The sequence below is a fragment of the Silene latifolia genome, chromosome X, assembly GCF_048544455.1.
Source record: "Silene latifolia isolate original U9 population chromosome X, ASM4854445v1, whole genome shotgun sequence".
NCBI lineage: Eukaryota > Viridiplantae > Streptophyta > Magnoliopsida > Caryophyllales > Caryophyllaceae > Silene > Silene latifolia.
The window spans coordinates 264,529,327-264,601,415 of record NC_133537.1 but is presented as its reverse complement, the minus strand read 5'-3'; the positions used below and the strand labels follow the sequence as shown (position 1 = coordinate 264,601,415).

The following is a 72,089-nucleotide window of genomic DNA, read 5'->3' as shown; positions in this document are numbered from 1 at the left end:
TGGTTGAGTGTCCGCTTCCGGGACGATTTGGTCATTCGTTGTTGGAACGACCGGGGTTGCTCGGATTGACTCGATAGGGACGTCCGGACCGGGTGAGATGTCCGATTTCCTTCGTCCGCTTTTCCTTCCCCGGGATGACATATACATCCTCAACATCATCCCGCCATATGCCGTTAATTTCAGGGTCTCGAGGATACCTTGGAGGGGTATTCCTCGGTGGGTAGTTCTTGTGGGGAATGTTTTTGTGAGGGCGATTTTTATGGGGGTAGTTATTTTGAGGGTAATTATTTTGACGGTAGTTATTTTAAGGGTGATTATTTTGAGGGTGATTCTCGTGAGGTCTATGCCAGAATGGTCGCGGGAGCAATCCATCCTGGGGTGGGTAGTTTTGAATGCTTGGGGAATTCTCCCTCGGACGCGGTGTTGGGGGATTGAAGATGAGTCGACGGTAGGCGTCATCGAGTCGGGTGATTCTCTCAGAGAGGCTGGCTATGGCCTCTTCGACTTGCTGAAACATAGTGAGCATGGTGGCAACACTGAACACGAACACTCCGTCTGAAGGATCTTTTTCCAGAACGTTCACCTCGTCGTCAATTGGCGAGATGAGATGAGAGCAGTCTAGGGTCGGCTCATCGTCAGAGATGGCGTGAATTCCCAGGGGATTCGTCTTGTTGTTCGGCTTAGTTGGTGGGGGTATAGGCAAATCTCCCTTCTCAATCATGTCTTGAATGAGGTGCTTGAGTTTGAAGCAATTTTCGGTATCATGCCCTTTCCCTCGATGATACTGGCAGTAGGCGTTGGGGTTCCAAAATCGGGATTTCTTGGCGTCGGCGGTCCGGGTAGGCCCGATCGGTTGTAACTTCCTTGTCCTTGAGCCTTTTCAAGGCACTTGCATAAGTCGACCCTATGTTGGTGAACACTCTCTCGAGGGCGTTCGGTTTTCTTGGCAGATGGTTCGACGAGGTTAACCTCATCAATCTTGTTTGTCTGTCCGTAAGGGCGAGATCCGGTTGAGGTGGATCCTTGATAACCCCTGCCAGTGGTCTTTGCTAAGACACCCTTTCAGAGGTCGTCCTCAATACGTGTCCCCAGAATCTGCAGATCTTGAAAAGTTTTGATATTTTGATACCTCGAGGTTGGCATAAACCGGGCGAGGTTGTTGACAAATTTTTCCACCGAGTTGATTCACTCGGCCATCGACCAACCGAGTACTCACCCTCCTCCAACGGGTTAGAACTCGAATCCTTCCTTGTCGTTTTGGGTTAACACCTCGAGAGTACGGGTGTTGGCCTGGATTTCGACGTTGTCGGCATACTGTTTGGCAAACTCAACTGCGATCTCATCCCAAGTGGTAAGGTTTTTCGGGTCCAAGGAGTAGTACCATTGGCGAGGAATCGGCTCCAAAGAGGATGGGAAGATTATGGTAAAAAGCTCATGTTTGACCCCCTTGATGGCCATGTAGTCTTTGAAAGCACGAATGTGGTTGAGTGGGTCCTCCACTCCCTTGAACTTAGGCACATCGGTCAGGGTGAAGTTGTCAGGTAACTGGTCCCCAACAGGTTCGAACCTTCGGTTATTTTCAAGGTGGATGTTGTTACCCTGGCTAGGAGCTCGCTCTTCCAAGAGTTTCACCTCTTCTCGCCTTCAGTCAGGGTGGGGTATTATGTTCCCCAATTTCCTTGTTCTCGAGGGCGTCGATACGGGTCTTGACGCGATCCAGGGTGACCTTAAGAGCGGTAAGCAGGCTGGCTAGCTGATCAGTTGTGACATCTTTGTTGTTATCATTGTTGTTGTGGTTGACAGACGAAGTTGAAGACGGGGCCATGGCTCTGAGGCAGAAAAACGGCTCACATTACAACTTAATCCGACACGGTTCCAAGACTGAACGCAGACAACACAAAGGACGAGACAAAGATCGACTCAATAAGACGGGGTGACCGTGTGTGGTCCCTCGGTGTTGACTCGATTTGTGACGTGACGGTGTTTGACCGAACCTTTGACACGAGTCCAATCATGACGGCGCGACGCCATTGGACGGGTCTCGTGGTGAGATGACTCATAAGTAAAGACCCATAAGTACGTTTGCTTTAACTCGATAGACACGAGGCGGAATTGGAATGGTGGACTGAAGTTTTCGAAAATAGAAATTTTCAAAAAGATTCATTTGTCGCTTTAATGGGCGGCTTCCGAAGATAGAAATATCCGCAAGTCGATCAGTTGAAAGGGTTGTCTTAAGTTTATTTGCAAAAGACGGTTTGAGCTTGAGTCGGCTCGGAAAACAGTGTGTTGCTTCCCAAGACGGTTTTGAAATTCAAAATTGTATGTTTTGAAAATCGGGTTTGAAATGTTTGAAAAGGTCTCGGGGATGGTGCATGGTCCTCGGGATCTCGAAAGTGTCTCGAGAAAAGGGTGTGTGCTTTTCTCGGGTTTTGAAAGAGTCATTGTCGGCGCGAAATGGGTTAAAATCCGTGTCTAGACGCGGTGATTATAACGGCGTAAAAAGGTGATTTAAAATGGTTATACAAAACCGGGTTTGAAAATCGTCATTATGACGGCCTAGAAAGGCGTGTTGAAATGGTTATACAAAACTGGGTTTGAAAATCGTCATTATGACGGCCTAGAAAGGCGTACATCGGTTGGCGAAAGACCGAGGTTTGAAATGGCCATTATAACGGCGCAAAAAGGGTGTTTTTGAAAGTTTGAAAATGACACAGAAGGACTTATGATCAAATAGCACATAAGCACTCACAGTTCATTGTATTATGCATCATGCTGACACGGGTTTTGGCTTAGAAAGGTAGGTTACACACCAAGCAATCAAACCCCGATTTGCGAGAGGGATACCAATCCAGACAAAATGTGTAAGGAGGGTGCCCTAGCCTCGTGCTCGAAAGTGATGAAAGCTCTTTGACGAAACAGAAATGTGTGACGTCAATGGTATGCTTGACTCAATCGGGATTCAAAACGCGGGGATGAGAAAACTCACGCCGACGGGACGAGCCAATTGGTCGAAAAGGATTAGGTTGTGGGCCCGGACAAGGAACCCGACCGTGACCGTAATATCAATAATGCATTCCAACCAAGACCTCGTTCGAGTCTCACCATCTAGGGATCACAAAGACGTAAGTGTCCTAGTTCTCCCCAGCGGAGTCGCCAATCTGTGGACATGGCCCACCTACACGCCTAGCCAATCTGTGGACGTATAGCGGTCTTTTGAAAGCCACGCTCGGCGGCGTAAAAATGCCTTCGACCGGATCATTTTAGATCGGTCGGTTTCGTCTCGGTAAGGGTCTCGAAAGGATTAGAGATGTTCGGAGTCGCCACCAAGCATTTGTGGGATGCCTGGAACCCGTTCGAATTCCACTTTATACCTCGATCAAATCGAAGCACAAAGCAGCGTTTGACATAGGTACTAAAGATAAGGAAATCGTCCCTCTTTAGCATCCTATCTCTAGAATGACTCTCGTACGCCCTGGATAAGGTCGTCCACTATCCAAAGTTTCTGAGTAAGAGGTGAAGGTACGTATTGGGAAGCCCTTTAATCAGACACCCAATCCCGCCCGCGTTTAGCGGCCTCTACTGATCGATCTTGGTTGGTTGAATGCAAAAATTGATAAAACGATTTAAATGCATGAATGCGCATCCAATAATTTAAACCTAACATGTGAGAGCTTTCTAAGTCGGTTGATTTAATCCAAATATCAAGTATAAGATGTCGAGTTGGATTAATGGTTGATTTGCATGCAAGACGGAAATTAAACATCCATTTACCGTATTAGGTTTAGGGTGCATAACATGATCCATTTGTCTTAGTAAGGCATTTTGTAAATATGGTTTTGAATAATCGAATAGTCATCTGATCCGTCCTATATCCGGGTCAACCGAGTCGGGATCGTCCCTAGACTAATGCGAAGGGAACTGTACTGGCGGCTATAAGAGGCGCGAGCCAGCCGGCGGTGTAAGGGGCCTCCCTCTGGTTTTGAAAATGAGAAGGAAAAGGTCTGCTTGAGGCGCGGGTTAGCCAACGGTTGTATGCCGTGTTCTGACTGTTTAGAAAACGTTATAAAACGTGTTAAAAATGGGTATTTGAACCCGGTTTGGTTTTGAAAGGGTCGTTTAGACCGCATTTGTCGATTTAAAGAACTAGACTCGAATATTCATCATTATTTGATAATATTCGGTGTCGGGTTCGATTTGACAAACTTGACATGAATAGTTTTGAAAAATGATTATGGACTAATTGTTTTAAGTCCATTTTGAATGTAATTAGTCGATATCATCGTCATCGTGCATTCCGGTTAAAATCCGCATGGTATATAGAACCAAGGATGATTTTGTGTTGGTGACTAATATGTTTGCTTGAAAATGTAAAGAAATGACATAAAAGGCTTTAAAATACCTTTTAAATGTCATTAACCAAATATTATCACCGAAACACGGATTTAACCGTCATGGTATGAAGAACCAAGGGTGAAAAATGTTTTATGGTTAAAACATGTGAAATGAAACAAAAAGGTTTCGAAAATACTTGAAATGGTAAAAACCGATTACGAATATGAAAAATGGGTTGAGGGAAATGACGAGAACAAACACGGTTGATCTCTGGTCTGAGCACCCCATTTAGGCGCGAGCCATTTGGCGACCTAAGGGGCTTCTGCCTCAGACCAAAAATCAGTTTTGGCTCGTCTATTCTATGTTTTGGTTCATGTTATGCATGTTTTAGCATGTTAAAGTCGTGAAACAAATGAAAACATAATAAAAGAGGATTTTTACACCCTCATACTTACATGTTTGGTTATGGCGAGTGACCGACGTAAGTGTAATAACTCGTTTGATCGGAAAAAACTCGGTTTAAAACCGTTTTGGTAAGTAAAAGAGTGTTTTAAAAGTTTAGTGATGGTGTAGTGGTCGAAGTGGTCGGGCAAGTGCTTTAATGCACGATGACGGTACCAAACAATGTGTAAGGCTCGTGTTTACGATCGGTAGGTCGTAAACACGCGTCGGATTGTGACTTAAGAAGTCGAGTCGAGAATTTTAAGGGAGAAAAGAGGGGGCGGACACTCGCGTAAGTCCCAAATGGGTGGCATTTGAGGGGTATTTATAGGAGAATGAGTGGTTGTGTGAGTTTTGAGCGACGTGGCACTGGCTGCTCAAAGAGGCGCGAGCCACGTCGCGGCACTTCGAGTTGTGTTGTCACTATCACAACAAACGCAATCATGATTTGTTCTATCCTAGGTTTTGTAGTCACATGTTTGGTACTTGACCAACATGAATCCGGGAAAACTTAGTATAGAAGGCTTGAAGATATTTTGTTTTTGTGGTTGACTCGGTTTGACTCGTTGTTGAGCCGGATTTGAATTTTTGAGTCGGTTTTTGGTCCGGTGTCGGTTTTGACTCTAGTTAGTGTCATTGCGACCCCGTCGCCGTGCATTAAACACTCCAGGTATTTTTGAAATGTTTTGAAATGTTTTGTTTTCGAAATCGTTTTAAGTTTTCCGACGTAAAGTTGTACACAAACTGTCGATCAAACGCTGCGATCCCAAAACATGTAGTCCGATAATCATCGGGTGTTTGTTGGAGTCTCAGCAGATACTGGGTATCTACAAATTGTTATCGACATTCCGCGACCATTATTTCGACAGCCCAAAAACAGAGGACAAAACCATCCCAAAACAGCCTTTACCAACAACAATTCGAGACGGAACTTTACATATGAAGGAGAAAGGACACAAGATCCAAACTTTACTAAATAAAAGCATATAAAATGACCCATAAGATGAAAGTTCGACATTTTGTCGAGTAACCTATCACCGTTACCTTTTTGCTTTCCTAAACGTCCAAGAAATCGCCCTACGATGATCTTAAACCCAAAAATGGCACAGAAAAGCTCTAAAACCAGATCCTTTGAAAGACGACCGAAATGCAACAGACGGAAGTTTGGCTCTTTTTTACATAGAAAGAAGGAGAATGAGGAGGGGAAGCTAATGGTATAAAAATGGTGAAGTTTGGTTGAGAAATAAGGGAGAAAATGGGGAATGAGGATGATGGAAATGGAGTAGTTGCTGCTGCTGTGTATTGTTGTTGTTGTTCGCTGTTTGTAAAGGAAGAAAGGAAGGAAGTGAGGGGGTGGGTTTGGTCACACAAGACAACAACAATCAATAATAATAAAAATAATATATAATAATAATAATATATAATAATAATAATATCTAATAATAATAATATCTAATGATATAAATAATACTAATAATATAAAAGTAGAGTGAAAAAGGGTAGGTGGGTGTGATGAGTTGTCGATAAATGGTTGGTCCGGATTAAAGTGGGTACAAGGTAAAACGTGACGGTCTATAGCTAGACGGAAATTAATACATAAATTATTATTATTACGGTCACTATTATTACTGTCCGACCAAAAATACGTATACATTCATTCTTTTATAAATTATGCCTCAAGAATATAATTTAATAATACGTATTTTTATAAAAATGAGCTTTTATATAATACGTTCATAAAAATCGTGTTTGACATAAAATTAATTAAATTGAATAATTCAGAGATATATAATAAAGTGGTTAAACGGTTTAATAAATTTTAAATGTCAAAAGGGGAAATTCGCGGGTGTTACAATCACCCCATCTTTTAAAAAGTTTCGTCCTCGAAACTTGAAGGTAGAAAATAAAGGTTATAAAAATAAAATTGAACTTTTAAAATCGGTAAACAAAACATTAAAAGGTTACTTACTTGTAAGAATTAAAATTCTTTCAAATAGGGCATCAAAGGAACTATTAATTCAAAGCGGAAAAGTACGAGGTTTTTAAAACCTTTAAAAGTTTAAACTAAAATTTCCCGATAGAACCAAGTCGAAAGGCAAATCATTTGTATAAATCAAAATCAACACACTTTTAAACACTAACGGAGAGTTTTCAAAAGTGTCAAAAGAGGAAATTCGCGGGTGTTACATCAATTCTGTTGTGTGACACTCGACCGAGTGCCCCATTCACTCGACCGAGTGCCACTTACTCGACCGAGTGGACCATTTCACTCGACCGAGTGGTTTGTCTTGACCTCTGTTTTGTCTATACTCGAACGAGTATCGAGTGGTTGACTTATATCTAGATGAGCGTGTTGACCCTACATTGGTGATATTTTGTGAATTGCTTACGTTGACCATGTTGTGTGGTGATACCGTCGTTTGGTACCAAAAATAAATACCTAAGTACAACTAACAGAAGTCAGCGGTAAGTAGGGTCGATCTCCACAGGGAGGCGGTCACTATCTACTTGTCAACTCGGTCTGTGTAAGGTCACAATTGGGGGTTTTGAATTGTTTGAACTAAACTAATGAGATTAAGGGAAGAGAATTAAAGATAAGAGAAATTAAAAACAAAGAGAGAAAACTAGGATTGTCGGGTCATCAACGAACGTTAGTTAATTGCAGCTAAGGTCACAGATCAGTCGATGTGTCGGTCTAAGGGGCAATGAATATATCCTTCCGGTCTCAATTCGCCCTAAAATATTATTAGCTTAGCTCCCGCCCTCACTAAAGCATCCTATTGTTCACTGCGGGTCTCACCCCTTCCAACCTTCCGGTCTAGGTCAAGGCTTACCAAGGTTAAAAAGGCTAAGTGAATCGATTCAATTAGCTAGATACAATTATTTGCAGTGATTAACAATATAAACATAACGACAGCGAAAGATCTGTAAACTAATTAGCAATAAATAACAATCCATTGACTCCCCTAAATCCTAGCAAGGGAATTAGCTAGACATGAATAAGGAAAGAGCAAAAGATAAAAGAATAGTAAACATAAATTAAAGAGAGAGTAAAGGGAAAGAGGAAGTTACAGAGTAGATCCGAAAAAAGAATAGAGAAAAGCAGTCAAGGAACAGTGTCCAAGATGATAAGTGGTACAAATGACGTCTGATCTTTCCTATTTATAAGAAATAGGATTTTATTTGACCTAATAACGAATTAAAGCAAAATAGCCCGAGCCCAATAGAAAATTACTCGATCGAGCCTTTTGAAACAACTCGATCGTGCAAAATTAAGCCCAAACCTCTCGATCGAGTGAAATAACCCTTCGATCGAACAAACCCTAAAAAGAACATTTTTGATCGAGCATAAATTGTACTCGATCGAGGTCTTCTTCCATCCAAAAGCACTCGAGCGACTCACAAAGCTCTCGATCGAGTAACTTTGACTTCAGCCAGCCCATTATTTCGTTGATTTCAGATTTGACTTGATTATTTAGCTTCCGAAATGATTTCACGCATCCCGTAACAGCAGCATTTCCGCTCCAACTCTTCTCATCCTCCAAATGCATGCAAAACGGACGATAAAGGCTTGATTTCACTACTTCCTGGTCCATTCCTGCAATTAAAGCAAAGCAAACCAAAGTAGCATATTCGGGGCATTTCGTAGCATAAAACTACGAGAATAGCATAGAAATACGTGCATAAAGAGGCCTAAAAAGACTATATAAAATGCACGTATCAAATCTCCCCAAACCGAACCTTTACTTGTCCTCGAGTAAACTAAATGCAAACTAAAGGAATGGAAAAGAAAGCTCAGAGCTAGCTACAAATGCCCACTTAAACCAATTTAATGCAGCAAACTAACACTTATAGCAAAAACTGCCAAACGCAAATGAGTTATAGGATGTTTATAATAGAGCTGAATCGTCGACCATGCAAAACCTTTAAAATTGGACTCTCACGGGTCACTCTTCTCTCATGAAGCAAAGGGTAAGCATATGAATGTAAGAGAGAAAGAAATATAGTCACTCACCTAAACTACGACCCACATAAATATGCATTCATCTAATATGATAGGCAATTCTAGCTACCGTACACATACATTCCAACCAAACAAGGTCCTGTCACAGCCGAGGGCTTACAAAAGTATGGTAAAGTGAGACAATGGGAAAGAAAAGGCAAAACAATTATGGGAATGTGGAGGTGTAGGCGGCCAAGCTAGTACCTAAACAGAACCATATAACAACATCCGATTCTCACTCAATTATAGAATTAAGCACATATGCCCTTCATTTGGCATCAAAACTCACCAAACCGAACTGAACATACTCCTCAATAGATATTGACACGTATGTCGCGTACCTGTCAAAAATAACCAACTGGCTCTAACTAATATAGCTAGGGAAGTCGGGTCGAATCCACAGAGAGGTAGGAAATTGTCAGCTAAATCTAAGTTCGTCAAGGTAACCAAATTAGGGGGGGTTTTTAAATATGATATTCTAAACTAATAATAATAAGGAAGAGAAAATAAGAGGAAGGAATTAATCAGATAAAGAGAAACAGCTAGGACAGACGGTTCACCATAATCATTCAGTCAAGTAATCTAGGTCTCAGGTCAATGCAAATACGATCTAAGGGGTAACGAACGTCACCTTTCGGTCCTTAATTCGCCCTAGAGCGTAAATAGCTTAGCTTTCGCCCTCACCACAATACCCTATTGCTCGCTACTAGTCTCGCCTTTTCCAACCTTTCGGTCCAGGTCAAGGGTCACTAAGATATAAATATCTAATCGCGTCGACTAATCGATGATATACAATTAAATGCGATTTAAACAACAGAGATTATACCCGCATTAACCCAATAAATCGATTACTATTCCCTCATGATTATGGATCCCCTATAGTCTTAGCAGGGGGAAATTAGCTACTCATTACCATCGAATTAACAATAATGACAAATAGATAATTAAAACCAAACATGATGATAGAACTAATAAGGATTGAACAAAAGCAATTATTATAACGATAAAAGGAAGAAGGAATTAAAACAATGATTAAGAATTAAAAGATTAGAGTAGAATAATAGTACCAATACAATCTGAATCCGAGTAGCAAAAGTATAGGAAGAAAGACAAATTCCAATCAACAGTAGCAAGGTATAGAGTCAAATGAACGAACGAAGAGAAGAGTCTCAGTAACGTAGTCCCTCTTCTCTGTCTTATACGAAAAATCCATCCTAAAACCTAATCTATGGACTAATTACAAAACCCCATAAGGTAATTAGGCGGAAAAAAGTCTTTAGAAGGACAAACCACTTGATCGAGTAGAATTAAACTACTCGATCGAGCAAACTAGCACCAACCCTCTCGATCGAGTGGAAATAAACCACTCGATCGAGCACTTCTTGCTTGTCTCCTCTTGTGTATACTCGAAAGTGGTCGATCGAGCATCCTTAGGCATATAAAGCATTCGATCGAGCATAAAATCTACTCGATCGAGCTATTTAAGCACGTTAGACCTTGAAACACTTCCCGAATCCAACTCAGGCGTCTTCCAAATGTTAGATTTCCAAACTCCGGCTCCTCATTCTCCATAAATGCATGCAAATGGGACGGATTAAGGCTCGGTTTAGCTCCTTTTTGGTCAATTCCTGCAAATTACATAAAACGAACCAAAGTAGAATATTCGGGGGTATTTGTAGCTAGATGCTACATAAAAAGTACAGAAATGCATGTGAAAATGAGGTAAAAACCTTATATAAAAGACATGCATCAGATATAAGTAAAGTATAGGAGTGAAACCGTCAACAAACATTTTTCCATTTTTTTTTCAAATTTTTTTTCTTCCTTCTTTTTTTGGTTTTTTTTTTTTTTTTTTTTTTTTTTTATGTTTTTTCCATTTTTCAATTCTTTTTCATCTCATCCTCCTTCTTTCCTTTCTACCAACTCCAAATCATCAGATACAGGCCAAACTTGGCACAATGAAATATAAACCACAAAATAATCTAAACTAGCTTGACAAGAGAGGCTAAATTTGGATGTAGTTAAGGGTCAACATGCAAATTTGGCTAAATGTGGAGTTAAATGGGTAAAAATGAAAGAGAAGGGGAAATTGTAAGCACCTCCCTGCATGTGACACCAACCACTAACCCGAATGTATGTAGGGAAAAAGCAATTGAATTTCATATATGTGCAAATTGATGATACATGTTATGCAAGGAGTAACTACTCTCAATCCTACATGAAACTGGTCACAAATGACACCAGTTTATACGGCTCTAAATCTTAGAATTTATAAGTAAGTTGCCAAAATTTCAGGTCAAGTCTATATGTTCAGCTAAATTTTAACATTAACTCGTAGATATGCAACAAGACAAAGCTAAAAGATAATAGTTTTATGCAAGGCTTAAGCAAAAAGACAAATAATAGTGCAATTTCATCATTGAAATCCACCGTTCCGACTCAACTTATATGCAAAAATAAACGTGAAATTTTTGAATTTTTCAAATTTTCTAATTTTTAAGAGATTTTTGAATTTTATAAAAATAAACAACAATGCATACAGAAATTAAACGTGATAACAGAAATGCAATAAAAACAACATGCAGACACAGATATGAATGCATAACCTCCCCAAACCAAACCGTACAATGCCCTCATTGTACCCAAAAACAGGGAAAGGAAATGCAAACTAAGATGAAAGAGTGAAGATGCGGAAAACTCACAAGAATACGCGAAGTAGAGACCTCCCCAAACCAGCCAGCAACATGGGAGGTCGCAAACAGCTGCAAAACAGCGTCACAGGAAGCTAATCCAAGCAAAAGCACTCGATCAAGAGAGTAGATTACTTGATCGAGTGACTTGGGCATCTAAAACAGTTCGATCGAGGAAGTAGGGCTCTCGATCGAAAGATCCTCTTTGGCAGGTACTCGATCGAGAAGAATATATGCTCGATCGAGTAAAATCAGCAGCAAAAGGGTTCGATCGAGTACATAAGATACTCGATCGAGCCATCCGTAATAGATTCCTGCAAAGACGCAATAAAACAGCCCGCGAAACTAACAAAACAAGCTTAACTGATCCAGTCTATGGTATGACAACCAATTATTACAACGCAATTGAAATGTTTTAACAAAACAACTAAAAATAAATATCCGGGTTGCCTCCCGGGTAGCGCTAGTTTCAGTCAGGTCCCAGCTCGACCTTCTTTTCTTCAACCAATCGCTCCAGTTAGTCAGAATCAAAGCAGTTCAAGCCCTTAGCATTAGATCATAAATCTGCGCATTTGCTACACAAGAGCATAAGTAGCACCATAATATGACAATAATATAGGAAATTAAAATGTAAAACCGTTTAAGCCTAACGAATTTCCTATGACAGCTCCTAAATTTGTCCACAAAATATAGGAGCTCAGGAGCAATTAAGAATAATTTAAGGCATCGTTTCAGTTTAACGAATTTATGATGACAAGTATGGTGAAAAACTGTTAAATTGTTTGTCCAACTGGGAGGGGGTCGAGCATCGGAAGAAAAAATAGGAGTCATATGAGATAACATATTAGTAATACCAACAATAATGAAATTATCGTTAACTACCTCAGTCTGGTTGCTCTCAATGTCGGAATCATTGATAAAAGAATATATTACCTCTTCCGTGCTAGGAGCAATCACCGACTCAGCTGTCTTCTCGTTACCCTCCTCTGTGGATTCCATCCCGTAAATCGCAGTCTCCAGAGCATCCAACTCGGCTTTAAAAAGGGGAGATTCACCGTAACCATTATCTTCGTCAAAATTGTCATCCGAAATGAACCAAGATGACGTTTTATTGCTCTCCATGGCCAAACTACTCGATCGAGCGAAGATAACACTCGATCGAGAGGTTTCCTCCTGAATTTCACTCGATCGAGTACATGAATCTGCTCGATCGAGAACTTCCTCAAAATCGTTGTTCGATCGAGTGGTATAATCTGTTCGATCGAGCATTTCCTCAAATATTTCACTCGATCGCCCACTATAATCATTTCGATCGAGTACAAGTTGCTGTATAATGCAGAAATCTTCGAATGGTGCGTCGTTTTCTGATAGATCTTCGTAATTCGAGTTATACAAATAATCAGTAGCGTTAGGCAACTCGGGTCCTTCATGGGAAAGATCACTCTCGGTGTAGGTAAAGTATACCTTCTCTGGTTGCCTAATATTCGACTCAGCAGCTAGCTGAGCTATATGAGACTCCAACTCAATAAGTTGAGCTTCTTTACGCCTATCGTCTTCTTGCAGTCGGAGTACAAGTGTCTTAACCAAAGATTTCAGCTCAGCAACGACTTCTTTCTGTTTATCAGGAGGAGGAGCTTGTTGTTGCGGTGGCCAGACAAACGGAGGCCTTTGATAGCCTTGTTGATAAGGTAGATGTGGCGGCACAACTACAGCGGAATGGCTAGCTTGTCTACGCTGCTTGAACGTATAGACCTCGTCATTTCCCGCTAAGCAAACAGCTGCATTGTGCCCAGCAGCACCACATCTCCCACAGTAAACCACCTGTTGCGCCATAGAATGGAACATAGGTGGGAGGTCAAAGGTACTCAAGCCTTCCCTTTGACGATGTTTTACCTAGAACTGTCTAGGTAGGACCTGTAAAACCTATCAAAACAGCACTAAAGAAAAAGATGAGAACGGCCTCTAGGATTAAATTCCTTGAGGCTAAAGATAGACAAAAATAAACAAGCAAATAAAATAGTTGCCTCCTCGGCAACGGCGCCAAAATTTGATACCGTCGTTTGGTACCAAAAATAAATACCTAAGTACAACTAACAGAAGTCAGCGGTAAGTAGGGTCGATCTCCACAGGGAAGCGGTCACTATCTACTTGTCAACTCGGTATGTCTAAGGTCACAATTGGGGGTTTTGAATTGTTTGAACTAAACTAATGAGATTAAGGGAAGAGAATTAAAGATAAGAGAAATTAACAAGAAAGAGAGAAAACTAGGATTATCGGGTCATCAACGAACGTTAGTTAATTGCAGCTAAGGTCACAGATCAGTCGATGTGTCGGTCTAAGGGGCAATGAATATCGCCTTCCGGTCTCAATTCGCCCTAAAATACTATTAGCTTAGCTCCCGCCCTCACTAAAGCATCCTATTGTTCATTGCGGGTCTCACCCCTTCCAACCTTCCGGTCTAGGTCAAGGCTTACCAAGGTTAAAAAGGCTAAGTGCATCGATTCAATTAGCTAGATACAATTATTTGTAGTGATTAACAACATAGACATAACGACAGCGAAAGATCTGTAAACTAATTAGCAATTAATAACAATCCATTGACTCCCCTAAATCCTAGCAGGGGAATTAGCTAGACATGAATAAGGAAAGAGCAAAAGATAAAAGAATAATAAACATAAATTAAAGAGAGAGTAGAGGGAAAGAGAAAGTTATAGAGTAGATCCAAAAAAAGAATAGAGAAAAGCAGTCAAGGAACAGTGTCCAAGATGATAAGTGGTACAAATGACGTCTGATCTTTCCTATTTATAAGAAATAGGATTTATTTGACCTAATAACAAATTAAAGCGAAAAAGCCTGAGCCCAATAAAAAATTACTCGATCGAGCCTTTTGAAACAACTCGATCGTGCAAAATTAAGCCCAAACCTCTCGATCGAGTGAAATAACCACTCGATCGAGCAAACCCTAAAAAGAACATTTTCGATCGAGCATAAATTGTACACGATCGAGGCCTTCTTCCATCCAAAAGCACTCGAGCGACTCACAAAGCTCTCGATCGAGTAACTTTGACTTCAGCCAGCCCATTATTTCGTTGATTTCAGCTTTGACTTGATTATTTAGCTTCCGAAATGACTTCACGCATCCCGTAACAGCAGCATTTCTGCTCCAACTCTTCTCATCCTCCAAATGCATGCAAAACGGACGATAAAAGGCTTGATTCCACTACTTTCTGGTCCATTCCTGCAATTAAAGCAAAGCAAACCAAAGTAGCATATTCGGGGCATTTCGTAGCATAAAACTACGAGAATAGCATAGAAATACGTGCATAAAGAGGCCTAAAAAGACTATATAAAACGCACGTATCATGTGGCATTTTGGTAATTTGATGAAAGTCATTAATGCGATATGAGTGGATTGATGACAAAATGATGTAAGGATCTTGTGTGATGCATGTTAATTGTTGTGTTACAAATTGTGTGTGTGACATAGTGGTCATTTGCATACTTGTGTAGTGTGGTCTTCCGTATGAGAGGAAGTGTTGATGATGGATGGGAGTGGATATGGAAAACACATGTGTGATCATGTGATGGATTTGACGCGATATATGCATGGCATGATATCCGGAAAATGGGAATGTTGAGCATAGTTGAGTCACATGACGAGTGATGTTGCATCATATAGTTATTTCATAGACTCCGCATGTTCGTGATTGATTTGCATACATGTGCATGTATGAGATTAGACGTGATATATATGTGTGTGTAGTAATAATCGAGTTATAACCCGAGATTGATGCGAAGACTTAGAACCGTTGTTATGGGATTAGGGTTTCGAACCGTGGGCTGGACCTTGTACCTTGACGTTTGGGAGGCTCGTAGAGTAGGGTTATATCAATGACATTAGGATCATATCTGATTTATTATAGATTTGCAATAAGTAAGAGAGAGTGTTGCACCTGGAACATGGTCATTTGTGGAATTTAGTAATGATTATATGAGACCGTATTTTGAGGTTGATAGTTGAACTTTGGGAAGAAGTTCTCTTTTAGGAGGAGTGAATGTAACAATTCGAAAGTTTAGGAAAAAGGAAGTACGGAATGTGAGGAAGTATTGAGAGTTGTGAGGAAGTAGTGAGAGTGGAACACCGAACTTTAGAAAGAGAGTGCAAATGAGATTTGAGGGAATAGCCGGAAAGGGAAGAGTGAGGTGAAACTTCGGGGACAAAGTTTATTTTAAGGGGGGAAGACTGTAATACTCTGTATTTAATAATAATAATAATAATAATAATAATAATAATAATAATAATAATAATAATAATAATAATAATAATAATAATAATAATAATAATAATAATAATAATAATAATAATAATAATAATAATAATAATAATAATAATAATAATAATAATAATAATAATAATAATAATTATTTTATTGTATTTAGCGAGTTGGGCTATCGACGAATAATAATAATAATAATAATAATAATAATAATAATAATAATAATAATAATAATAATAATAATAATAATAATAATAATAATAATAATAATAATAATAATAATAATAATAATAATAATAATAATAATAATAATAAGCTACATGTATATACATACATACTACACCTACCCTATATATATATATATATATATATATATATATATATATATATATATATATATATATATATATATATATATATATATATATATATATATATATATATATATATATATATATAGTGTCAAGTTCTCCTAAGTCCTTAATATCTTTTGAGTCCCTAAGTCTTTATTAGGGCCCTTGGATTAGGAAAATGTAGAGTGGAGATTGTCCTACTTTAATAACAATATAGGCGTGAAAAAAAAAAAATAGGTTCAGGAGGAGAGAGGGTGAGTGTGTCAGTACTATTGCCTATTACCCACTATGCACACACAAACACATGCATAATCATCCAACAACCTTCATCAACACAATTCTAAGGAAACTCCACCAAAACACAATTTGAAAAAACTCATCTTCCTGGCAAAAATTTTGGCGATAACTTAGAGCAAAACCTACAATTTTTCATTCTTCATTTATCATCTTCCTTTATTATCCTCCATTCTCAGCTTTATTATCCTCCATTCTCACAAACAAACAAGAAGACCAGCGTCCCACGTAAAAAATGCCGGATTTGCAGTTGATTCCATTTGGCCATGGTAATTTTGGGTTTGTTTTTTTATTTTCTTCATTCAAAGTTACGTTATATATCTTTTTTTTATCAAAACATTAGCTTAAAGATGAACAGTTGCTTAAATATGAGAAGGAAGTGACTTTTAGGTTATTTTTGAACCTTGTTTTTCATTATTTGAAGTCTGTAAATCCACGCTTTCAACATGAACTACAGCATTATAGAGTTCAACATGAACTGTCTGAATAAGAAGTTAAACTTTAAATGTAGTATCTGGTAGAGTTCAACATCATATTTCAGTTTCTTGTTTGTAAGAGTGAATGTAGTATCTGCAACGTGAGCATAAAAAGACGAATAATGTGTAGTCAGAACATTCAAAAGTGTAATTCTGACGGATGAAAGAGTAATTTTAACTACTAATGGTGTGATTCTAAGCAGGAGAAGTATTATTGTAATTATTATGGTAGATAAGTACAATTGTAATTGTAGTCGTACAAAGTGTTATTTTAACAGCTAAAATTGTTATTATAACAGAGAAAGGTTCTAAATTTGTAAACAGCAATTCTAATAGGAGAAAGTATAATTGTAAAAGAGAAAAGTGTAATTTTGACTAGTAAAGGTGTGATTGTAACAGACAAAATCTGTAAGTTTCTAAAGTGTTATTCTAATAGTAACAAGTATAATTGTAACAGATAAAAGTGTAATTTTAACAACCAAAAGGGTTAATGCAACAGAGAAGCTGTAAGTTTATAAACTGTAATTGTAATAGTAAAAAGTATAATTCTAACAACTAAAAGTGTAATTCTAACGACTAAAAGTGTAATTTCAAGGAAGATATAATTTTAACAAATAAATGGGTTACTTTAATATTGTTATGAAAAGAATTGATAATAATGACACTATTGACAGATAATATTGAGCAAAATGGAAAACGAAAGCCGAATGAGGAAGAATTTTGCAGGGACGTTGAAGCTAAGTTCACCCCCTATGTTGGACAGAATTTAAAATAGAGGAAGCAAATGACATTTTATAGAATTTATGCTATTGCTTGTGGTTTTGATGTGCGTAAGTACACGACTAAGAGATGGCGTGGCGGGGAAATAAAATCTAAACTGTTGGTTTGCAACCGGGAGGGGTTCAAACATAAGGGACAATTGGAGTGTAGTGGCCGTCAGGACTCAGGCAGGAGACACAAAGTCAGGCGCGTTGGCTGCAAAGCGAGGATTAGGCTATTCATGAGGAATGGGGAATTAAGAATTGACAGATTCCACAGTGGCCACAACCATGAACTCGTATCAGCCAGAGATAGAGAGTTTCAAAAGTTGGCATGCAACATAACAGACTACCACAAAATGATAATCCTTTATAATTCAAGGGTGAGTATTCCAGGTTTTCTGAAGTTAGCCTTCGCCTTCTTGAACTGACAGTATTGTTGGTTAGAATTACACTTTGTTTGAGTCATTGGAATTATACATTTGTCTGTCAAAATTACACTTTTGTATATTACAATTATACATATATCCGTCAAAGTTACAATTTATATTGTCAAAATTACAGTTTTGTTGATTACAATTACACTTTTCTTCATTACAATTACACTTATTTAAGACATCTGTTAACTTTATTTTGTTAGAATTACACTTTTGTCTGCTAAAATTACACTTTTTCCTACTACAATTACACTTTTTCTTGTTAAAACAACACTTTTGTTTTTTGAATTTATACTTTTGTATCTGTTTTAATTACCTTTTTGTTGATTAAAATACATACATCTAAAAGATTGTCAATAATCAACAACTGAAGATAGGAGCAACGAAGACTTACAGAATTTTGAAGGAACATGTTAATGTGTTTGAAAACATCGGAGCTAGTTTGAATGATTTTAAGAACTTTCACAGAGATGTGAAATGCTGCATTCATGAACGGGACGGTCAAATGTTCGTGGACCACTTTAAGGAATTGTCTGTTACTAGGCCAGGGTTCTTCTTTGACTATGATGTTGATTCTGACGGTAGCCTTAGTAAAGCTATATGGGCCGACGGAATCGCTAGAAGTAACTACTCAGTTTTTGGGGATGCAGTGTCGTTCAATCCGACGTATTCCACCAATAAGTATGACATGTCCTTCACACCTTTCACTGGGGTTGATAACCATAAACGATCAGTCACTTTCTATGGAGCGCTTGTTGCTCATGAGGATGCAGACTCGTTTAAATGGGTTTTTACCCATTTTCTGGCTGCGATGGGTGGGAAAGAGCCTAAGTATATTATCACCGATCAGGATGCAGGTATTCTTAAAGCGGTGCCATTGGTGTTCAAGACAGCACGGCACCGATATTGTATGTGGCATATCATGAACAAGGTGCCAAGCAAGTTTGGAATGACGAGAGACGATTATTCAGACTTTTTAAAGAAATTGAATGCCATCATATGGGATGAAGACATTGAAGCGGCAGAGTTCGATGCAAAATGGGAAGACATTGGTAGGGAACACAATGTTAATAACATTGACTGGTTCCAAGAAATGTACGCTAAAAGGAATCAGTGGGTTATGGCTCATTGTAGGGACCTAGATATGGGGGTGTTATGAGGACAACCCAAAGATCATAGAGCGAAAATAGTTTTTTTAAGAGATTTGAGAGTAAGTCGGAATATTAGTTGAGTTTTCGATGCGTTTTGACAGCGATGGACCAAAGAAAGACACACACAGAAACAGATTGACAACTGTAATGATACACGTTCCCCTGTAATATCAACGCATCTAGCTATCGAAGTGCACGGGGCGCAAGTGTACAGCCATAAAGTATTCGAGGAATTTCAAGAAGAGGCCAAGTGCTCAATCGGTACTTGTAAAAGCAGAGGATTTACTGAGTGTGACTCTTTAGAGGTGACCACTGTAAGAGATGCAAACAGGGACATAAATTATGAGGTCACATACTGCCCAGGTATCATTCTGTAGCAGTTGTTTGTTAAAATTATACTTTTATCCGTTACAATTATACTTTTGTGTATTAAAATTACACTTAGGGGTGTTAAAATTATAGTTTGGGTTGTTACAATAATACTTTGGGTGGCTAAAGTTATACTTTAAGCCATTAAAATTACACTTTTGTTCATTAAAATTACACTTTGGGTTGTTAAAATTACAAAATTTGTTAAAATTATACTGTGTTGTTAAAGTTATACTTTTTTTCGTTAAAATCACACTTTTATTGATTAAAATTACACTTTTGAGTATTACAGTCACACTTTCTTCTGACTGATTTAACTAACATATTACTCTATATTGTTGAACTAGATACATTGAAAGCCACTTGTAGCTGCAGAATGCTTGAGAGGAAAGGCATTCTTTGCCGGCATGTCATATGGATTTACTCGTCAAACGGAGTAAAGATTATTCCAGAACAATATGTTGTTCAAAGATGGTGTAAAGATGCAAGGTTGTCTAAAATGTTTGATTGTAATGGTGAAGCAACTGAGGACGTTGATATAATAGATGGAAAACAGATTGCGATGTCGATAATGTGGTCGGAGATTCATCGATGACAGTTGGTATGCTCATGGGCAAAATGAAGAATGATGTCGATAACTTTTCTAGTCTAATTAGACAGTTTAAGGAGAAACTTTCACCATTAGGATCACCATTGAATAAACAACAACAGTTGGAGAAAATTCTTGGATGTTCTCCTAGTCAGGAGATAACCATTTTGCCGCCCAAGAAATCCAAGAACAAGGGGAGCGGAAAGAGAATGTTGTCGATGAAGGAAAAAGCAGTTGCTTTGGCAAGGAAGCCAAAACGTATGTGTAAAAATTGCAAGCGATTAGCTAACCATGACAAAAGGAACTGCCCCAACCCATTCGCAGAGCACCCACCATTGTCGCAATCGTCAGCACCCTCGTCGGAGGAAGAAGAAGAAGAAGAAGAAGAAGAAGAAGAAGAAGAAGAAGAAGAAGAAGAAGAAGAAGAAGAAGAAGAAGAAGAAGAAGAAGAAGAAGGAGAAGAAGAAGAAGAAGAAGAAGAAGAAGAAGAAGAAGAAGAAGAAGAAGAAGAAGAAGAAGAAGAAGAAGAAGAAGAAGAAGAAGAAGAAGACGAAGAAGGCATCTTAGAATAATCATTATAATACCTAATAAGTAGTACATTTTTTTGGGTATGTCTACACAAAATACGAGGTACAACATGATGTTTCGTATTGTGTTTAGACATCAAATCGTCGGAAGGCAACTGGTCGCCTTTGGTATTACAATGTATTTTGTTGAAGTATTTTTTATTGACAAACATTATAATGTGCTAAACCAGAACGTTTCATTTTTCACTCTTGACTATTATGACAAATTATGTTCTTACAATTACACATATCTAGGGAATAAAATTGCAATGGCCTCATATCACACTTAGGGTAGGATTGTTATGATCAGAATTACACTTAAACTACTTATAATTACAGAGTATGCAATTTCAGTTACACTTCATCTATAGTAAAACCTTATAACATAGTTAAGTGTTCATTCAAAAGTATAATTTTAACTTTGACAAGTGTAATTCTAAGGGGAAAAAGTATAATTCTAACGGACTAAAGTGTAATTGTAAGCTACAAAAGTATAATTTTAACTTTAAAAAGTATAACTTCAATGGACAAAAGTGTAATTGTAACAAACAAAAGTATACTTTTTACTTTAAAAGTATAATTTTAACTGACAACCTCGTAATTTAAGCAATTACTGATAAATATTATTGCACCATCTTTTAACAGCATAACTATATTTTCATAAATAAAGGCCCTAAAATGACACTTTTGCCTTTTAAAATAACATTTATATTTTGTGTAATGTAAGGTCTATCTCACACGATATGGCCGGTTAGAATTACACTTCCGACTTATTAGAATTACACTTTTTTGTATTACAGACCACACTTTCTTCCTCGACGATTTAACTAACATATTACTCACAATTGTTGAACTAAATACATTCTTTGCCGGCATGTCATATGTATTAACATAAAACACCTTGTCTTATAGAATGTTGACAAAATTTACAACCACAAAAACTAACTGTCTAGATGAAGGTTGCTAACATCTACAGATAATACAAAGTATGAAATAAGTGTTTACATAGCCAAGGCAATATTCCCACAAAAACTTAACTACTAAATTAAGGATGTTATTTTTTCACATTGGCACGGGGCAGTCTACGCTTCTGTTGTAATACCTTCCACAGTTTGTCCTTTGTGCTAACAAAGGCTTTGACCTTCTCGAGCACACCTTCGCGCAAAACGTTCATGTCTGCTAGAACGAGGGTAGCTATCAGCTGGATCATCAAATAGCGCCTTGATTTCTTCTTCTCAAGGTCTTCATGCTGAAAAGGAAGACCCTCGTATAAGAGCATAGCCATCATGGTGAACAGACCCGACTCTGGTTAGTTGAGAGTAGGTGACATCCCGCTGAAAGGTATCTGCCGCAACGCATAATTAGGAATTTCCCGTGCCCTAGTGTTCTTCTTATCCTTATCCCGTGATTCTAAATAATCACTCACTGCGCTAGCCTGCAAATGTACATAATTACCTCAACAAACTGATTGAACAAAAAAGATAGCATTCGGAAGAAAGGGATGAACAATATCTTACAATTAAACGCGCTGCTTTCTTCCAAATCTGCGACTTTTTCAAATCGAGAATGCCTTTGCCCGTCCAAGAAGTTGATCAGTATTAGATTTGTGATTGATACATACGCATGCGAAATGGTCGTCAATGCAGAACGGGACAAATAGCAAGTCTTTGTCAAGTTAAAGGTTCGCTCACTTGTCGACGATGAAGGTGTCCCAGAGTGATACAGTTGTCATAGTTCTTTGTCGATTGTGTGCCTAGTTGTTCAAACGTCTCAAGCAATCCCAACAGTATATCCTTTAAAAGGCAATAGTGAACATGATTAATGTGGTTACTTTGTCACCTATATTGACACTATTGTCCCTTATAATTACACTTAACACGGTTAGAATTACACTTTTGTTGATTAAAAGAACTAAAGTGAAACATTCACATAATATAACTGTAAGTTAGAAAAGTGTCATTCTAAGTAACAAAGATGTAATAGAACTGGGCATAAATATGATGCAATGGTTAATGGATTTACCATGTGACGTATACCAAAGAATGACATCCTCATTTGGTCGCCATATTCCTCCTTCTCCAAATGGTTCATCAAAATCGACCAAAGACTCGATGACATTCAACGACATAAGGTTTTCAGCAACAGGGGACATAATGTCGACTCTCCGAGCGTTGCGTGACGGGTGTACTGATCACTGCTCACCGCACTCCGTAATATTAAAGAAGTCGTTAATTAAAGTAGAATAAATGTGAAAAATAATCTGAGTATCCTTGATTAAAGAAGTCGTTAATTAAGACAGATTAACAGACCGTTCATCATAATTGTGGTCATCTAACAAGCAATAGTCGGCAACATGCTTCCTCCTCTGTTTAATCTCTTTGATTAACGCTTGGTTACTCCGGAGCATCTTGGACACCACGTTTGTGTTGAGACCACCTCTACCACAGTCGAGAGAGCAGCCCAACCCGTCCCCCTTCCCACGAGGATGGCTCTTAACAGATGATAGCGCTTTACCAGATGGAATGCGCATGGCAACAGGTGTCACCTCCATAACGGGCTCTTGATTGATTCGCCACGCGCACGTTTTGTGGATTCCGGCACTATGTCACCATCTGTTTTCCTCTTAACAAAGATTCAACTTTCTTGTCAACGGATGTCCAAAGAGCTTGCTTTGAAATAGCCAACCCGCATCAAGATGTCCTCTCTGATACTGTTAATGTCACAGAGGACGAGTGTTGAAGCAATCTCAGCACGGTACAAACTCATAGTATCCTCTTTCCCGAGGTCACATTGAAAAGGGCTTCCGCGGTAGAACATCATATGTAGCATCATGAAAACACCACAGTCATTTCTCGAATACCCTTGAGCTTGCCAGCTTAACTCTATGTTGACGATCTTAAACCCGCTGACCTTTGCCCCCTTAGACAGCCCTTTAGACACCAAATACTTCCCCATTATATTTGCCTGAACATGAATAAGCGTCAGCGAGTTAACGTGGTACGACCCATATAAATTGGTTGACTTTTGGATATCGTACACTTACCGAAATACGCGCTATCCCTCCGTAAGGGAGCGTTTCTAATGGGTCATCGTATTTGCGGTTGTCGAGATAGTCAATCTGCTCGGTGAGAAAGTTGATGCACACGCAGCTGTAGTGATCACCGTCACCAGATAACACGGGCAGAAAGATCTGCATCGTATGTGGCTAATATCAGCAAAAGGAATCCTTAAAAATCATGATAAAAATTTACATGTTTTGTTACCTACCATGTCCGTGTCAAGCTGGAATGGTACACGGCAGAGTTCAGCCCAGGCATCCCACCCACCAAAAATGTCTTCGTCTTTGTTCAATACTTTCCCAAGCTTTTGAGCATTCCAAATAGACCTTGCGAGGTCCTTTTATTTGAAAAGTGTTAAATGCGTGATCAGATAATTAAAATAGCTATTTTATAAAAATAAAGTGAAACTTTAACCAAAAAATGTGTACTGTTAACACAGAAGAGTAATGTTAAAAGTATAATGTCAACAATAAAAAGTGTGATTCTAACGGCCAAAAGTATCATTTTAACGCACAAATGAGCAATTTTAACATATGAAAGAAGAATTTTAACTTTAAAAAGTATAATTCTAATGGACAAATGTGTAATTTTAAGACACAAAGGTAACATTTGAACTTACAGTGTGACTTAGGCCAAAGAAACAACGGGATATGTCCGAAGGTTTCATGATATGGTTGAGTAGCAAGCACCAACCATCAATAACACTTGTCATGATTTGCTCCCGAGGGTTCAAAGTTGCAATATCTTCCCGCGTAATGAAATAAAACTCGTTGAATTGGACCAATCGTTCACTACAACCCAAAATTCACTTAGTCAACAATATATATATATAATTAGGAAAGTTTAGGGCCTCTTGTAAAAATTTAATACACTTACAGCTCAGAAAACGCGTCTGACTGATTGAACGCATAGTCAATCAAGTATTTCCTCTCACTAAACATTGGCACCAAGAGCTCCTGACTGAATGCTAGGTTTCTCGTCGCAAAGCACAATTCAGGATTAGGTGCCCCACAATCAATAGAACACCCAAGGTTCTCAATGACGTGATCCATGCACGGTAAGGGCTCACTCGAGTGAAGTAAAAAAGGATGGTAGCTCAGATCACTGTGAGGGACGTACGGTGCACGGGATAGGAATGTCGGCGTTACGTGCCTCCGGTACTACGTCGGTTGCTACCTCTCTCTGGCTCGATAGTCCCTCCCAAGACTTTACGGCATCATCCTCCACTACTTGCATCTGTAATAAAAATAGTGTTATTTCATCATCAGAAAGTAAGTGAAACTGTGGCAGAGAAAAAAAAAAAGTTTAGTAGACAAAATTATAATTCAAAGAAAATTAAGTGTTTTTATCACAAAAAAGTCTACTTTTAACTAAAAATAGTGTAATTCAAGCAGACAAAAGTGTAATTGTAAGCTACAAAAGTATAATTTTAACTTAAAAAAGTGTAATTGTAGCAGAGAAAAATGTAATTCTAACAACATAAAGTGTTATTTTAACTAAAAATTGTCTAATTGCAGAAGACAAAAGTGTAATTCTTAGAAATAAAAGTGTTATTGTAACTTCAAAAAGTGTAACTTTAGCAGGGAAAAATGTAATTCTAACAAAACAACTTCATCCATGGCACTTCTAAACTCTAAAGGTCAATGCATTACCTCCGTGATCCTTCACTACAGCCCCATCCACCACCTTTTCTACCGCTGTCTGAGGACTTGTTTCCAAATTTGGCTCGTCATTATTCCACCCCCCCTCATTTTAAGCATGCACAGATATTGGGTGCTCCTCAAACAAATACATGTTTACGTCCGCATAGAAATATACGATTTGTCCATTCTACGTCCATAAATTCCTTTGCTGCAACGCAAATACATATTCCTATTTTTTCGTTACCCTTTAAGAACCGCTCCTCATTCGTAGCGCCTCCGCCGTTTCCGGCACCCTCTTCATAATGTTGTTCGGCTGCGCGCTCTGCGTCACATATCTCAGATGTTGAGAATAGGATCTGAGTTGCAGGTGGTGCAACTTCTATGTTCTGATCTACCACCAAAGCATTATCCGCCTTCTCAGGCTCCGCATCTTCAGGCCCACTAAATTCCAAAGATTTCGAATCCACGTGTACAGCATCGTCTAATGTTGCGGTAACCACTACTGTACTTTCACATTGGATACCAACCTCAGCATTCCTCTCCCCAATCTTGTCATCGTCCTTGTCCGTCTCGGCATTCATAACTTCACTCACATGCACATCCGTTCCCGTAGCGGCCGAGGCCAATTTCACCAATTCTGTTACCTCACCGATTCCTTGGTCTTCTCTGGCCGGCATTTCTGCTCGGCGCTCCGCTTCAATAATCTCCGCAGACGAAAATAGGAATTGAGTGACAGGTGGATCAGCATCGGTGGGCCCATCCTCCTCATTTTTTTTGTCGGCTATCCGAGGTTCCCGCCACAGCACCCCCATGTCCATAGTCCGCTCTTGTTCCTTTGCGCAGCGAAAGATTCGCATAGAACTTCTTCTCAGCCTCATCAACATCTTCTTTTGAATAATACTCTAGGAGAACTTCCCGTTCAAATTTAGGTGGTCCGTCAACAGCCACCTCCTTCTCAACTACCTTCCTCCTTTTGTAAATAACAGAAATATCACGAGTACTACAAACGTCCACGTTGGTGTCCTTACTGTAATCGTCTCTGTTAGCAGCGTCCTTAAATTCAGGTGTGCTGTAAAACTGAACCGCCTCCATTATCTGTTGTGTAGACACCTCTCGTGCTTTCTCAATGGCTACTTCATCCGAAACAATTGAGGCGGCCACCGTGCCTTCGAGGTCTGTACCAACATCTACAGTCACCTCTTTCTCATTATCGTATCCATCATCCTCCATATCATCACCATCCTCCTCATCCTCAACATCATCACCATTCTCATCATCTCCCTCGTCCTCATCACCATTGTCCTCCTCTTCATCATCATCCCCAACCTGCTGCTCGTATCCGTCGTCATCTACCTCGTCATTCTGATACTGATCACCTGGACTTTGTTGCAGCACAGGAGCTGATTTCACGGAACGGTTTATTCGTTCAGCTATCTCCTGCATTTCCACGGCATAATCCTTCATACTTTGGCTTTGAAAGAATGATTGCGTGCATTGTGTAGCGATAGGGTCACTAGAATAGTTCAGACCCCCTGTTAACCTTTTGAGCGTCATGGCTGCATCTGCATACCATGAATAGAAGACAGTAGCATTCCTTTGCATCTTCAAGTAAAGCTCATGCACATCCTACATTAAAATACAGATGTTTGGACAAGTGTTCAGTCAAAAGTGTTCATTCAAAAGTATAATTTTTATTTTGACAAGTGTAATTCTAAGGGCAAAAAGTATAATTCTAACGGACGAAAGTGTAATTGTAAGCTACAAAAGTATAATTTTAACTTTAAAAAGTATAATTCTAACGGACTAAAGTGTAATTGTATCAAACAAAAGTATAATTTTAACTTTAAAAAGTATAATTTTAACGCACAAAAGTGTAATTGTAACAAACAAAAGTCTAATTTTTAAAACATTAAAATTAGCCTTGACAAATGAACAAATAACACTTACATCTACAGCCCGAGCTTTCAACTCCTCGTCATCATCAACACCAGAAGGGAGTTCAATCTCGATGAACTTCTTCCGTCCAGTTGAAGTCACTTGTAATGCCGCATCACTAACCACATTTCCAATGGCCAACACTTGGCTGTCATTAGGCACCTCGCCAATGCTTAACAGTTCTTTTTGAAGGCACCGAGGGTACTTGACCAAGGACCAAGTTAGCCGACCCAAACGGTTCTTGTCAAGCTCACCATGTAGTCTGTCGGAAAGCGTCTGCCGGTCCCAGTGCTTAATGAGAGGCAGGCTGTGGTGACAACTCTTTCCACGGAAATTGAAACGTTGAAAGTACGTGATCATTAAAAAGGGGATACACCCCAGCAGCGTCTGTTTATTTTCACCAGTAGCTGCCGCAGCCTTCACCAAATGTTCCAGCACATAAGTACACCAATCGTACTGCGTAATCGAGTCCACATCTTCAACAGCTCTCAAAAGCTTGAAGTCAACCCCACTGTATGACGTTGGAGTTAGGAATGATGACATGGCGAGCGAGAACAAACACTGCGAATTGAGGACCTCCTTTTTTGTATTTTTTTTTAAAATATCTTGGAAGACAATTCCTAAATTAATGCCTTCGTTAACCCCTTTTATGTTGTACGCTTTTCGCCATTTATCTTTCAATTGCTTGTTCTCCGGCACTTGAGAATCCTTCTGGCGGTCCGTAGGTACTAGATCAACAGTTTTAGGACCAAGTGGTAACATAAAACAGTCATACACGTCATGCTTGGTGACCATGAACTCCTTATCCTTAGCTGCCCGGAAAATATACGATTCGTCACTGAATGCTTTCAGAAAATCTTTAACATGACCCATCGGATATGTTTTGAGCTTAAGCTCCAGAATACCACCGAAACCGATCCTCCGTACCGCATCTCGCTGTGCATCATTAAGCTTTTCAACGAGCTCAACAAGCTGCTTCGGCCGGCACTTGACAGCCACCTTTGCAATTTTGTTCGTGGCTGGTTTCGCTGGTTTGGCTGGTTTGGCAACAACAAGCTCCTTATTCAACTTGACAGGCACCTTTGCTTTTTTGGACTTGCCTGATTTACCCTCATTTCCATCTGACATCTGTTAACATTACTCAAAATTAATTGTTGCATACAAAAAAAAAATTACTACAAAAAAAAGTTTAAATTGTAGCAGCATAAAGTGTAATTATAGCAGCCACAAGTGTAATTCTAACAATATAAAGGTGTAATTATAGCAGCAACAAGTGTAATTCTAAAAAAATAAAGTGTTATTTTAACAGCAAATGAGAAAACTCTCGTGAAAAAAAAAGTGTGATTGTAGCAGCATAAAGTGTTATTTTAGCAACAAAAGTGTAATTCTAACAAAATCAAATGTTAATTTAACAGACAAAAGTGTAATTTTGACAAACAAAAGTGTAATTGTAGCAGACGAAAGTGTAATTCTAACAAAATAAAGTGTTATTTTAACAGGCAACAGTGACATTTTAACAGAAAAAAGTGTGATTTTAGCTGACAAAAGTGTGATTCTAACAAGATAAAGTGTTATTTTAACGAACAAATGTGTAATTTTAGTAAAAAAAAAAAAGTGTAATTGTAGCAGCATAAAGTGTTATTTTAGCAACAAAAGTGTGATTCTAACAAAAGGGTAATCAAAAGTGGGATTTGTAGCAGCATAAAGTGTTATTTTAGCTTACAAAAGTGTAATTCTAACAAAATAAAGTGTTATTTTAACAGGCAACAGTGACATTTTAACAGAAAAAAGTGTGATTTTAGCTGACAAAAGTGTAATTCTAACAAGATAAAGTGTTATTTTAACAGGCAACAGTGTAATTTTAGCAAAAAAAAGTGTAATTGTAGCAGCATAAAGTGTTATTTTAACAACAAAAGTGTGATTCTAACAAAGGGTAATCAAAAGTGGGTTTTGTAGCGGATAAAGTGTTATTTTAGCTTACAAAAGTGCAATTCTAACAAAATAATGTGTTATTTTAACAGCAAATGATGTAATTTCAGCAAAAAAAGTGTCATTGTATCAGCATAAAGTGTTATTTTAGCAACAAAAGTGTAATTCTAACAAAAGGGTAATCAAAAGTGGGATTTCTCCAAAAAAAAAATTGGATAAACTGTAATTTTAACAAAGAAAGAGTAATTGTAAGCAACAAAAGTAGGATTTTTCAAAAAATCGACTAATCTTAATGAATATGAACATATATGCTAAAACCGTTAGTTGACAAAATACAAAGATCAAAAATAAATGTCCTACATGTCCTAAATGTGCTAATAATAATCGGCTAATCAAAATGAAGAAACCAAATACGGTGATCAAATAGAACAAGATGCAGAACAATGGTGACAAAGTACGCTTACCAAATACGGTCCAATTACATAACAATGTCCAATAAATTAAAAAAAAAACGTCTAAATAAATGAAGAGAAAAGATCATAAAACTCTTAAAACCCAAAAACAAATCATAAAACTCTAAAACCCAACAAAAATACCTTCAAAGTAATATGAATGGACGAAAATGGCAGCTTGCAAGTGAGAAAAGAAAATGGAGAAAAAAACGATAATAAGGTAACAAAAAAAGCAATAAAATTGGGGGATTTAGAGCAGCAGTTTGGGGGAAAATTAATGGGGTTTAATTTGGGGGAAATATTTTGGGGGAAGATTTGTTTTGAATAATAGAGAGATGATAAATGGGGGGAAGTTTGTAGGACGTGTGTGTGTGATGTTTTGATTGACAACCTGCATGCATGCTAATACCCTATGAGTGGTAGGAGGAGAGAGGTAATTATTTTAGGCATTAGAATATTATTATTAGTTGTTTTTTTCTTTTAATCTAAGCCATTCAATAACAAGATCTAAGGGTAGATAATGGAACTCATGGACTCAAATGTTAGACATGGACTTACTTGATCTTATTACTATATATATATATATATATATATATATATATATATATATATATATATATATATATATATATATATATATATATATATATATATACTCCCTTATCCCTCATCCATTATCCCTCATCTACCCTCCTCATCCATTTCATTTGCATTTCCACCACACAAACAAAAGAAAGAGAAAAGAGAGAGATTGGAAGATATGAGCCCTTAGTCCCTCCATCTCAAGATCTGAGGTAAGACCGTCTTATACTAGCCTTTATGTTATTATTTTTATACCATTGACCCATCCCGACCTTGACCCATCTTTGACCACCATTAGATTGCCGTTAACCACCCATATAAGGCTTTGACCGAGTGGTTTTGGTTGGGTTTTTGGGATCTAGGTGAACCGGTGTTAGGGCTTCGGTTTTAAGGATGTTATGGGTTGGTTTGGGTCCGGTTTCAGGGTGGTTGTTGTCGAAGGTGTTGAGGGGTGGTCATGGTTGGCGGCTAGGGCGGCCGTGTGTGGCGGTTTCAAGGTAGAAGAGGAGGGTTTCGAGTTGTTGTTGTTAGTTGTTGTTGTTGTTGTTGTTGGGTCGGGGCTGGTTGTAGGTGGCGGGTTCGGTCGTGGTTGCCGCTGGACCCTCCGTGGTGGGGGGACCCACGGTGATGGCCGGTGGTGGCTAGTGTTGGACGGGTGAGGTTGAACCGTGAGGGTTGTTGGTGCCGTTGTTTGGTGTGTTGTTGATGGTGTTGATTGGTGGTGGTTGAGTTGAGTCGGGTTTTGGATAAGAGTATAAGATAGGTATGCAATTAGGTGTATACGTATTAGATTTGTATATTTATACGTATTTGTATAATTAGATTATTATATTTATACGTATTTGTATAGTTAGATTAGTATATTTATACGTATTTGTATAATTAGATTAGCATATTTATACGTATTTGTATTATTATCGTATTTTAGGAGATGAGTTTTGTGAGACGGTTTTGGGAGGCGGACCTAGCTTATATTTGACGAATTGCTTATGCGGATATGCTTTGAGGTAGGTTTTGTAGGGAAATATCCGTAAAATTCCCTTAAATTTTAGGACTATAACGTATCTTTAACATGTGATTATCGTCATAAAACATAAATACAAGAGAAACGATAAGGAATAAAGAATCAACCTCGGGTCCTTGAGAATTCGGCCTAAGATCAGAAATCAACAGAGATTTCCTCCTAATCGTTGCACCCAAGACCGTCTGAGACTATGCCCCTTGTGCTAGAAAGTACTCTCTAATTGCCTTGCAATATTGAGAGAGTTTATGTGAGGTTTTTCGATGTGAGATCTAGGTTTCGGGAGAATGCCTCCAAAACCTAATTTTCTCAGAAATGAAAATGCTTAGGTCAAAAGGAGAGAGAGCCTCTCCTTTTGTTTGCCTCGATCCCGCGGGTCTCAAGAGGAGGGAGTGGGCTCTCCACTTTCTCCTCATTTAACTCGTGATCCGACTCGTAATTGCTAAAATGTATATGACGGGATTTTATCATAAATCGTCATCGGTTATCGGTTATTAAAATATCGTCTAGTAACATGAATTAGTCGATATAATAATACATGTCCGATAATGACAATATTGTATAATTAATTTATTCAATATACATTAATCAAATATAATCGTTTATATTTAATTTACGAATTAATCAAGTTTAATTCGCCTTAGCCATTATTATTTAATCCGTATTAAATAAAATATCTCAACATCGCGTTTGACTAATTATTAGTCAATAACTCCGACTAACTGCTTAGTCAAATTAGGCATCAACATGACTGTATTTTCATACCGTCACATCTCTCAAACGTATCCTATAGGTGTGACTTTTAGGGACCAGTTGATCACCGCCATCAGTATGACAATAACGTCAAACTTATCTAGCAAGCCAACCGTTATTGATAAACGTGGACCAACTGATAATAATACAAAAGTATACCCTTTGATCCTTTTAGAGATTTAAATGTTATTGCACTAACTGTAGAGGACACCAGCCCCAACAAGCTCCCACTTGTCCGTACAAGTGTATGTGTAATAACGTTATCCGCACTAACTGGAGGACACGGCTCCAACAAACTCCCACTTGTCCGTACAAGTGTATGTGCGATAACCGATTCTCATATTCATTTAAACTTTCTCCCACTCAATGTAAAACAATTTGCAGATCCGGATCCGCAAAGGTCGTATTTTACAATCGATCTCGTATCCAGTGGTTTCCCGACTAGAGAGTAACTCAACTGATAAAACGAATCCGTATTCGAGCATGGCCATGCATTTCGATTCTGACTCCTCGAGTGGCCCTGAGAAATATCGAGTACCCGATAAAGGCTGAATATTTCCTTCAACTCGACTCCTTCCGATCTAAGCACAAAGATGAAATGACCCGAAAAAATCTACTTGGCCCCCTGTTACGGATGACCGTGAGAAAGAAACCAAAGTCACCCAAAATCTGCCTTAGTCTCAAGAGACAGTCGATAGTTAAAAGAATCGACTCTTAGGATCACCATGGAGGTCCTATCCACGACCTGGCACCGAATGTTATAAAACATTTAGGACTCCACGTCGATGTCACAATTGTGTCCTACGAGATATCCGTATAACTCGCCTCTGTGATTGGTCAGTCAACCGTTTGACTTATGGCTCGTTGAACCCACCATCAACCAACGTCACAAAATAATTTCCAGAGTTATCAGCTCATGTGGGCAATTAAGGACCAAAATATAATGTTTGTTCAGTTCACTTTGTGGTGTTCAAAAATTGTCGTGCAATTCCACATGAAAAACAAAATATATAAATATCAAAACGATGATGTCGTATAGAGTACAAAAGAGAATGAATCTAATCCATAAAAGAGTACTACAACTCAGGAACACGTTTAATTCCCATGGAATTAACATGCCCTTCATGCTTATCTTGTCGTAATGGTTTAGTGAGAGGATCTCCTATGTTATCATCTGTAGCAATCTTTTCTATCACTACCTCCTTTTGCTCCACGTAATCTCGGATTAGATGAGCTTTCCGTTGTACATGTCTAGACTTGTTGCTAGACTTAGGCTCCTTAGCTTGGAAGATGGCACCTCTATTGTCGCAATAGATGGTGATAGGGTCATTCGAACTAGGCACTACAGATAGTCCTTGTAAGAATTGACGCATCCATATCGCTTCTTTTGCGGCCTTCGACGCAAAGATATAGTACTCGAACTCGGTCGTAGAATCTGCTGTAACACTTTGTTTGGAACTCTTCCAGGTGATCAGCGCCATTAAGAGTAAAAACGAATCCAGATCGAGATTTCGAGTCATCTCGATAATCACGAATTCGGTTGCGCATAGCTTTTGATCGCCTCCATAAGTCAATGCCCAATCTTTAGTCCTCCGTAGGTACTTAAGAATGTTCTTGACAGCCATCCAATGTGATTCACCTGGATGCTGTTGGAATCGACTTGTCATACTCAATGCATATGCCACGTCTGGACGTGTGCATATCATGGTATACATGATTGATCCTATAGCCGAGGCATAAGGAATCCGTGTCATGCGCTCTTTCTCTTCCGGTGTCTCTGGTGCCTGAGACTTGCTCAAATGCACCCCCGGAGCCATAGGAAGAAACCCCTTTTTGGAGTTAGTCATGCTGAATCTCTCTAGTATCTTGTCTATATAAGACTCCTGACTGAGAGATAACATCCGACGTGATCTATCTCGATAGATACGGATGCCCAAAATTCTTTGTGCTCACCCAGATCTTTCATCTGGAAATGGTTCTTCAACCATACTTTTACCGAAGTTAAGAGAGGTATGTCATTCCCAATCAGGAGTATGTCGTCAACATACAATATTAGGAAGACAATCTTGCTCCCACTCGACTTGATATATAGACATGGTTCCTCGACCGATCGAGTAAATCCATTTTCTTTTATAACTTGGTCGAAGCGATGATTCCAACTCCGAGATGCTTGCTTAAGTCCATAAATGGAACGCTTAAGCTTGCACACTTTCTTAGGATGTTCAGGATCGATGAAACCTTCGGGTTGTACCATGTACAACTCTTCCTCCAAATAATCGTTTAAGAAGGCGGTTTTCACATCCATCTGCCAAATTTCATAGTCATGAAAAGCGGTAATCGCTAAGATAATCCGAATGGAACGCAAAGATGACTACGGGTGCAAAAATTTCATCGTAGTGCAAACCCTAAGACTTGGGTGAAACCTTTAGCAACTAGTCGTGCTTTATAGATATCTTGTTGACCTTCCACAGAATGCTTTATCTTGTAAAGCCATTTGCATTGAAGGGGACGAACCTTAGCAGGTAAGTCAACAAGATCCCATACGTTGTTCTCATACATGGAGTCCATCTCGGATTGCATGGCCTCAAGCCATAGCTTTGAGTCAGAACTAGTCATGGCACCTTTATAGGTTGCGGGTTCACTACTCGTTAAGAGTAGAATGTCATCTATGTCATGTTCCTCGACCATACCAATGTATCTATCCGGAGGAATAGAGACTCTTCCCGACCTCCTAGGTTCCTCAGGAATATTAACCGTAGCCGGGATTGAAGGAATTGGTTCCTCCAATGGTTGCTCGGTATTTGGTTCTGGAACCTCCGACAGCTCGAAGGTTCTATCACTCTTTGCATTCTCGAGAAATTCCTTCTCTAAGAATGTCGCACTAGCCGCAACAAATACACGTTGTTCGGTTGGCGAATAAAAGTAATGACCAAGTGTTCCTTTAGGATAACCTATAAAGTATGTCTTGACCGATCGCGGGCCGAACTTATCCTCGTGTCTCCACTTGACATAAGCCTCGCAGCCCCAAACCCGTATAAACGACAAGTTAGGGACAGTTCCCTTCCATAGTTCATATAGAGTCTTGTCAACAGCTTTAGACGGACTTCGGTTAAGTATTAGAGCAGCTGACAAAAGAGCATAACCCCACAATGAGTCAGGCAACACGGTGTGACTCATCATGGATCGAACCATATCAAGTAGTGTTCGATTTCTCCGTTCGGACACACCATTCAACTGAGGTGTTCCAGGTGGAGTTAACTGTAAGGCAATCCCACAGTCCTTAAGGTGTTGATCAAACTCTTGAGAAAGATACTCGCCACCACGATCTGAACGTAGTGTTTTAATCTTTCTACCCAGCTGGTTCTGCACCCGATTCTGGTATTCTTTGAATTTCTCAAAGGATTCACTTTTGTGCTTCATTAAGTAGACATAGCCATATCTACTTAAATCGTCCGTGAAAGTGATTAAATACCTATAGCCTTCTCGTGCGGTGATTGACATAGGTCCACACACATCCGTATGTATGAGTCCGAATAGGTCAGCAGCGCGCATTCCAACACCTTTGAAGGAAATTCGAGTCATCTTACCAATGAGACATGATGCACACGTGCCAAATGATTGAAAATCAAAGGCCAAGATAGCTCCATTCTTTATGAGCTGTTTTACGCGTTTCTCATTAATGTGTCCCATACGGCGATTACCATAGGTATGTTTGATCTTTGTCACCAACCTTTAACTTTTTATTCATTACGTGTAATATTTCGGTGGTCTGATCTAAAACATAAATTCCGTTCATGGAGACTGCCTTGCCATAAATCATATCGTGTAATGAGAAAATGCAAGAATTATTCTCTATTACAAATGAAAAACCAAGTTTGTCAAGTGCGAAATCAAATAATGTTTTTAGAAAGACTGGGTACATAATAGCGATTTATATAAAAATAACTCAAATCCGCTAGGAAGCTGGATCACGTATGTTCCCCTCGAGACGGCAACCACTCGTGCTCCATTCCCGACACGCAGGTCCACCTCACCCTTTACGAGGGGTTCGATGTTTCGGAGCCCCTGCACATGATTACACAGATGAGAACCACAACCAGTATCTAGTACCCAAGTTCCGTAACTTGCGTGGTTAATCTCAATCATATGAATAAAAGTAGAAGAGGAAGAAGACATACCAACGGGTTTAACGCGACCGCTTTTATGTCCTCATGGTAAACAGACATGTACGCCTCCAATGCCCATCTTGTGGCGGTGATGGCATTCCATGTTTTCGGTCTTGCTCTTTGTCGCGCCTGATGAGTTGCTTGCCTCACCAGGCCCACTCTTACCTGATCCCGACTTCTTAAACTTCGGTTTACCTACCGCTAGGTCTGCCTGAGCTTTGCCCTTACCCTTGCCCTTGTTTGACACAACGAGAACATCCTGTTTCAAGCTCCCACTGAACTTCATGTCCTTCTCGGTCTGTACGAGAAGGGAGTGTAGTTCATGAGGACTTTTCTTCAAATCATTCATATAGTAATTCGCTCTAAAGAGCGCAAAACCATCGTGGAGTGAATGAAGCATGCGGTCAATCACGATGTTCTCGCCGATTTTACAATCAAGCGCCTCCGATCTCTCGACATTCTCAATGATGCTTTGAGAATGTGTGGGCTAACCGGTTGGCCCTTTCTCGGAGTCTCGCATCAAAGAAGCGAGTGGTATGCTCATAGGTCACGATTCTCGGTGCTTTCGAGAATTCCTTAGTGAGCGTGGTGAAAATCTTGTTCGCACCTTGGGCTATGAAGCGTTTCTGCAAATTGGATTCCATTGCAAAAATGAGTACGTTTTTAATCGCACCCGCTTCCATGACGAAATCGTTATACTTGGCGATCTTGTTAGCTCCAGCCGTGGGGCCTGGGTTTGACGGATGGGCTCATGTCGGTTTGAGCTTCCCATCACCGCGGCAAAGCATTCCGTAATGCCGCCTCCCAGTCCGCGAAGTTTGATCCATCATTCTTCAGTCGAGTGGACTGATTCATCTGATTCATGAAGATCCGAAGCCAGGACTCACGGTCCAATGTGGCACTTGGCATTGGGTCGTCAAAGACGGCCAGCCATTTTGTTATTAGCAGTTTTAAGTGATCGTGATCTACACTGAAAAAGAAAGGAAAAACAAAACGAAATAAGCAACTCATCGAGGTGATTTAAGTCTATTTAAAATTCATTTTAATCGTGTAGACTCATTGCACTTGCATAATTGATCTCCCTCAAGAATAATACAAGTGATCCCAAGACTCAATTTCCGTAAATTGATAAGCCAACTGTTTAGCTAGTTCTTCCGTAAGAACTCCTGGTCGATAGATTTCCGTAAATCCTATCTATAGTCCACCATAATCACAGGATCGTACGAGTGACCATAGTGTTTAGATAAAATGGGTCAATCAGTTCCAACTTACCCGACGTAGAAGGGGTCATATTATGCCTACCGACGAAGAAGGGATTCATTGGAGTTTGACCTATAAAGACTATTCTCAATTTTCGGTTATACGAGGAAGATCCCATCAACTTAGTTTTAATTCATTTTAAGTGAACGAAAAACTAGCAACTGCGTGAATGAATTAATTTAGGTGATGGCTTAAAATGATCGTGTGACATATGAATGCCATAGAAAACCAACGCGTGACCTCTATATGAGTCAGTTTTCATGCAATAATTAGGTGGTTTGGTTTTTAGGCGGAATATGATGCAATCTATCGTTACGATAAAATAAATAAAAGAATGCAAAACGTAAATAAAAATTCCTAGTGTGGCCTATCCTAGTAAAAAGAACATAATACAACTTTGGAATCCACCGTTGGACCCTAGAAGCTTGTCTTGATGTTCCATCTTTGTCAAAGCAATGAGTGAGCATCCGGTCTCCATCTTTGGTCTTCTCAAAATTACAATTAAAATTTACAAAATATAAACCTATTTACATTCTAAATAAAACTGTAATTACAAGGAAAAAACCAAAACGGAGATACAAGATCTCAAAATACAACCAAGACCGTGTTCCATCATTACGGTAACACGTTCTACTAAGGCCACACTAAGTTACAACCGTTTGTAAAAATAAATACGTAATTAAAAGCATTCAAGGCATCCAAAATAACGATAAAAAGAAATGCATCAACTAAAATTAAAATTTGTTCGTGACATAATTCCGTAATTATGTTAAATTTATCCAAACCACCTTTTAACGATTAAAATTATGTGACAAAACCGCTTCTATCAACTTAATTTTAATCCGTGATAATCCGTTACTTTAAATTCGCTTTAAAATAACTATATGGTACGTGAGTGAACCGTTTCACTATCAAGCGAGTGTACAATATCTGTATAATGTACATTTTATGGCCAAAAGAAAATTTAAAACAAAAGAAATAAATTTTACACGCTGCCAGAACAAAAATTCCTCGATCGAGACACTAAAGTCCTCGATCGAAGAACAAAAGGCTCGATCGACTGAAGCTGCCACTCGATCGAGAAGATTGCCAAACAGAAAGTGCTCGATCGACTGAACTTGTGGTCGATCGAGGACTTTTATTAGCAAACCTGTTCGATCGAGTACGAGGGCTTCTCGATCGAACAGATGGGGTTTAAAAACAGGTCGATCGAGTATAACATATACTCGATCGAGCAAAAACAAGTCAGAAAAGCTCTCGATCGATTAGAAATCCACTCGATTGAGACCAAAACAGTTCTGAAAAATAAAAACCCTCGTGAAAAGATTTGACAAAGCAAAATCAATGGCAATTTTGACCTAATTCGTATAAAATTAAATCAACAATTGACAAAACATTAACATATTGCTATAATGATCGTGTAAAATAACAATATGCAAAAACCAAATCGAAAACAAACACAAAAACAAACAGAATAACATGTGGCCGCACGGTTTTCGAGACAATAAAAATCGTTTCAAATCGTTTTTATGAAAATCACAATGGAAAATATACGTGGCCTCGCTCTGATACCACTTGTAGGGAAATATCCGTAAAATTCCCTTAAATTTTAGGACTATAACGTATCTTTAACATGTGATTATCGTCATAAAACATAAATACAAGAGAAACGATAAGGAATAAAGAATCAACCTCGGGTCCTTGAGAATTCGGCCTAAGATCAGAAATCAACAGAGATTTCCTCCTAATCGTTGCACCCAAGACCGTCTGAGACTATGCCCCTTGTGCTAGAAAGTACTCTCTAATTGCCTTGCAATATTGAGAGAGTTTATGTGAGGTTTTTCGATGTGAGATCTAGGTTTCAGGGAGAATGCCTCCAAAACCTAATTTTCTGTAAAATGAAAATGCTTAGGTCAAAAGGAGAGAGAGCCTCTCCTTTTGTTTGCCTCGGTCCGCGGGTCTCAAGAGGAGGGAGTGGGCTTTCCACTTTCTCCTCATTTAACTCGTGATCCGACTCGTAATTGCTAAAATGTATATGACGGGATTTTATCATAAATCGTCATCGGTTATCGATTATTAAAATATCGTCTAGTAACATGAATTAGTCGATATAATAATACATGTCCGATAATGACAATATTGTATAATTAATTTATTCAATATACATTAATCAAATATAATCGTTTATATTTAATTTACGAATTAACTGTTTAATTCGCCTTAGCCATTATTATTTAATCCGTATTAAATAAAATATCTCAACATCGCGTTTGACTAATTATTAGTCAATAACTCCGACTAACTGCTTAGTCAAATTAGGCATCAACATGACTGTATTTTCATACCGTCATATCTCTCAAACGTATCCTATAGGTGTGACTTTTAGGGACCAGTTGATCACCGCCATCTGTATGACAATAACGTCAAACTTATCTAGCAAGCCAACCGTTATTGATAAACGTGGACCAACTGATAATAATACAAAAGTATACCCTTTGATCCTTTTAGAGATTTAAATGTTATTGCACTAACTGTAGAGGACACCAGCCCCAACAAGCTCCCACTTGTCCGTACAAGTGTATGTGTAATAACGTTATCCGCACTAACTGGAGGACACGGCTCCAACAGGTTTATCCTACTCAGTTTCATTGTAGCATTTATTTATAAAATGAGTCTTTTATCATTCATTTGCATTGAGTGAGTCGTATTGCATGTTGCTGGTCATGACGACTCGAGGAGTCGAGATATTTGAGGACCTGGCATTTTTGACGTATTTGGCATATCATGTTGTCTGTTGTATGTTGTGATTGTATATGTTGGAGGATTTGTTATTGTTGTTGTTGTTGTTGTTGTTGTTGTTGTTGTTGTTGTTGTTGTTGTTGTTGTTGTTGTTGTTGTTTTGGAGACGTAAGACGGTTAGGAGACCGTCTTACGCTTGAGTCGCCTCTTGGAGCTTCCCACTCCAAGAGGGATGTGCACATTAATGGCTTGAGTTACCGAGGTGCTCGTGTGGTTGAGACACGACGTCTGGTAGGGGATCCGGTTGGCTTCCGGACCCGGTACGTCTAGGCGTGTCCCGGTACCAGTGTGGTTGTCGGTATGGCTGGGCGTGTCCCGGTACCATGGTGGTTGTTGATAGTACCTCGTTCATATTATTGGCATGTTGCATATTTACTTATCGTGTCGTGTCTTATAATTATTTATTGAAACTGACGTGTTGTGTGTCTGTGTAATTGTCACCTATTTCTGGGGTGGCCTGTGTCGATCCATGTGATATTTTCGATCATGTGGGGAGCAGCTTGAGTACAGGATTTGCTTGATTGGCGTGATCGGGATTTCAGCCGCACCTTGGTTTGGAGTATCCAGATGCATAGTTAGTAGATGAGTTGTATTAGGCATAAATCACATTTGTATTTCATTTAATCGTTTGTAATTCATTAAACAGGTTATTTATATAATTGTTTCTTAATTGTATCTTTGATTTCACCGCCTCGGGAAACCGAGATGGTAACATTCTCCCATTACCTTGGCCGGGTAAGAAGGGGGTGTTACAATTTATCCCGCACAGACATATTTGGTTCGTCTTAAACTAAAGTCAGATATCCCGTCTTAAATGAAAATGTGCCTAATAATACTAGACATGTCCAACTAATCGAATATCGGGTTACGGGTTCAGTCATTTCAGGTTCGGGTAAATACGAGTTGAGATATTCTGTGTTTGTATGGAACGGTTTATACTGATTTTGGGTCGAATTAAGGTCAGATTATCGTTTTTTTTACAAATGTTTTTTTCTTTATTTTTAATCAAAAATATATAGGTGTTTTTAAATTTTATTAGGGTTAATTAATAAATAGTACCTATATAAGGACCCTTTTTCATAATCAGTACCAACATAATCAATAATTAGTAATCAATACTAAAATATTAGCTTTTTTTCTACGATAGGTACCAAATCATCTGAAAATCTCATATTAACCTACTCGAAAAAGTCCAAAAAGCCATCATTCAAGTATAAATCTCCACTCACTCACTTCCAAAATCCCTCTCTTAGATTAAAGCATCTTTAAAGTAGGCAAAAAAAAATAGAGTTAGAAGACGACTTGATACCTATCGTAGAAGAAAGTTAATATTTTAGTAGTATTTATCAATTTACCCTTTTTATTATTATCTAGTTTAATATTGATATTAGTATGAATAAGCATTTTCTTAATATATTCAATATCGCAACAGTTGTACGAAATATTGGTTGGATCAGTTGTTACACTTACGTGACAAATAATGACTAGATTAAAATGGTACAGTGTACTTAGTAACAATTTGTGTACTTAATCATGTGATGATCAAGATCTTGAGATAAAGATGTAACTAAAAAAAAAAATAGGCATATTTTATTTTAAATTTTTGAAAGTTTAAATTATTTTTATTCATTTTTGTATACTTTATTTGTTTTAAATAAAAAAATTCAATAAACTCACCCATTTACGGGTCGAGTCATGGTCGAACGGGTCCTGACCCTAAATAGGTGGGTATTTATTTTAGTAATTAGGCCCCTTAACTCTGATCAATTGTGAAATTAAGCCCCATAACTTTTATTTGGAGCAATCAAGCCCCTTAAGTTTCATCAAAAGTGAAATTCAACCCCATTTTTTAAATTTACACAAGAATTTTAATTAAAAACAATATATTAGTATTAAACAATTTATTAAATAACTAAAAATTACTAATTGCAACTTTACGAATTTTTACATAATTTATTAATCATTGAAGAACACTTTTACATACATATTTAGTAAATTGTTTATAATTTATATAACATTCATACATATAGAATAAATTGTCTATATATTATAAATTCAAAATAAAATAATTCTCAATATTTAATATAAATATAAAAGTTCTAAAATTATAAAAAAAATATTTTATATTTGATAAATTGTATTAAAAGTGATATTAATATAAGAATTTGGTGAAAATTATGAAAATGGGATTGAATTTCACTTTTGGTGAAACTTAAGGGGCTTAATTGCTCCAAATAAAAGTTATGGGGCCTAATTTCACAATTGATCAGAGTTAAGGGGCCTAATTACCACTTTCGCGATTTACTAACTAGTCGGATCGTTTTCGAGTTCGGATTGAAAAGATTGAAGTATTTTGGAATTATTTCCGGGCGGGTTTCAGTCATTTTTTCGAGCCCGATCATCTTTTGATAGGTCTAGGTAACATAGTCATACATATACTTACTAGTGAGATGGTTTTGACTTCTGAGCGCGGAATTAAGCTAAAACAACTTAGGGGTGTTTCAGTGTTTGATTCGCTCGAAAAAGGAATGGGGTATAAGTTTGGGGCATTTCAAGTGTTTGTTTGACAAATATAAAGGTTTCATAGTTTCATACTCATAGCTCAACCTTATAAGGTGTATGAGTTTCTCATACCAAAGAAGGGGTGGGTATGACTTATGAGATTGATACCCATGAGTATCAAATTAAAATGAACTAAAAATGTGGAAAAAAAATTATGACATATATAAATCGAATTTTTTATATACTTATTTGATTCAAAATTTATTTCATGATTTTATAATATTAATAATTAATATTTAAAATATTTTATTTCAGAGGTGTAACCTTAAACCCATACCACTTGAAATTGAAACAAACATAAGATATGAGAAATCAAGTTCCGATCGCATACCACCCACTCCTCAGGTATGATTCCTGATTAAACTCATATTCATGCACGACACAAACGCCTAGACTTGGCAGAACAGACCCGGTCCGCACCCGAAATGAGGACTCGAATCGACCTAATACTCGAATTAACTTGAACTTATTCAAGTCGACCCGAATGTTTATTATCGGAAGCTGACTGTTAACTCCAAATAACTTGAAAACAACCCGCCTGAAAATGGCTTGAACCCAAAATGACATTGTTGGAATATGTGTCCTCCGACAATAATGCGATCACGACTGTTGATCATGATGATCACATGTTTAAATCTCATTATAAAGAATACAATTGGGAAGTAATATTGTTACTGTCAACTGATCAACATATATCGGTAATGATTGGCTGACTAGAGTTTGACATTACTGTCGTGTGACGGTGGTGATCAGTTGACCCCCTAGGTCATACCTATAGGGCAACACTCTTAATTGATCATTTAATTAATCGTATAATGTTACGGGTTAATTAAATTACTTGAAAAATTGACGGACGATTTTGGAAGTAAAATTTACGTATCACATTGAAATGTGATTAAATGAGATACGGTCTGAGTAATCGAATTGTATCATTACTCGGATGAAATTATTGTTTAAAGAAACAATTGAAATTGAATGAATTATTATAAATACAATCTGTTGTGATTTATAATTGGTAAAATATTTTGGTACAAGTAATTATGAAATTACTAAGTCAATTTATGTATGTGACGTATTTTTAATAATACGTTGATTTTTAATATGTTAAAAATACACAACAAATTTATGCAACATATGACATGTGACATATTGACAATTGACAAAAATAATATGGAATCCATATTATCAAAAGTGCCGAAATTAAGGGGAGATTTAAGCAAATATTGTGTTTGTTTAAATTAGTGGTAAACATTATGATGACTTACTTTAGTAGCCATGCAACCCTAGTTTACCTTGTGAAGGCAAACAAGAGCATGCATTGGGTCTTTTTCTTCCTCCTCTTCCCTCCTACACGGTTTGACAAAAAGAAAAAGGCAAAGGGTTTTGTCTTATATTTTTGATACACTACATGCATGATAGTGTAAGATATTCATTCATTCTTACTTATCAAAATAAAAGGTTTTAGAAAGAGAAATCACTTCCTCTCCCATTCACTCCCAACCGGTTTTGGGGATTAAAATACCAAATTATTTTGGGTCAATTTTTCTACTAAATTAATATTGTACTAGATCTTATGATATTAATTTTAATTAAGAGTAAGCCTTGGGTATAAAGCTTAGGGAGAGATCCTACACTTGGATCTTAGTTCCTCCAAAAGGAAAGCTCAAGAACAAAAGAAAAGGAGATTTCTTTTGTGCCCATTTAAACCAGAAATCACAATGTAAGGATGATTTCTTCTTTATTTTGTTAATTAGTTTGCATGCATAAGACCTTATTAATTTTATGACAAATTAGTTTAAACATATATGAGTATGTTAGTATGTATATAGATCTACATTTCCTTCAATTGGTATCAGAGCCACGGTTGTTTGCATGCAAATCGGTTAAAAGTTTTTCCGAGTTATAAGAATAACATATAAAACTTGTAAAATTTGTGTTATTATGATATATCACAAAATTAATTTATGTATGTTAATATTTCTGGTCCTAAAATGTTTTAGGGTATTTTTGGTTAATTTTACGGATTTTTATTGTTCATATTATACATTAATGACATTTAAATATGATTTTATGAGTAAAAAATGTCATTTTCGGTCTAAAATTAGCTATACTTCGAATTTTCCATTGATTTTTGGATATGTTGTCACATATATTATTTTGAGATAACCTGTAAAGTTTCATAATTTTTGGACTTGTTATGCTCGAAAAATGGATTTTTCATTATTAAATTCGGATTTAGGTGAAAAATAGGTTAATATGAGTTAAATTTTGAATCTGGTCATAGAAAATTAATATGTTGTCACATGCAATTTTACAAGATGTGTGTAAAATAATTGGCTATAAAGAAGTCTTTTTGCATGATTTATGGATTTTTGAAAAAAAATAGCATAAATAGTGACATTATTAGTGAAAAATTAATAAAACATAATCTATGACTTAGGAAAAATGTCTAATGTTGCATTTTATTATCTTTTTCAGATCTAAAATTGAAAAGTTAATGAATATAATTTTTCCATGTTTTTATGATTATTTTTTGTTAAAACCGATAAACCGCAACATTGTTTTTCCGGAAAATTTTCGAAATTTTTTAACCTAAGTTTTTGAACATTATGAGTGTCATGGTATTTTTCCAGAATGTTCATAAGTTTAAATTTCAAATTTTGAATTTATTTGAAATTTTGTGATTTATTTGAAGTTTATAGCTTATTTTTGTAATTTTTGGTCCATTTATGAACAATTTTATAAAATATGGGTTAATTATGGTCAAATTATTAGTGAAGACTAAATTTTGAGTCCTAAGAGGTTAGGGTAATTAACTTATGCATAAATATGAGTTTATGTATTTTTGTGATTATAAAAATGTTGAAATCACGCAAATCCGTAAAAAAACCGAGTAATATACGATATTGGCTAATTAAAGGCGATTTAGCATAAAATTGAGCATGTTCATACATATTATAATTTTGCATTTTTCTTTATGATTGTCATAATTTTAATTTATGTAATTTTGAATTATGTAATTTTACTTAGTATGGCCTTAGATTTTAATTGGTATTTCCCGAAATGTATGGGAATACCGATTCGGTTGTAATTTTATTGTGATCTCGTATCACCGTTTTGTAATTTAATAGATTTATTTTATTTTAGTTACAAATGTATAATAGGAAATTATGTAATTTATTATGTAATTTTATTCATTCCGGAGTTCCCAAAGACGGATTTCTTCAAGAATGGCGATACATAAAGACGGTGTTACCTCGAGATGCGTGCCACAACCGAAGTTCAAGGGACCAATGGAGTTGGTTTCCGAATATGTAATAGTTAAATAGTTTTTCTATTTTAGGAAAGGCCATACTAGGATTTATTTATCTTTATGCTTGCATTTTATTTTATGTCACATGCATCGCTAAATCGCCATAACTAAAACATGCATCCTTATTTTTATCGAGTTTATCGACCGTGTCAATTAGAATTATCGTAGTTCACCGCTTTAGTTCACTTAAAACGTGATAGATAATAAATTGACATGACCTCTCGCTAAAACAATCAATTGAGACATAGCCTTACCAAATAGTAGAAACCATGAAAACCTATTTCGCGAGGGAGTGCACTCGGCCCTACCGGGGTACAAACCTTGTTACGTAGGGGAAGTGGGTGATGAATGTTAATCCACCGAGTTCATGTTAATGAAGGTTTCATCGGCCATACCGTGCCCAAGTTGATGTGGATTTGGATCATGGACACATTTATTCGAAATTTGGATTGAGCTCAACGGAAGTATTCGCGACCGTAGTTGCATGTGTTCCGGGCTATAGATAATTATTAGAGTAATTTTATCGACCAAGAGTTCTAAAAGTAGAATCGATTAAAACGTTAATCCACCGAGTTATATTGATAAAGGTTTCATCGGCCATACCGTGCCTAAGTCGATATGAATTTGGGTCTTGGAATCATTTATCTAGTTGGGTAGAGGTCACTAGAAAAATGCATAAAACTTGTTTAAATCATATTTTTACGAGTATTATTAAAACGACATTTGTTTTACTCCTTATATTTTGTTTTGTAGACCACTTCTTTTTCATAACAAATGGCAACACCAACTCCTAACGCCACACCTCTCGCTAGTTCGTCATGGCTCCGATCCTTTATGGATCGATGTAAACTTGAAAAGAATGGGTCAAATTTCTCCGATTGGGATGCCCAACTCAAATTAGCCGCCGAAGGTGACGACAAGCTTCGTTACCTTACCGAGGCCTCTCCACCCGAACCCTCCACTAGGTCCACCGCGCCACTAGGGAAGCATATGAGGCTTACCAAAAGGAGTCCGCCGCAATGAAAAATGTCTTGATATTTGCGATGGAGGCGGACCTCCAAAGGAGAGCCTTTAAAATGGGCAATGCTAATGAGATTTACTCCAAACTTGTGACCATGTTTTCACAAACTCCGCGGATCGTCCAATATGAGGCGGCCGCGGCATTCTTTGATCTTGACTTCAAAGAGGGCCAAAAGGTTAGCCCTCATGTGCTCAAACTATTGGAGCTTGTCGAGACCTTGAAAATTCAAAAGGTTGAAATCCCCAAAGAACTCATCGTAGATAGGATTCTACACTCCTTGTCCAAAGTCAAGGCATATGTGCAATTCCGGGTGAATTTTAACATGCAAGACAAGGATGTGTCTCTTGAGGAGTTGCACAAGTTACTTGTGCAAGCCGAGAGGGACATGGGGTTAAATGTGAACCCTCCCAAGGATGTGCTTAACATAAGCACTAAGAGTAAGAGGAAGTTCAAAAAGAATGGGAGAAAGGGCAAGAAGCAAGCTCCCACATTCACCAAAGCTAAGACTTGTGAAGCTAGCACTTCAAAGATCAAGAAGGGTCCTCTTGATAAATGCCATTATTGTAATGGTATGGGACATTGGAAAAGAAATTGTTCCAAATACCTTGGTGACATTAAGGCTGGAAAGATCACTCCAGTAGGTAAATGACTATCCTTCTTTTATGTTTCTAATTCAACTATGGTAATATGATGCAAAGTTGTGATAATGTATCTCCCTTTTTATTGTAAATAGGGCCTCCACCAAGCAAAGACAAGGGAAAGGAAAAGCAAGCATGAGAAACCATCAAGAAGCTAGGGATATATAGCTTTTATGGAGCTTTGCTTTTCATTGTCTTATTTTAAGTTATGTTTTGGATTTTTAGAACTTTAAGTTTCCGTGTTCGACATGGAAAGGTATTTTGGATAATGGTTTGTATTTTGGATGATGGTGACTTGGTTTGCAACCCAAGTCACCCGTTTTATCATTTATCCTTTTATGTTCTAAAATTCATCTTTAAATGCTTGCTCTTAGAAACATAAGATTATTCACTTAAAGTGATCTAATAGACAAATAAAATGACGGGTTTCAATATATGTCCACATGCTTAAGGCTTGTGTATGATCATTTATAAAGCGATTTTGAGTCTATGAACTCTCTTAAAGGAATGTCAATCACCAAGTACACATATGAAATCAATAACTATTAGTCTATCTATGAGATAGTTCTCCTTATACTTCAACATCATTATTTGTGTCTCATATGCTATCTTTGAATCTATAGTGTATTTATTCTAAAGATAGAGTGGGAGAAAAAATGAGGACACAACACACAAGGCAAGATAAAATTGTGTACTTGTGTAAATGAAGATATACGCAAGAGAGAATGATTTGAATAAAGGTATATCTATTTACATAGTATGCCGAATAGATGAGATCTATGGTCTCAAGTTAGTTCTATATGACTAAAGAGACCAAGTGAAGTAATCATAAGAGTATATTCTCAAGATAACTACACGAGGAGACCAAAAGAAAGTTTTGAAAGAAAAATGACTAATGTAAAGTCTTAACAAGTTTTTGACTAAGTTTATGAAATATTTGACCAATAGTTTCAACCTTGAGATTTACTTAAGAGCCTAAATGAATCATAGTAACATACTAGTTATGATCGAGTTGCAAAGATTGATATACCGATATCTTCAATGGCCAAAGTTTTAACCACGCAAATGTCATTGCTTAACCTCATTATGAAATGGTTAAACCTCCTTCCAAAAGGGTATTTGCGAAGGACGTATTCTAGATATTATTTATATTTGAATAATGACATTGCTACACATCATTATGACATGAGTGTGTTGGAGATTTAAAATCTCTTTCCGTAAGGTTAAGATGAGACCACTTCAAAATAGGTATTTTGAAAGGATATGATGGGAACATATATGATTTTATCCTAATAACTTGGCAATGCAATTTATATTTCAATTCTTGATAAATTTCGATTGAGAAGTCAATTTCGAAATGTGTAGAATTGAGTGGGAGTTAGGAAATTCTCATGTGAAGACATGGAATTTAGTGGGAGCTATCATCCTTTGAATGTTTACAACTCATCACTCATTAAAGAATGACGAGCTAATACCTTCTTTCATAAAGAAGCTTTTGAGTTTTCAATTCTGGATGAAAATGGACTATGATGAATCCAATTACATTGAGAGGTATTGGATTTGTATTAAGATATACTCATTGTATCAACATACACATAGGTTATTCATATGAATGAAAATGGGATTACCATTAGCAAATATGGTAGTTCATTGAACCTAAGAACGGTTGGTCTCATGATTATTAGCTACTAATGTTTCTGCCATTAGAATAATCATGCACATGTCCAATTATGAATCATATGCATCAGAGCATGATGATCATTGGTAAGCCATAATAGAAACGTCATGAATTCTCGAGTAGAATCCGATGAGCGATTTCGGTGTTTGTCAGAATGCTCTTATATGTGTCAAGAGGTTGCGCATATTAATGAAAATCCGAGCACATGTGAGGATTTATGAGAATCCTTGACCTTTCAAGCTAGAAGGAGAAATAAGAAGTTTTTGGGAAGGTACTTAATTGAATAAGAAGTTACTCAATACTAATCCTTCCTAACTATGCTAGGACTTGTGAGAAGTGCTAGGCCAATCGTCTTGGCAGATTGTTGCAAGACTCTACAAAACATATACCTAGTTCATTGTGTGTGGATAGGGTACTTGATCAGTACAAGTTATATCATTCATCACAAATTCAGTCGTTATGTGATAGTCGATAAGAAAGTTCTTTCAAGTTAAAGAACCGAAACCAAGGTCGGGAACCTTGATGTGTACTTGGTAAGATTCATGTTATGAGAGAGAACATGAATGTAAAGGAGATTGCAAGTGTAAGAAGTTTGAACACATGGACACATGGGATGTTAAACTTCTATTGCAATCAATAAGTGTTTACACTGACGATATACATCACAAGGTTGTAATATGATATTGACTACCCGAGTGTGATGTCGACATTTGTCGTTTGAGTTATTATTAACTCACCTTGCACTTTGTTATATCCAAACGGGTTGTAGAGATAATTGAACCCCGTTAAAGTGAACATGGATTAACATTGTATTTGCCCATAGTTACTTATATGAGGTGACGTCTCGAAGTGACTAGAGTGTGATGCGATTGATGGCAAGTTCAAGTGCCATAGAGTCATGTGAGATGACTAGTCGATCACATAGGCGGATCGTTAGGAACTTTTTGTCGGGCCTAATGACCGCTTATAGAGTTACGCAAATTTATATAGCCTGGTCGTGGCGAGAGCTACTATAGTATTCGAATGAGTCGATTCTTTTGACTAAAGACTATTCACCTAAGATGCCACAGTTTCAGATTAACTTTGATTTGTGTTACTACGACCTTCGTAAATGGGGTCAAATGGGCATATTTTGGGTTATGATGGTTGTGGCTAGTCGAAGGGAATGAGTGCGATAGGAATTGTCCACCCCTAGTCGGGGTTATAACAATATCTCGGGGCCACTCGAGGAGTAATGAACTGGAAATGCGTGGCCACGCTCGGAAAGTATCTATGATAGATAAGTCCTCAATCGCTTATTCTCCGGATCGAGGAAACCACTCTCGATATGATCACTTGCAAGTACGACCCAAAGACACCTTGCATTGAGTGGGAGATAGTAATAGGACAAGAGAATTGGTGACGCACACTTGTCGAGGACAAGTGGGAGATTGTTGGAATATGTGTCCTCCGACAATAATGCGATCACGACGTTGATCATGATGATCACATGTTTAAATCTCATTATAAAGAATACAATTGGGAAGTAATTTTTATTGTCAACCGGTCAACATATATCGGTAATGATTGGCTGACTAGAGTTTGACATTACTGTCGTGTGACGGTGGTGATCAGTTGACCCCCTAGGTCATACCTATAGGGCAACACTCTTAATTGATCATTTAATTAATCGTATAATGTTACGGGTTAATTAAATTACTTGAAAAATTGACGGACGATTTTGGAAGTAAAATTTACGTATCACATTGAAATGTGATTAAATGAGATACTGATGCGAGTAATCGAATTGTATCATTACTCGGATGAAATTATTGTTTAAAGAAACAATTGAAATTGAATGAATTATTATAAATACAATATGTTGTGATTTATAATTGGTAAAATATTTTGGTACAAGTAATTATGAAATTACTAAGTCAATTTATGTATGTGACGTATTTTTAATAATACGTTGATTTTTAATATGTTAAAAATACACAACAAATTTATGCAACATATGACATGTGACATATTGACAATTGACAAAAATAATATGGAATCCATATTATCAAAAGTGCCGAAATTAAGGGGAGATTTAAGCAAATATTGTGTTTGTTTAAATTAGTGGTAAACATTATGATGACTTACTTTAGTAGCCATGCAACCCTAGTTTACCTTGTGAAGGCAAACAAGAGCATGCATTGGGTCTTTTTCTTCCTCCTCTTCCCTCCTACACGGTTTGACAAAAAGAAAAAGGCAAAGGGTTTTGTCTTATATTTTTGATACACTACATGCATGATAGTGTAAGATATTCATTCATTCTTACTTATCAAAATAAAAGGTTTTAGAAAGAGAAATCACTTCCTCTCCCATTCACTCCCAACCGGTTTTGGGGATTAAAATACCAAATTATTTTGGGTCAATTTTTCTACTAAATTAATATTGTACTAGATCTTATGATATTAATTTTAATTAAGAGTAAGCCTTGGGTATAAAGCTTAGGGAGAGATCCTACACTTGGATCTTAGTTCCTCCAAAAGGAAAGCTCAAGAACAAAAGAAAAGGAGATTTCTTTTGTGCCCATTTAAACCAGAAATCACAATGTAAGGATGATTTCTTCTTTATTTTGTTAATTAGTTTGCATGCATAAGACCTTATTAATTTTATGACAAATTAGTTTAAACATATATGAGTATGTTGGTATGTATATAGATCTACATTTCCTTCAGACATGATTCGACCTGGCCCGAATTCTAGCAAATCCGAACAATTTAAACCCGAATTGACCCGACCTAAACCCAACCTGATTGACCCCTTTGCCAGGTTTACAAACACCCCTTAGACCACCCCCAAGCAAGGTCATGACCTAGGTCATGAGAGGGGTGGGTCTCCTTAATCACAAATTAAGCTCCAAATTAGCATGACCCGGTTGGCAAAAGAGGTCATCCCATGACCTCTTTTGATATTCTTGACCTGGTTGGTGACCCGACACATGTCATGCTCTGGTTTGTTGGGTACAAATAAAAAGGACAAGGTCAAGCTCAACCCTTCCATCTTCCTCTGCCATTTCTGCCAAAATTATTTGCATTGAAGAACTAGTTAACAATTGAGTTATTGAAAATTGTACATTAAATCAAAATTAAAAAAAATATGAGCATATATAAAAGGGCATTATCTTTAAATTCTCTACAAAAATGAACTCAACTTTGATATATTTTGATCAATTTTAAATTCATTAAAAAGTGTAACAAATTAATTACATAAACATCAACAAAATAAAACTTCTATCCCTTTAAATTGAAAAAAAATAAAGATTTCAAATTACATACCCACTATAGAAATCAACAATAAAATCAAGAATGAGACTTACCAAAATTGAAAAAATGAGATCTTGGAAAAACGGAAAATGATAGAAGAAGATATGGGTGAGATTGAAATCCAGAAAATTGAAAAGATCGATGATGGTGAAGATCGGCTATGATGTTGAAGATTGATGATGGTGATGCGCTGAAGATGGTGATGTTGATGTCGTTTGTTTGGAATTTTATTTGGGAATTTCTTTTTATTTGGGGATCCTTTGTTTATCTGGGTTGGGGGAATGAATTTGGGAAAAGAAGGGTTTGGGTTTGTGTTTAACAAACTGGAATTTCAAAGATGAATGAGTTTAGTTTGTGTCTTTGTCTTTGTGGTCTATCCAGTGTCCACGTTAAAATTTTAGTTTTTTTTTTTTTGGAGTTTATTTACTATTAAAGTTTTTTTTGGAGTTTATTTAATATTAAAGCTACGATATTGACTCGATTATGTTGTTGAAAATAATATACGATTATTACATTAGATTGTTAAAATACGATCGTTAAATTAAATTAATTTTTTATCTAATATCCGAATTAAAGATAAAATATTTATCATGTACATAGTTATTATTTTATATTTAAATTATTTATAAAATTATAAAACTAAAATTAAGTTATAAATTAAGTATAGATTAAATGATAATAGGAAAAAAGAGAAAAGGTTTAGTGGGGTAGAGAATGTGAGAAATGATTGAAATTGAGAAAGTGGGAAATGATTGGGTTGGTGACCTAGGTCGTGACTTTCTGCTTGGGAGGGTGAAAGTGGGTCAAAATAAATAAGGTGTAATTAATACTCCCTCCGATCCAGACAGATGATAACACTTACCTAAAATGGATGAACCACACCAATGGTAACATACCATATTTGGCATGAAAAATAACTAAATTACTCTTATATCCACTACCTATTTACAACTTTACCATCCACTCACCCACTCACCAACTACTTATTTAATCCACTTAAACTCATGTGGCCCCAATCAATATTTTCTACTTTACCCCTTATTTTTTCACCTTTTCTTAAATAACCACTTTTTGCTTATGTTTACATCTGTCTGGATCGGAGGGAGTAGTAAATATGAGTCGTGACCTAATTAAGGCGACCCTTGCTTGGGAGTGGTCTTATATCTATGATTACTAAGGTTCAAAAGTCAAGTTAATTAACTAGGTTACTAGCCTATTAATTTTTAAATCTCTCTTTATTATTATTTAATTATTTTCCATTTCCCCAGCATTTTTCCCCTTTACCAATTATTTGTCATTTTCACCCGAGCCAGATTCTCTCCATTTCCTTGAAAGAAATGGATCCTCATTTTTTATAAACGGTTCGAATTAAATCTTGTGACGATCTAATATTTGTAATTGATTCATCATAAAAATAATGTTTTAATAAATGAAGAGAGAAAATATATTAAAATATGAATGTATTAGAGAGAAAATGATGAGAGAAATGAGAAGAATTCAAATTAATATGCACTTTGTTGGCACTAAAAAAAGGTTAATCAATCCACCAATAAGCATAGCCTAACAACATTAGGTCATGTAAGAACTCAGCCGAAACCTCAATACTTTTTAATTTTTTATCACGCGAAGAATAGATAGTATAATACGAAGTAGAAGCCAAAATTCTCTTCATTTTCTAAAAGAAAGGGCCCAGATTGTATCATGTCAATATCGAACGGTTCACGATTTATGCATAAAAATAAAGGGTTAATAGAGTATAGAAGAGATAATATTATTAAATGAATTTGTGAGAGGAAATGGAGAGGAAAGAAATGGAGAGGATCCTTGTTGGTATAATAGATAGGCAAAGTAGCCAATGACAGTCTGTTCTCGCCTATCGATAAATAGCGGGTTGCTTCCAAGCCCAAACTTATTAAATTAATTTTGCTATACTCATTCTAAAATCATTCAACCCCTCTTTGAAACTTATCTTTCAATCTATCTGGGTTCTTCAATTTTGTTCAATATTTATAATCTCCCCCGAATTGTATTAATCTAATAGGATATCTTTATCCGTCTATACGTATAGACGGACACTATCCGTCTATACGTATAGACGGATATCATTTTCCCTCACAAAATACCCATTTACCATAAAGTGGGAAGCACATGGGGGTGCCCCACCTTGTCCCCCCTACTTATTTTATTAGGGGTCTTTACCTGTCTGTTTGCCCCACCCGTCTATACCAAGACTTATTGATAAAACTCATTGTACTACGTTTACTTCCCCGACCAATAAAAAAGGATTAAGGACACCTACTAGAGTACTAGGTTATGAAGAACAATGCAAATCTTCACATGACCTCTTTTGCATAAAGGGAAGAGGCAATCTACGCACACCTAGTCAACAAACCACAACAAAGAAATTCTAATACAACATCTACTTTTGATTGTCACGATTGTGTGGAGTTGTAGACAATCTACGCCATTTTGAAGTCGAATTCCTGCGCAACTGTGCAATATGATGCGAGTGACCTACAAAGTATTGGTAATCTGATAAAGAACTTGACTGGAAATGACGAGACCGGAGAAAAAGAGTGGGTCTACCTTCAGACAGGTCATTTTAGTCTGAAATAATAAGACACGGGGTCTTGTGACCGTTTAATAGTCAAATGTGATCACTTCTAGAGAACAAGTTACCATAAGCTGCAATACTGCCGGACCATTGTGGTTACATTTGACATAAAATGGCAACAAACTCCCGTCTTACTATTTCAGACCAAAAACAAGAAAGAATTTGTGGGAGAAAAAATATCTGTTTTGAGGGAATGCGGCAAATAGAGTAAGTAGATCACAAAACGGAACAAAGTACATAGAGTACAACAGACCTGCCAAACAAACTAGACTAAATATCAACACAAACAAATATTGCTACCCTAACAACACGGGTTTAACATTCATTGTTATTCGACTAAAAAAAATATATTTACAAAGCTCTATTTATTCATTTATATTAGTGTGGTTCGATCAGCAAGCTGAACATCTCTGCTGAATTAGTTTGTTAAAAAGAAGCTAAAACAGAGACATTTTCTGCACAAGTTTTGGTTCTCACTTTGTATGTACATGAGTGACATCGGCTCGTGAAGAACTAAGGCAAGCGTGGTAAACCGTCTTTATTGAGGTCTATCCCTTTCGACCAGAAATCCGCCATACATATCCCATGTCTAAGCTCGTGATGTCGTCTCTTTTCTCCTCTTTTTATAATCGCGGAGCGTTTTCTCTCGATCTCTAGGAGACGCAGATACAACCCACTTACTGAACTCGAGTTCTGTCATGCCCATCCACCGGGCAACTAGACTAAACTGCCTCTTTTTATTCTCTCTAGACAAAGGCTTTGTTTCTGCCACATCATTCAACAGCTTGGCTTCAGTAAGTGGACAGTTATGCAGCTCCTTCGTATCACCATTTGAGGCTGCTTTTTCAGCCATGATAACAGTTTTCTCGGGACCAAAGTTGACAATGTCTTCAAACCGATGTGAATACAGAATACCTGCATAAGATCAACTTTTTAGACTGTTGGCTGATGATAGAAAGTTCGTATACTTTTGACGTTTGACATATCAAGCAAGGTGGAATAAAGATCAGTTTGAGATAGCAACTACCAACCATGTCAGACTATACATGTGTTTCCATTGAAAGTGTATGATGACTGTATTTTTCAAATGCCGTAAAACCTTTCATTGTTTCAAATGCATGATGACTCTATTTTTCATAGGCATGAAGTTATCTTTTCTTTTTTGATAAAAAGGTTGGTATGCCTAATATCTCATGTTGGAAAAACAAATTGGAGGGTTTGGAGATAGAGGATACAGATACAAACCTAGTTCTTTAAGTAGTGGCTTATTAACAGCAGTATTCAGTGAACTGGATGGCTCTGTAACATTAGACTCCGAAAAAGACGACTTGGTTGCCTCCTTTGATTGAACAAGATGCACCCCTATATTATTTACATTCTGCTTTTCACCTCCCACGGGTACAGGTGCATGTTTGTCGTGCAATCCAATGATGTCACTGGTGAATAGCTTGTCTGACAGATCACGAAACAAATTACATATTCCAAAGAGCTCGCCCTGAAACTGTTTGTGGTCCTGTAACAATAATAGCAATAATAAGGAAAAACACAACTAAAAAAAAAAGGAAGAACAAGATAAAAATGATTTTGGCCGACCACTGTAAATTATTGTTTAAAACCTGTCAAGGTGAGGTAAAGCAAAGAGGAAAGGGAAAACACAATAAATTTCTATTCAAAGCTGATCCTGAAGAGCAAATATAAGAGAACTTTCAGTGTGCGAAAAGGACAAAAGAGATTTTACACACCTGGACACCTTCAAAATATCGCTTTTCCAATTTTCCAGAAACTGCGATGTTTGATAACTGTTGTTTGTAAACTTGGCGGGTATATACAAGCTCCTCAAGAGACCCAGCTGCAATAAGGCGAAAAACAACGACGTGCCTTTTCTGGCCCAAACGAAATGACCTATCTTGGGCCTGCAAATCATGTGAAGGATTCCAGCTTGGATCAAATATCACAACCCGATTGGCACTAACTAGATTTAATCCAAGGCCCCCAGCTCGAGTAGAAATTAGGAACACCTACACAGTAAATTAGTAGGGTAAATTCTTCAAAATGGTGAATCTGCTCCTTCAGGTCAGTAATTTCAATACATATAAATTACCTGCATGCTTGGGCTTGAGTTGAAATCATTAACAAGAGATTGACGCACTCCAGTGGGTGTCGACCCATCAAGTCTTGTATAGAAATATCCCTTCCGTGTCATAAACTTCTCCAGGATGTCTAACATCCTGACAAAATGAATCAGCATAAGAAACATGGTATCACATCATCAAATGCTGCATTTTAGCACGATTCCACATCAAGATACCCCAATGAGCTTCATTACTGCCAATAAAAAAATGCTGGGAAGAAAAGCACATGAGCTTGAGGTGCTATTTAAGTTCTTTTTTTGTTTTTGCTTTATGACATGACTTCAGATCAAGCCATCCATCTTCCCCCTCATTGTTGTCCTCTAAATCATTCCAGGTCTAGTTTGACTTGGGATCCCTACAACAATCTGGATGTTGGGACTTGGGAGAAGAGTGAAGACTATTTCTTTAAGTTGTTTATTTTATTTTCTTTAATTCTTCTATGGGGTTTTAAAGTGAAATTCTTTTCTTACGAGAGTTTCCGTTTGGTGCCCTTTCATTTATGTTTGCTTCCTTGTAATTTGAAAATCGTTGATTTTCTTTTACTGTTCTCATCCGCAAGGATGGTATAGGTTGATTTTCGATCAACCTAGTTTCTTTACCTTATCAAAAAAAAAAGCCCCTAAAAGCTAGGCTTTAAACATCCTGAACGTATTGATATATAGATTTACCTAATAAATCTCAATGTAGTGACTGGTGTAATGATCTTTCTAGAAAGGAAAAAAAAGAGCATGCAGGTTGTAAAGTAAAATATGTCAAATTGTTTTGCGAAAACGGAAGTTTTAAACCAAAGACGTAGCAAAGTAACAACCCTGATCTCCATGAAAATACAAGTTATGGAGCTCACCTTACAGAGTGACTGAAGAGGAGAACTTTATCACCATGTGAAATCCAAGATGTCATTAATCTCTCTAGAGCTTTCATTTTTCCACAATGCTTCACGTCACTGAGACCCATAAAGCTTTCATTTTGAGTCTTCCCTCCCACCAAATCAATATCAGGACCAAAAACATTCTCAGCCAGCTCAGCATCTTTCTTTTGCTTATCTTCATCATCTTTTGGGTTTGGCTTGATAAGCTCCACATGATTGCTAATCTGTCATATAATGCAAAGAATTATTACTATACCCTTGATCACCTTTGGGATCACAATCATAGTCAATTCTCAAAAATAGCATTCAGAATGACTGGTAATACTAAAACTTCAGCATGACAAAATTGACAATACCTACAGTTTAAAAACAGCACATAATGCACTGCAGACACTGAGGCAAGCTCCACTCAATAGCACAGAAACACTTAGATAAAGCAAAATGGCTCCATAGTTTTTGGTCGTAGCACCCAATTTGAAACACAAATATCTCACCAAACAAAAGCTATCTCTCAACATCCCCGCATTGTTTTGACGAACTTCTTAGAAACTAAATTGAAAACATATACAATAACGACTGGATAATCCCTGTGTTACCCCGACTCTTCGACATGGTGTTGACACGCAGAGTCTCGGATACGGCTATTTTGTGCGATTTTTTCAATCTTTGGTCTAAAGTGAAGTGTCGAAACGTTGTGTCGGACGCGCGTCACGACAGCTAAATGAAGTGTTGGAAGAACATAGGAGAATCCTACTCCTGAATCTCAACTAATTTCATTCTCCTTTTTCCCTATTAATTGATAAAATATGTTTGAGCCAAACCCACACTGAAACAAAGGATTGTGAATTAATCCTATCAATTTTCTTTAAAATACTTTGATAATGCAGAGCCTAATAATATCAAGTGACTATCGCTTTAACAAACACACTTCCCTAAAATATTGTTGAAACTATTCCATTGTCGACCATTATTTTACAACTTATTTCTGTATCAAATAAGCCATCCTCTCCCTCCTAAGAAATAGAAATCAATCCACAAAAGGTCATATCTTGCAAAGCTTCGCCATCAAACCCCCAGACTATTATCAGAACCAACCTTGATTATTTATTCCGAAATCATTTTTAAGGAAATATATAGTAGTACATTAATACTGAAAAGACGCACTCTAGTGGAAATCAGTTATGAACAAAATGGATTTGTCTGTCTTTATTCAGTGTTATGGGATGTTTATTTTTGTGATTCTAGTCCAGCAATAATGGAGAACCTTCAACCCCAAACCCCAAAGAAAAGATAATCAAGCATACTTTGACAGAAACTTCTTTTCTCATAAATCTCAAACCGGTACCCCCAAATGCATCAGGAATTTCAAAGAAATTAATTCTAAAAATATGTAGACGGAGCTCATCTTATCTTCAATAAACGCAGCTCATGCATCTGCCTAATCACATTGTTTCTCAATTAATCCTTGGATAGTCACACTGACACATCCACAAATAGCATACACATGACATATCTACCACATACTTCTTTGAATTAGAAATTTCACGGCCCAACAAACAATGCCATATAACTAATTGTCGTTAGGAAGAACCGATCCTTCAATCTATGTTGAATCCAAATGGCCCTCTTCCACTTCAACCAACCTCCTTTAATTTGATGAGTCACATATTTATCCAATCTCTATCTCAAATAATAGGTCTAAGTGCTGCAGAAAAATGAAAACCTTGAACAATCTTCCTATGCTAAATTTATCTAAGTTATATTTCCATTCCTCTCTTCCTTCATTTACGTTACATATACACTCCAAATAATTGGGTTTACTTGGTAAAAACAAAATATTCAATTCAAGATGGAAGCAAAAGAAATAATCAATGGAAAAGAGAGGCAAATTATAGTTTTCTTCTTTAAATTGTTCCCACTATTTGAAAATGATCTCATTGTTTTACAGTTACTGAAACTTTCATGTTTAACTACACATTGCTTGGTTATCGGCTAGAAAATTATCATTTTTAGATTCTACAACATCACTCCTCGGGTAAGGAGCATCTGGAGGAACAGGCTATCAGGTACCATCCAACTGCTATAATGAGCCTGCTCAACCGGAAGGAGAAAAAAAAGATAATAAAGATTACGTGTATAATGTTTGGGACTACACAAAACTCTGTTGTGTTACTCGTAACAGTAGATCATCTGATCCGGATGGTCAAGGGGAGAGAGAACAACAGTGCATTAAAACATCCTATGCAGATAAAAATTCAGAAACAAACCTGCTGAAGCTTAAGAATACAAGGAAGAATAAGGCAACCAGGGCACCAATCGCAACCCTCTGGATTATCTCTGTGCAAATATCTCCATATGACACCGTCTGGAACTGTTCTATTATGACATTCCCCTTGGCTAAGTGGACTACCGCATGAGCATGGAAGATCTTTATTTATGAGGCACCGAATTTCTGGTTGCTGCAACATCCTCTGATAGGCCCGTTTCTGCGGTTCACTCATTTCACAAAAGACAATGTTATCTTCCTTTCCCAACATAAGATTTCCAACAGTCTCCTCCTTTGTCCTCCTCAACAAATATTTGCTGAGAAGTGTTGTGAGGTGCTTTTTGCGCTCTTCAGCAACTTGGATGAACGGTTCAGGAGCACTAGACCTTTGGCCAAGCTTAAGAGGTTCGTCATAGAAGTCACGAAAATGTTCTCGTGATCCCAAAGATCCTGGCGCAACCCAATCAAACAAATTAAAGAGCTCCATTATTTTATTCTGCATTACAGTCCCCGTTAGACCATATCTTCTTTTAGTTTTTAAACCAAGGCATGCAATGTATAACTTTGCCCTCTCATTCTTCAGCCGATGTGCTTCATCAACAATGACAATATCCCACATAACCTCTGAAATTGTAGTCCCATATATTCTAAAAGTATCAAAACTTGTTATCATTACCTCTAGTTCCTGCCCCTCTACTTTATTAAGAATCAAGTCACGATTTGGTCCATGGTATATAGAAACACGAAAAGTAGACCAGTTAGAGAATTCATTCTCCCAGTTCTGCAGAACTGATGCGGGGCCTATAATGAGAACAGGACCCTGCTGATTTCTCTTCACAGTAGCAGGGTTAGCAGATTCTGTATCCTTCGCAAAAACAGCAGCTAAGAAGGCTATAGTTTGTATTGTCTTCCCTAATCCCCTACATAAACGCATAACTGAATCAAGAAAGAAACAAGTATTTCTAAAGTCCTATATCACTTCTTGATGCCAGGGACGAGTAATCTCAGAAGAAATGCAATTTTTGCAGGATTCAGCCATGTAGGTCATAGTACAAACTTACCGGCCAATAATCCAGAATTAAAAATAATTTAGCGGCATGGAAGCATTGCTATAATGCTCATATTAGTTACATATCGAAAATCAGAAAACAGGTGCCAAGCAATCCATTGCAGGGAGGACCTTGCATTATTCCCAATTAATTAGGACTAAAGAGGAAAAAACTGTGTAAAGTATACAGCAAATAATATAGCTTCAAAAATGGTGAACCTTCCGTGATTAGTCTTGTATTGTCAATGTTAGCTTAGCTACTAAGTTACGGATGAATCCATCAAAGTTTCAGCATAATGAGAAAAGAAGCGTCATAATCAGTTACAAGAACAAGACCCTCATTATGTTCCTCCTAAACAAGCTCAGCAGAAACTATACTTTTGATAATACTAGACTTGTTAAGAAACTTGAACAATTGAACTCAATTTATTGCTCCTTGAAATAGAAAAAGGCAGAAGTCTGATTAATTTCAGTGAAAACAAAGAACAATGATTAATTTCATAATCAACAAGTCGTTGCCGTTGATTATTGGTGTACTCACATGTCGTCTCCAAGAATGCCTCCATGATTATTCTTGTACAATTGGTATAGAAATTTAACTCCTTCCCGTTGGTGCTCGAGAAGCCTACAATTAATAGAAGCAGGGACCTGTACAACATTGCAAGATAAGAAACCGTGCAATTTCAGAACAACATTACAACATTGCAAGATAAGAAACCATTGCCACAGGCTGTCCGAAAACTGACTGACTAGGATGACCAGTGAACTGATACTAACTCAGACAGACCGTTAAATGACCCGATTACGAATTAGCTTAATAATGAAAAAAATGAAAACCTGAACAAGCGGAAGGACACCGGGAGAGGACAAGAGAAGGGGCTGAAAAGGGCCAGTTTCGCCGAAACTAAAAACATCCAAATTGGGTCTACCAAACCCTCTATAGTCTTCATTATCTTCCTTTACCTTTTCATCGTCGTCGTCGTCATCATGATCATCCTTGGTGATGGGTGGTTGTTTATGGGAATGTATGGTCTGTTGGGAAAGAGAGTGATCGAGACGTAGGAGTTGCTGAGAAATGGAAGTTTTGGGGGGAATTCTTCTGGGGTGAATTGGATTGGGGTTGAATTGGGAAATTGTACAAGAAGAAGAAGAAGAGGTGGTAGAAGTGGTGGTGGTGGTGCATGGTTTAAGGGTATCTTTGAAAGCCTTGAACGACATCGACACCAAACTGTAGAAGAAGACAACAAACCAGTTTTCACCGTCTTCGCCCAACTGATTCTAACAAATCGGTCTCTACTCTTCCCTTTCATTCCTACATCCTCTCGGTAGCCAAGGAATACCTAGGCCTATTCACTCAGTGGTCCGGACCAAAGATCAGACCGGACCGGATCATTTGGTCCGGACCAAAGCAGACCGAATTTTGTTTGGTCCTGGGTTATGTCACTTATTTACTCGACTTTGCTTTCTGGGCCAAGTCCCGACCAAACCGAATGAATGACCGGGACCAATGGGCCAAGTTATGTAAGAAAAGAAGTTTTAAAATTGTAATATTATTAATTTTATTTTCTACTTTGTTTACACGTATTATAAGATGTGTAATTATGTAGTTAAATCTAGTAAAAAAATAATGTTTATTTTGATCGTTACGAACTTCTTGAGTATCTTATCTATATTAATACAAAAGACAATACTCAATCCTCAACGCGCCATGTCATTAATGCATTTTTTTTTTGGAAATTCATGTTATGGTGGGACCCGTGAGTGTGCAATGTATTTATTTCTTCAGATTTCCGTCTTTTCAAACATGCGATAAATTCCGTCTTACAACAAATTCTATGAAATAATATTATGAAAAAATTCTATGAATTAATATTATGAAGTAATTTTATACATTCCGTGTAAATAAAATTAATAACATATACGCAGAATGAATTACAAATGCGAGTAAATGAAATTGAATTACATAATTTTTAAAACAAAATTACATATAATAATAAAATTACATAATTTCAAGAAGGAATAACATTTATATACGGGATCGAACATAAAACACAAATGAATTACATACATATGTTAAAGTTGATTATATTAGATTATATTTATTTATTTTATCCAGATGTAAAGTTTTTTATGTATGCAATTTTTATTTACAAGAGTAAATTACGTTATTTCCTTATAAACCAGTGTATGTGAACACATGTTTGTAACAAATTTAAACATAAATTATGTAGATCGTAGATTTAGACCAACTAGATAAGTACAATAGAAATGCAAAAACAAATATACATCCAAAAACATTAATACTGGCCCAAATACATACCCGTGCAATTTTGCACGGGTTTAAAACTAGTTAGTTTTATATGCTAAAACATGTCAATGACAATAATATTTGGTTCACTTTGGTCTATTTGGTCCGGTCCGGTCCGGTCCATGTGTTTTTATAGTCCAGACCGGACCAGACCAATATTAATATGGTGTAACACCCCCATACTCCAAGTGCCTTACCAGGACCACTCAGGTATGAAGACATTACCATCTCGGTTACCCGAGGCAATGATAATCAAACAACAATAAAGAAACAACGTTTATTATAAATAATTTAGCGAATAGTTACAATCCTCAAAACCAAACCAAAAGTACGATACATTATTTCAAAATGACTGTTCTAACTGAAATGTAAATAAACTAAAGGCTACAAGGAAGACTCCTATCATCATGTCGTGGCATCCCACTATCCCAAGATCATCTCAATACTCCTCAATATCTGCTCACCATCCCCGAATGGATCACCGCAGTTTACAAAACAACACCGGGTCGATACTAATCACACAATCAATATAGATAATAATAATAAGATAAACAGACAAATTTGAACCACACACACACACACTACCAACCAATTCCCATCATCTCAATCCTCGATCGTCCCACCGGACCACCGCCATGGGGACCGCAGCCGTACCCACCAAATCCCCGCCCCACATAGTGAGCGATAACCCTGTCCATTAATGTGCACATCCCCTTCCGTGGCGGGTTCCACGAAGGGCGAAACTAGGCGTGAAGTCACTCCCGCAAGTGACCCCACTCGGCCCGAGGCCACGCCTCGCGAACCATCAACAAAGAATCACAACCACAAACACAAGACAATCATTATATCAAACAACCAAACACAACACCTCACCAATATCCCATTATGGGACTAATACCGAGTAGAAATCCTACCCGGTATGCACACAATCGACGGTCTCTCTACCGCCGAGTCAAAAGCCTCTTCTATGAACCCTCCTCCTATCATATAACACATAGAGGCTACACATCACATACTACACATAAAAACCCCCAATCTCTAAATTAGGGTTTAACCAAATCAAGGGAAAAACAATAAAAAGGGTACATAGATCTTACCCTCGATGCAAGGAACTCAACGATACGAATAACGACAAAGAACCGACCGTCCAACTCCGGAATTGCTAAGAATGCGATTAGGAAGATGAACTTGTTGCTTTCTCTCTTAAACAGGGTTTTAGGTTTTGTAAAAGTGATTTAAAACAATGACGACGAAACTTAAATACCTTAATCGCATAATTAACAAAACCCGAGAAAACTCCCCGTAAAACCGGACACTCGATCGAGTACCCAAGGTACTCGATCGAGTACCTTCTTTACTCGATCGAGTACCCCAACTACTCGATCGAGTACCCAACAGTCGAAACTATTTTATTTCGCAACTTACCCTTACTCGACAGAGTAAGGCCTATTCGATAGAGTACCCCAAGACTTATAAATACGGAGTATTACGGTCTTCCCTCCTTAAAAGGAACTTCGTCCCCGAAGTTCAAACCACTACTAACCAAAGGTACTCCCACAACATTCCCGACTCAAAAGCCAAACAAAATTTAACATAAAACATGATACTAACCCAACTCATCCCGACAAACATACCGACACAACATATAAAAGGGGTATAAAACTCTTAAAAACTGCTCGCGATCATCTCCTACCCCCCTAAAAGAAACAAGGTTACGTCCCCGTAACCATACATACCTGATCAAAGAGGAAAGGGTAACGCTCTTTCATAGCTTCCTCTGGCTCCCATGTAGCTTCCTCGGTCTCGTGGTTAGACCAAAGGATCTTGAGCAAAACTGTCTCACCACCCCTAGTCTTTCTAACCTTTCGGTCTAGAATCTGCTTAGGCACCTCCAGATATGACAAGGACTCGTCTAGCTCTAAGCTATCTGCCTCTAAGACATGTGACGGGTCACTCACATACTTCCGCAGCTGCGATACATGAAACACATTATGCACTCTCTCTAACGCAGCTGGTAAAGCCAGACGATAAGCAACTTCCCCAACTCGCTCTAAGATCTCATAAGGCCCTATAAACTTCTGACTTAACTTGCCTTTCTTCCCAAATCTCATAACTCCACGCATCGGAGACACTTTCAGAAGAACCTTGTCCCCAACTTGAAACTCTATGTCCCGACGATGTAGATCTGTATAACTCTTTTGTCGATCCTGGGCTGCTCTCATCCGTTCCCTGATCATCTTAATCTGTTCCACCATCTCATGCACCATCTCTGGTCCTAAAACCACTGCCTCAGCACTATCGTCCCAACAGATTGGACTCCTACATCTCCTCCCATACAAAGCCTCAAACGGTGCCATACCTATCTTTGGTGTGATAGTCATTATTGTAAGAGAATTCTATCAAGTCCAACCTCTGCTCCCAGCTACCACCAAAATCCATCACACAAGCTCGCAACATGTCCTCAAGAGTCTTGATTGTTCTCTCGTCTGCCCGTCTGCCTTGCGGGATGAAATGTCAGTACTCATCTTCAAAGTTGTTCCCAACGATTCCTGCAACTCCTTCCAAAACCTCGATATAAACCTCGCATCTCTGTCGACACTATGTCCTTAGGGACTCCATGTAGCTTCAAACGTTCTTTCGATAGGCCATAGCCAATTGTGCCTTAGTCCATGTATCTTTCATTGGAACAAAGTGAGCTGACTTGGTTAGACGATCCACTATTACCCAAATCATGTTGTTACCTTGTTGACTCTTTGGGAAACCCACAATGAAATCCATGGAAATGGATTCCCACTTCCACTCAGGTACCTCTAAAGACCGAATCTTACCTTGTGGTCGTCGTTGTTCCCCTTTAACTCTCTCGGCATGTCGACAACGGACACAAACTTGTCTCTTTCTTCATCCCATGCCACCAAAACGTTTTCTTCAAATCCTTGTATAGCTTGTCTCCACCTGGATGAACTGAATATGGTGTGCAATGCGCCTCCGTCATGATTGTCTTTTTCAATTCCTCATCATTAGGAACACACCACCTACCATCAAACCTCAAACTACCATCTCGTATGAATAGAAAACCGGACACTGTCCCTTTCTCTACTCCAGCTCTCCACTCCACTATCTTAGGATCTAAAGCCTGCTTATCCCGAATATCATCATAAAACTCCAGATGTACTGTCATATCACCCATGGCATCTCCTTTCTGCATCATATGTATCCCAAAACTCGCTACCTCATCCCTCAGCCTCATCAAAGATAGAGGTGTACACAAGGAATGTACACTCTTCCTACTCAAAGCATCAAAGAACAACATTGGCCTTCCCTTCATGGTAGATAATTTCCATGTCGTAATCGCCAATCAACTCCATCCACCTCCTCTGCCTCATGTTCAACTCCTTCTGCGTGAAGATGTACTTAAGACTCTTGTGATCCGAAAATACCTTAAAGATTGCTCCATAAAGGTAATGTCTCCAAATCTTGAGAGCAAACACCACCGCACCCAACTCCGATCATGAGTGGGGTAATTCTCCTCATAAGGCTTCAACCGCCTAGAAGCATAGGCAATCACTTTACCATTCTGCATCAACACACATCCCAGCCCATTCTTCGAGGCATCCGTATAAACCTCAAAATTCTCGCTCCCTTCAGCAATGCTAAGACAGGAGTCCGTGGTCAAACGCTCCTTGAATGTTTGGAACGCCGTCTCACAACTCTCATCCCAACGAAACTGTTCTCTTTCCTCATCAACGCCGTCACGGTCCTAGCTATCTTGGAGAAATCTTTCACGAACCGTCCGTAGTATCCAAATAAAACCCAAGAAACTCCTAACCTCAAAGAACATTCTTCGGTGCTTCCCACTTTGTCACCGCCTCAATCTTCGCCGGATCCACAAACTACTCCATCTTTAGAGATTACGTGCCCCGGAAAAAGCAACTTTCTCTAACCCGAACTCACACTTGGACAGCTTAGCATACAACTCATGATCCCTCAAAGTCTGCAACACGATCCTCGGATGCTCCTCATGCTCCTCCTTAGTCTTAGAGTAGACTAAGATATCATCGATAAACACCACTACAAACTGGTCCAAGAACTGTCTGAAGATTCTATTCATCAAGTCCATAAACACTGCCGGCGCATTAGACAACCCAAACGGCATCACCACATACTCATAATGGCCATACCTTGACATGAAAGTGTCTTTGGTATGTCCACCTCTCTAATCTTCACCGATGGTACCCCGACCTCAAATCAATCTTAGAAAAGATCACGTTACACCGCTCAACCGATCAAACAGGTCATCTATCCTTGGCAAAGGATACTTGTTCTTTATCGTCACACCTGTTCGGCTCCCCTGTAATCTATGCATAACCTCAAACTCCCATCTTTCTTCTTCACGAAAAGAACTGGTGCTCCCCACGGCGATACACTTGGTCTAATGTATCCCTTCTCTATCAGATCATCCAACTGCTTCCTAAGTTCCTCCATCTCCTTAGGACCCATACGGTACGGTGCCTTAGAGATTGGCCCCGTCCCTGGCTTCAACTCAACGGTGAAATCTATCTCCCTCTTCGGTGGCAACCCGGAATCTCCTCTGAAAAAACATCTCGCAAACTCCCCCACCACCGGTATCTCATCAATCGCGGACTCTCTATCCGATCATCTCTCACATGGCACAAGATCAACGGACATCCCTTCCTTAGATAAGACTTCAAGGTGACAGCTGCAATCAACTTAACTTTGGGTTTGACTAGAAACCCATGATAAGACACACTAACACCCTTAGGACCTCTTAAAGACACTTTCTTTTGATGACAGTCTATCTTAGCTTTATACTTCCCTAACCAATCCATCCCAACTATCATCTCAAAACCGTTAAAAGGAAACTCTAGCAAGTCTACAGGGAAATCAACTTGCCCAACTATCAAAGATACATCTCTAAACAATCTCCCACACGATACAGACTCACCCGAAGGTATGAAAACTTGCTCACTAACAGATTCATATACTCTCAAGCCCAACTGTTTAACATGACTCGAAGACACAAACGACTGAGAAGCCCCCGAATCGAACAAAACAAAGGTAGGAATACCATTAACAAGGAATGTACTTATGATAACGTGCGCATCTTCCTCAACTGCTTTCTTCTCCATCATGAATAACTTGCCACCGGTCTTCGCCCACCTCCCGGACAAGCCGATGTGGTCGGCTTAGCACCCGACCCTTGATTGTTGTTGTTGTTCGCCGGTGTTTTCGATAAGAATTACCGCCGTTGCGTTGCCTCCACTGTAACTCGACTTCCCGGTTTGACCATGATCCACCCGGTCTGTTGCTCGCGAAACTCGCACAGTCTCCGGAAAGATCCCGGTGCACTTGTGCACTCATGTCTCTTGTGTCCTACACCACCACAAATGATAGCTATAGCGTAACTCCCCAACTATTACTCACACTTCCACGGCCACGCCCAAAGGAAGCCCCGGCAAAGACTATACCTGGACCTGGAAGAAAATCCTTTAGACGATTGTGGTTGCCTTTCTTGTGATTAGATTGGCCACCACCCTCGCTCTCGACTTCCTCTTCTCACCACCTAACCTCTCCTGAGCAATCTCCACTAACCTCTCAGCTCTCCCAGCCCTCTCATAAGCTTCCTTAACATCAGTAAGGACTCCCACGGGTAACTTATCCATAATCTTAGGGGTCAACCCCTCTCAAACCTCAATGCCGATTCTCCTCACTCAAACCCATATCCTCAAAGATACCTCGACTTCTCATTGAACAACCCGTAGTACTCACCACGTACATCTCAAATAGCAGTCATCTTAAAACCATCAAACTCTTCTCTCATCTTACTCCTCACATGTTCCGGTACAAACTCCTTCCTCACAGCCCTACGAAACTCCTCCCAAGGTATAGCAGGTAAGCCTTGTTTTGTATATATCTCCTTAGCACTCACTTTCACTGAATCCCACCACTTGCCTGCTGCCTCCCTCAGATAGAACGCAGCCTGTTCCACTCTCATCTCATCAGGACAATGAACCAAGTCTAAGATGTTCTCCATCTCTCTCACCAACTATCAAGAAGGTTAGGTTCCCAACTCCTTGTATTCTTTCGGGTTAAACCTCGCAATGTAAAGGCTGATTTTTGAATGATCAATCTCCTTCTCCTTATCCTTATTCTTGTCCTCATTCACTTTCTTTAGGGTCTCCGTAAGAGCATCCTGGTGCTCTAACATCTTAACGATGTCATCCACGGTCATAAGCTCGGCTCTCGCATACAAAGCGCTTCTCTTGGGTGGCATCTTGAAACTATACATATATAAGAAAGGGTAGATGTGAACATACGTACTAAACCTCAAAACACGAAAACACGCCACCCAGAACCCACTCGATCGAGTTCCCAAACACACTCGATCGAGTAACGGGCTACTCGATCGAGTGCCCCACGTACTCGATCGAGTACCCAAACTTCAGACCCCAAACACCTTCGATCTCTTACCTACTCGATCGAGTATCTAGGCTACTCGATCGAGTGACCCTTTTCTCACTCGATCGAGTACCCCTAGTTACTCGATCGAGTGCCCCAAAACTCGATTCTGGACTCAAAATCGCCAAAAACCCACCCGATCGAGTCAGTCCCACTCGATCGAGTAACACTAATTCGTAAGAGCTACCCGCATGTTACGTCATATGCTAACATGCTAAACTTTATAAACCACATTATATCATAATAAACATGCTACGCATCTTTTCTACTATCTACGAGATCATTTCATCATGTTATTAAATGCCACATTGTAAATCATTCAACATGTTATCATCTCATCAACAAGTTTCCCCCATATCACCATTTTCTTTCACATGCTCAACTTTCTACTTCAACACCCAACAATTAACACATTTCACCACATTCTTACACAAGTTATTCAAACACACATACGACTCGACAAACACTTCCCCCATGTGACCGGTTCAAAGTTGTAGGGCGACCCCTGCGACTTTAGGACGTCTCCCAAGCCTTTGCACTAGCTCCTACAACTTTTACCCGGGTTCATTTTAATTGACTCCCTATGTTCATTAAGTTCATTGGTTACAGTTTTGATCGTCGCTCGATACCATTTGTAACACCCCCATACTCCAAGTGCCTTACCAGGACCACTCAGGTATGAAGACATTACCATCTCGGTTACCCGAGGCAATGATAATCAAACAACAATAAAGAAACAACGTTTATTATAAATAATTTAGCGAATAGTTACAATCCTCAAAACCAAACCAAAAGTACGATACATTATTTCAAAATGACTGTTCTAACCGAAATGTAAATAAACTAAAGGCTACAAAATGGAAGACTCCTATCATCATGTCGTGGCATCCCGGCTATCCCAAAGTACTCATCTCAATACCGCTCAATATCTGCTCACCATCCCCGAATGGATCACCGCAGTTTACAAAACAACACCGGGTCGATTAATCACACAATCAATATAGATAATAATAATAAGATAAATGAGACATGTGATCGATCCGCACACACACACACACTACCAACCAATTCCCATCATCTCAATCCCGATCGTCCACCGGACCACCACCAGCTGGGGGACCGCACCGTACCCACCAAATCCCCGCTCCACATAGTGAGCGATAACCCCGTCCATTAATGTGCACATCCCCTTCCGTGGCGGGTTCCACGAAGGGCGAAACTAGGCGTGAAGTCACTCCCGCAAGTGACCCCACTCGGCCGAGGCCACGCCTCGCGAACCATCAACAAAGAATCACAACCACAAACACAAGACAATCATTATATCAAACAACCAAACACAACACCTCACCAATATCCCATTATGGGACTAATACCGAGTAGGAAATCCTACCCGTATGCACACAATCGTACGGTCTCTCTTCTTTGAGTCAAAAAGCCTCTTCTATGAACCCTCCTCCTATCATATAACACATAGAGGCTACACATCACATACTACACATAAAAACCCCCAATCTCTAAATTAGGGTTTAACCA

The 72,089-nt window shown here is 38.1% G+C and overlaps 2 protein-coding genes across 2 annotated transcripts; one reads left to right on the top strand and one right to left on the bottom strand.

The window, feature by feature from the left end:
* Positions 1-17,650: 17,650 nt before the first annotated feature.
* Positions 17,651-20,176, top strand: LOC141620049 (protein FAR1-RELATED SEQUENCE 5-like). Its single transcript, XM_074437021.1, has 4 exons — positions 17,651-18,007; positions 18,411-19,211; positions 19,314-19,575; positions 19,929-20,176. Exons 1-4 carry the CDS (start codon positions 17,651-17,653, stop codon positions 20,174-20,176), a joined length of 1,668 nt encoding a protein of 555 aa, XP_074293122.1.
* Positions 20,177-55,711: 35,535 nt separating this feature from the next.
* On the bottom strand, positions 55,712-63,095 carry LOC141623969 (switch 2-like). Its single transcript, XM_074440126.1, has 8 exons — positions 62,609-63,095; positions 62,313-62,419; positions 60,725-61,643; positions 58,434-58,681; positions 57,559-57,685; positions 57,200-57,475; positions 56,703-56,970; positions 55,712-56,372 (listed from the first exon to the last, which is right to left on the bottom strand). Exons 1-8 carry the CDS (start codon positions 62,987-62,989, stop codon positions 56,047-56,049), a joined length of 2,652 nt encoding a protein of 883 aa, XP_074296227.1. The 5' UTR covers positions 62,990-63,095; the 3' UTR covers positions 55,712-56,046.
* Positions 63,096-72,089: the final 8,994 nt, after the last annotated feature.

What these genes read in the sequence shown, in the direction of transcription:
- LOC141623969 (XM_074440126.1), bottom strand. Translation starts at nt 62,989, where the DNA reads ATGTCGTTCAAGGCTTTCAAAGATACCCTTAAACCATGCACCACCACC. An exon ending in GTATTCTTAAGCTTCAGCAG is followed by an intron (nt 58,682 to 60,724) that starts GTTTGTTTCTGA and finishes ATTATATGACAG; the next exon opens with ATTAGCAATCATGTGGAGCT. An exon ending in GCCACTACTTAAAGAACTAG is followed by an intron (nt 56,373 to 56,702) that starts GTTTGTATCTGT and finishes GATCTTATGCAG; the next exon opens with GTATTCTGTATTCACATCGG.
- LOC141620049 (XM_074437021.1), top strand. Translation starts at nt 17,651, where the DNA reads ATGACATTTTATAGAATTTATGCTATTGCTTGTGGTTTTGATGTGCGT. An exon ending in TAATCCTTTATAATTCAAGG is followed by an intron (nt 18,008 to 18,410) that starts GTGAGTATTCCA and finishes TACATCTAAAAG; the next exon opens with ATTGTCAATAATCAACAACT. An exon ending in GTAGGGACCTAGATATGGGG is followed by an intron (nt 19,212 to 19,313) that starts GTGTTATGAGGA and finishes GCGTTTTGACAG; the next exon opens with CGATGGACCAAAGAAAGACA.